Here is a 72,089-nt window from a genome sequence, read left to right on the forward strand (position 1 = left end):
AATTGAAGCGGTGCAAAGAAAAGCTATAAAAATGGTATGGGATTTGTGTTACAAGACGTATGAGGAGAGACTTGCTGACCTGAACATGTATACCCTGGAGGAAAGGAGAAACAGGGGTGATATGATACAGACGTTCAAATATTTGAAAGGTATTAATCCGCAAATGAACCTTTTCCGTAGATGGAAAGGCAGTAGAGCTAGAGGACATGAAATGAGATTGAAGGGGGGCAGACTCAAGAAAAATGTCAGGAAGTATTTTTTCACGGAGAGAGTGGTGGATACTTGGAATGCCCTCCCGCGGGAGGTGGTGGAGATGAAAAAGGTAACAGAGTTCAAAAATGCATGGGATAAACATAAAGGAATCCTGTTCAGAAGGAATGGATCCTCAGAAGCTTAGCGGAGATTGGGTGGCAGAGCCGGTGGTGGGAAGCGGGGCTAGTGGTTAGGAGGCGGGGCTAGTGATGGGCAGACTTCTACAGTCTGTGCCCTGAAAATGGCAGATGCAAATCAAGGTCAGGTATACACATAAAGAAGCACATATGAGTTTATCTTGTTGGGCAGACTGGATGGACCGTACAGGTCTTTTTCTGCCGTCATCTACTATGTTGCTATCCTGCTTATTTCGAAGGAGAAGGGCAGCCATCTTCCGACACAAATCGGGAGATGGCCGGCCTTCTCCTAAAGCTGGCCAAATCGGTATAATCAAAAGCTGATTTTGTCTGGCTTCAACTGCTTTCCGTCACAGGGCCGGCCAAAGTTCAAGGGGGCGTGTTGGCAGTGTACCGAAGGTGGGATGGGGACATGGTTAAGAGATTGCCGGTCTCGGCCAATAATGGAAAAAAGAAAGCTGGCCCTGACGAGCATTTGACCAACTTTACTTGGTCCCTTTTTGTTCACAACCAAGCCTTGAATAGGTGCCCGAACTGACTAGATGACCACTGGAGGGAAGCGGGGATCACCTCCCCTTACTCCCCCAGTGGTCACCATCCCCCACCCCCCCCCAAAAAAATTAAAAAACATTTTTTTGCAAGCCTCTATGCCAGCCTCAAATGTCATACCCAGCTCCATCACAGCAGTATGCAGGTCCCTGGAGCAGTTTTTAGTGGGTGCAGTGCACTTCAGACAGGCGGACCCAGGCCCATCCCCCCCTACCTGTGACACTTGTGGTGGTAAATGTGAGCCCTTCAAAGCCCACCAGAAACCCACTGTACCCACATCTAGGTGCCCCCCTTCACCCATAAAGGCTATGGTAGTGGTGTACAGTTGTGGGTAGTGGGTTTGGGGGGCTCAGCACACAAGGTTAAGGGAGCTATGTACCTGGGATCAATTTGTGAAGTCCACTGCAGTGCCCCCTAGGTTGCCCGGTTGGTGTCCTGGCATGTGAGGGGGACCAGTGCATTACAAATGCTGGCTCTTCCCACGACCAAATGGATTGGATTTGGCCGGTTTTGAGATGGGCGCCCTTAGTTTCCATTATATGCGAAAACCGAGGTCAGCCATCTCTAAGGGCGGCCATCTCTAAGGTTGACCCAAATGTTGAGATTTGGCCGTCCCCGACCGTATTATTGAAACAAAAGATGGCCGGCCATCTTGTTTCGATAATACGGTCGGGGACGTCGCTTTATGGGGCTGGCCTTAAAGATGGCCACCCTTATAGGTGGACGCCCCGTTCGATTATACCTCTCCACGTTACTATGATGGTGTGGAGATTTAGCTGTGCTCTTGGTATGCTGAAAAGAAGATAGGGATCTGTTTCTAGAAATATTTAGATGTTTTCATGTACAAATGTGAAAAAAAAATCCAATCTGAAACTCAGTTATTATGCCATTAATTAATAAAAAAAAGTTGTAAAAATGAATTTTGAAAACTAATATCAAAGCAGTCAGCTTGCAAACACATTCTAATATGCATATGCATTTCACAGTGGTACATTTGTCCTGAACAGTGAACTTACATTTTTAAATTGAAATATAGACTTTCATTTCCTTGTTCTGCCTTCATGGATTACACTTCTTACTAATAGATATTTACAGGCGGTGCACTGCTCAGTGTGATTCATTTCATCCTATTCCCCATTTACTGGGACCAGCATTAATCCCTAGTAATCTCTCCTGTGGCAGTAGTTAATTAGACATTGCAACAAAATGCCATTGTATGCTAATTTATTGCCCGGATGATCTTCTGCTTAAGGCTCTGCATCTTTGATTCCTGTTTACTTTGACTTTCTAATTTGCTGTTGCTGCAGTTGCTGCCTTCAACGGGTTCCCTAGTGAGGTAGCATTTGCATACCAGCCATGAGGCATGACATTTTCCTTTGTGACTGACAAAACCTTTCTGCGCCAACTAAGCAATGGGGAGAATTCAAGGAGAAGACTCCGAGCTGACTCTTCTGCTGCGCATCTGTTTTATGTCCAATGGGGGAAAAATATGAATGTGTTGTTATGGAAGGAGCAGTTTTCAGAAAGTCTACAGAGATACAATGTACATGGATCCTTTTACTCCATGCAAAAAGTTTTAGCTAATTTGGAAAGAAACTGGATAGCTTCTCTTTGAAAACTAGTTATTGTAAAGAGTGCGAGTTATAAACACCCTCAAAAAACTATGCATGTGCAATTTAAGTACATAAGTAATGCCACACTGGGAAAAGACCAAGGGTCCATCGAGCCCAGCATCTTGTCCACGACAGCGGCTAATCCAGGCCAAGGGCACCTGGCGAGCTTCCCAAACGTACAAACATTCTATACATGTTATTCCTGGAATTTTGGATTTTTCCCAAGTCCATTTAGTAGCGGTTTATGGACTTGTCCTTTAGGAAACCGTCTAACCCCCTTTTAAACTCTGCCAAGCTAACTGCCTTCACACGTTCTCCGGCAATGAATTCCAGAGTTTAATTATGCGTTGGGTGAAGAAAATGTTTCTCCGATTTGTTTTAAATTTACTACACTGTAGTTTCATCGCATGCCCCCTAGTCCTAGTATTTTTGGAAAGCGTGAACAGACGCTTCACATCCACCTGTTCCACTCCACTCATTATTTTATATACCTCTATCATGTCTCCCCCTCAGCCGTCTCTTCTCCAAGCTGAATAGCCCTAGCCTCCTTAGTCTTTCTTCATAGGGAAGTCGTCCCATCCCCACAATCATTTTAGTCGCCCTTCGCTGCACCTTTTCCAATTCCACTATATCTTTCTTGAGATGCGGCGACCAGAATTTAACACAATACTCAAGGTGCGGTCGCACCATGGAGCGATATAACGGCATTATAACATCCTCACACCTGTTTTCCATACCTTTCCTAATAATACCCAACATTCTATTCGCTTTCTGAGCCACAGCAGCACACTGAGCAGAAGGTTTCAGTGTATTATCGACGACGACACCCAAATCCCTTTCTTGGCCCGTAACTCCTAACGTGGAACCTTGCATGACGTAGCTATAATTCGGGTTCTTTTTTCCCACATGCATCACCTTGCATTTGTGTAGGTCAAGGAGACCTGATGGACAGGAGACAGTGAAGGAGGTTTTAATTCTCCCTAATGCAGCCAACACCATCTTAGTACACTCAAAACAATGTAACAGAAAGGGGGACAAGCTCTGCCTACTGGCTTCAAGCCAGATAATGGGCCAAGCACACTCCTGCTGTCTCCTCACTCCATGACAGGTCTTCCCTGTCATAATATTGTAGCGCCATCTATAGATGGGGACTGGAATAGCCAACTTAGTAGAGCGCCAATAATTGCTCAGTTGATTAAACAAGGCACATGGGAATAGTTCAGTTTATATGTGTTACTTTCTAATTAAAATATTTTCTTCTATATGTTACATTTTTGCTGTGTGTGTGCATACATGTGCATAGCTAAGAGGATGTAGAAAATAGGCAAAAGCTGGATCCACGTTATACCTTTTCCAGTCAATTCCACGGAGGAGGACACAGCTTTTACTTATGGATGTAGGGCAAGAAATGAAGAAGAAAGGAGGATAGTAAAGAAATATATGGAAAGGAAGCCCTGGAAACGGAGTTAAGAGAACAGATAGAGAGCAGCAGAATCAGACTGGGACCAATATGGATAGAAAAACAAAGTCACCAGACAACAAAGGTAGAAAAAATAATTTTATTTTCATTTTAGTGTTTGGAATATGTCCAATTTGAGAATTTACATCTGCTGTCTTATTTTGCACTGGGTATACTGGAGCTGTAACAGCTTACAGAAATTATTTATAATGAAAAAAAATCATATTATTTTTTTCTCCTATACTAGTATAATATTTTCAATGATGTCTGTTTATATGCGCCATGGCTGGTATAAGGGGTGTGGCTAATGTGGGTGTGGCTATAATAGGGGTGGAGTCATATGTGGTGACCCCGCCCATAATGAGTACCAGCACCTTTTTTTCTACAAAAAAGCACTGTGCAAACCTGTAATTGAAATACATATGTTACATTTGCAAGTTGGTAAAATTTCATTAACATTTACATATAAGTCAAATAATTAAAAAATATTTTCTTTTTATTGTTAAACTCCCTGGTTGTCTTTGAGTCATTTTGGGGAAACACTGTGACATATTTGGTACCATCATTGTAATACCTTGCTCTGCCACCAGGGGGTTCACATCTCGCATAGGAGCCAACTTTTCAAAATTATTGAGGGTGCTAAGCCCAATGGAAACAACCCCTCCCTGGACACATACAAGGAATTGTCTCAATATTGGGGGTGCTCGAGCACCCACAGCACCCACAAAGCTGGCTCTTGCCACGGAAGGACTTTCAGGCACATTAAGGTAAGCAGCCTGTCAGTTTTCATTCCTGTAATCTCAAACTCACTGACTCAGTCCTTATTGCCTGTCCCATGCTGACCTTTCTCATTTCTGATCCATCTAAGCACATACTGCACATTGGCCTTCGTAATACTTGTTATATATGTGTTAAACACTAATTCATGATATTCTTTTAAACTATCATTCGGACATACCTTATCTTGTGGAGACATGTTCCTTTGATGCAGAAGTCATGTCTGCTCCAAGCCACACTACACAGCCATTTCTGTCACCACCCGGAAATGTCTTTTTTCCGGGTGACAGTAAAAGGGGGCGTTGGCACATGGCAAACCCACACACCGACGCCACCACAGGGCCCCTTTTATCGCCACTTGGTAAAAGGGCTCTTTATGAGGTAAAATCAACTGGGCACCGGTCTAAATATCAGCTAACTTCTAGGCCCTAGCCCGTTCCCCTGCCAGGAAATGGTGTGGACTGAAAAACAAGTCTGTATAATGTTCTCCTGAAGACGCCAAATTGAGCGAAACACAGCTAGTGTTGAGGAGAACAGCAGAGAACAGACAAGTTATTGATTGCAACGGACTAATTATATGATTTTAGATCACTTTATTACACTGAACACGAGACACCCAATACTGCTTCCAGAGGTTGCCTGGGAAAACAAGATACTAAGATAAATGCTATGAATACTTACTAATATGTGAGGAATAAACATCTGTGAATAAGAACACTACGTGTTGTTAGGAGGTAGGCAGGTTCATAGTGCTATGATGTTATAAGAGAATATCACATGTGGCAACCCATGCCGAAGTGGTATTGATATCACTGAGCACTATCATTATCATATTTATTTGATTTGACATATATCTCACAGGGTGTATGCATTTTAATAAGGATTGGGTTTTAAGAGCATGAGAAAATTAAAAAAAACGGTTTCTGTAAAATAGAGACATAGGTTAAGTGAAACCAGAACGAAGCGCTATCCCTCTTAAGTTTACTTTTGAAATTAAATTTTAACTGCCAGACCCTCGACCATTCTTCTAATGTTTGTATATCCCTTCTCATGGTTTCTACTTCCTCCAGGGTATCCACTCTGTTGGCTATCTTCGTGTGATTCACAAAAAGGCAAAAAGTGAGACCTATTAACATTAGCCTAAGGGTTTTTATGAAGACATTAAACCACTTACTTCCACCCAGGGGCGTAGCTACGGGTGGGCCTGGGTGGGCCCAGGCCCACCCAGTCTTTTGCGACCCTCACCAAGTTCCACGACGACGACGACTTATTTTGTTGTCCGCAGCGGCGAGCGGCCGTAAAAGCAGCAAGCAGCGAGCCAGTCTCGACTCCGTCCTTCGCTTCCTGCCCTCTCAGCGTCCCGCCCACCCAAAAGGAAATGACATCAGAGGAAGGCAGGACGGCACAGAGAGAGGGCAGGAAGTGAAGGACGGAGTCGAGACTGGCTCGCTGCTTTTACGCTGCAACTTCGGGAGTGGAGTGGAAGAGAGCCAGCCAGCCCGCCCATGTAGTCCATTGTAAGGAAAGAAGCGATTTAGTTTCCACTCCTCCGCGCAGCCATCGCCGTTCACTCAAAACACAGGGCAAGCAAACCTGTGAGCTGCTGCATTCACGTTCTCGTTCTTTTGAGGGGGGGGCGGGGGAGACGCCGGATAGAATGGGGAAGGGAATTGAAATAAACAGGATGGGCAGGGGAGAGAGGAGAATTGCCGGACAACAAGGATTGATGGAGGGGGCAGGGGAGAGAGGAAATTTGCTGGAGATGGATGGAGGAGAAGGCAGGGGAGAATGGAGAGTTGCTGGACATGTATGGATGGAGAGGAGAGCAGGGGAGAGAATAGAAATTGCTGGACATGGCGCGGAGGGCAGGGGAAGGAGGAAAATTGCTGGACATGGATGGATGGAGGGAGGGGAAAGGGGAGAGAGGAAATTTGCTGGGTATGGATGGATGGAGGGCAGGGGAGAATGGAGAGTTGCTGGACATGGATGGATGGAGAGGAGGGCAGGGAAGAGAATAGAAATTGCTGGACATGGCGTGGAGGGCAGGGGAAGGAGGAAAATTGCTGGACATGGATGGATGGATGGAGGGAGGGGAAAGGGGAGAGAGGAAATTTGCTGGGTATGGATGGATGGAGGAGAGGGCAGGGGAGAATGGAGAGTTGCTGGACATGTATGGATGGAGAGGAGGGCAGGGGAGAGAATAGAAATTGCTGGACATGGAGCGGAGGGCAGGGGAAGGAGGAAAATTGCTGGACATGGATGGATGGAGGGAGGGGAAAGGAGAGAGAGGAAATTTGCTGGGTATGGATGGATGAAGGAGAGGGCAGGGGGGAATGGAGAGTTGATGGATGGATGGAGGGAGGGGAGAGAAGTCAGGGAGGAGATGCGCATGGATGGAGGGGAGGGAAGAGAGGAGGAATGCTGGACATGGATGGAGTGGAGGGCAGGGAAGAGAAGGAAAAATGTTGGACAAGGATGGAGGGGAGGGAAGACAGAGGAAGTAGAAGCACATGGATGGAGGGAAGTAAGGAGAAATGCTGGATATGGATGGAGGGAAAACTGCTGAGTTTAAGGGCTGGTTTGGAACACGTTGAGGGCAGATACTGAAACTCGAGGAAGGATAGGGACAGGGCTACAGATGGTAGACAGGACACATAAGGACACAGGAGGATGGTGGACATGGTGAGAGAAAAAATATCAGATGGAAAGAAGACACTGCATAAAACAGAAGACACTGGGACCAAAGCGAATAGATCAGACAACAAAGGTAGAAAAAATATTTTATTCAGAATTTATTAATTGGAATATGTCAGCTTTTGGAAATGTGAATCTGTGATATTTTGCATGTAAGTTTCAATTTTTCTGGTATTGCTGCATGCTGAGTCTGACTTCTTGAGTTAACTTTCCAGTTCAGTATTTTGCCTTCATATTTTTTGTTTTCTAGTTCCTTGTGTCATGTGTGTTTTTCATGTGTGATCAAGGTGCAGTATTCTGCTAGCGTGTAGTATTTGCAGCCCTTTTGGTTTTGCTTTTTTTTTTTTTTTCATGAGGTAGTATATTAGTGTTTTAGAGCCTAGTGTAATTACAGTTCTGCCTTTTCAAGCATAAGGTTGTAGCTCGTCCTGTCCTTGGAATTAGTGCTGTTATGGTTTAGTAAGGATATGAGTGTGTTTTTGCACAAGTTTGTGTATAGCATTTTGCAGTGGAGAGATTGTGGGATAATGTAATTATATTTAAAAATATCAATTTTTCCATTAAGTATGTATGTGGTTATACTGATGCAGGGCAACTGTTGGGCATCAAGTGAATTCTAAGGCATTATTTTGTAGGATCCCAAGAGACACTGCTCAAACTTATATAGACAGTGCATGCCCACCCATATTAGCTCTGGGCCCACCCAAAATCTCAGGTCTGGCTACGCCACTGCTTCCACCAGAGAGGCTCTCGCTGCGTTCTGTCGACAACAACCCTCAACATCTTGCAAACTTGTCTTTGAGAAAGGGCAATAGGAATTCAGATTCTGTCCTGTGCTAGCAGCTCCTGGTTGGCCACTTCAAAGAGCCAATCCCTAAGTGACAAAGATGGCCAGATGGAGCTGCTAAACATAATGCGATAATCAATATTGTCCAACTGATGCTGCTGTATTGGGGGCCCCCATGCCTTTTGCCACATCACTCATCATTAGCAAGCCAGAGTGTAACCCCATATGAACCAGATCCCCCATCATCCTCTGCTTAGTCAGGCATCAGTGCACCATCATCTAAACTTGGATCCTTCATACCAGCAGAGGCGCCACCTAAGAAGGTAGTGGAGGCATCCCCACTGAAACCAGCATTGAGCACTGATTATCTTTGCCGAGTCCAGCACCAGAAGAAGTGCACAGTCAGCCTGAGGGAGTGCTTAGTCCAGGACCATTAAGGTGAGTACTGAGAAGGTAGGCCCACTTTTCCCAGAAAATTCTGCTTATGGAGTTGGCTGTGGAAGGATCAAGTGAGGTTTTGATGAATGGGGAGCAGTAAGAGGAGTCTCTCGTTGATAGACTCTCCTCACTCCCAGGACGAAGAGTGTTGGTTTCAATAAAACAGGGCAAGGCCTATGTTCATCTGGGATGGGCCCCAGGTTCTGAAGCACTGCAGTTCAAAGACTGGGCCTGAGACTGGATAATGCAGCTTCTCCACAAGGAGACGGGAGTTAGTGCTCCCCACCCCATCCCGGAAATCTCTGCTCCACTTCCTCACCATGGGGCTTCAATGACAAGTGCCTGCTGGTGCACAGATAGGAAGGACCCTGGAGCTGCTTTTTTATGTCTTCAGGTGCCACGCGGAGATGATCAGAGGCACATTGGGAGCAAATAAAAACATGAGAGTTCTCTTTTAGGATGTAAGCTTTTCTTAACCTTTTTTTCTAAATAGTTCTTCAGATTCTACAGCTGCTGGGGAGCTCTTAGTTCTCTGCATAAGGATGTGGTAGAACAGATGCCACACAGCATGAATGGAGAGAACTAATTAAAAGCAGCAAAATCAAACATTTGTGAGTCAGTAAATCTCTCTCTTTCTTTGAAATAGTAAAGATTAATATGATTACTTAAATTGCATAGGCAATCCAATGTTCAAATTAGCCATATACTATATAAACAAAAATAATATTTCATTAAAATTAGTAAAAAGAAGATGTACTATCTCAGCTTTCTTCTGATAGTCTCAAATTAACAGAGATTCTAGAAGGGTAATGGATTTGATATACCGCCTTTCTGTGGTACAACCAAAGTGGTTTATATATTATATACTGGCATTTTCTCCGTCACTAGTGGGCTCACAATCTAAGCTTTGTACCTGGAGCAATGGAGGTGAAATGACCTGCCCAGGATCAGGGTTACAAGGAGCCCAGGATCTAGTACATAAGTATTGCCATACTGGGACAGATCAAAGATACATCAAGCCCAGCATCCTGTTTCCAACAGTGGCCAATCCAGGTCACAAATACCTGGCAAGATCCCAAAAAAGTACAAAACATTTTATACTGCTTATCCCAGAAATAAGCAGTAGATTTTCCCCAAGTCCATTTTAATAATGGTCTATGGACTTTTCCTTTAGGAAGCCATCCAAACCCCTTTAAAAGCCCGCTAAGCTAACCGCCTTACCCACATTCTCTGGCTCACTGCCCTAATGATTAGGGTACTCCTCCACTCAAACAATCTGAATGAGATGGCATTGATTTCAATGGGCATCAATGGCTTGTCACTTAAGAGTCAGATAAAGACTGTGTTGAAACAGTTTGCAAAGTAACTCAGGCAAGATATAAGGAGCCTGATATTCAGCCAGCAGGAGGCAGTCTGTATAAGTCCTGCAGACAGTATTGACCCTGGATATTCAATGCTGGGCTTGTTTCCGGTGACTGGCATTGAATATCTGGTTTCATTTTTGGTTGTCGGAAATTAAACGGTTAAGTCAATATTCAGCACTAACCGGTTAAGTTCCTAGCAGTTAAAGATAGAACTGCTATTTACATGGCCCTATTTAACTGCTTAACACAGTGCTGAATATCAGCGCTAACTGGCTATATTGCACGATATAGCCGTTTAGCCGTTATCTGCTGGATTCTATATATGCCGCCTAGCTTTCTGTGCCTAAATCTAAGTATATTCCATAACAATGTGTGTAACTTAATTGGCTTAACAAGCCAATTAGCAATGTAAACGGCACTTAACATGCAATAATAAGCACTAATTGGCAATAATTAGAATTTACAGGCATAACTCGCTAAGTGTATGCTGTAACTCACTATGCCTTAATTCTAATGCGTACATCCAAAAAGGGGCATGGTTATAGGTGGGGAAATGAGTGTTTCATGGGCATTCCCAAATTTATATGCAATGTTATAGAATATGGCCCCAGTCCACATAAATCTACGTGCAGAATTTATGCCACATTTTCATTGGTGTAAATGGATACGTGTAGTTTTAGGCGCTGGGATATCAATTAAGCGTGATATGTACTGCGCTTAAATCTTATAGGATACGCTTAGACAAAAATGATTTCCATGCAGATTTTCCAGGCACCATATATAGAATCTCCCCCATGTGCTAACCACTAATATTCAGCAGAGATAACCGGTTATTTCCCACTGAATATTAGTGGTTAGCTGGCTAAACGCTACTTATCCAGCCAGGGGAAGTAATTTCTGGAGATGTAGTGGGGAAAGGGGAGAGAGTTACTGCAATTATTGCAGTTTCCAAACGTCACTTTCCCTATAAATATTTTCCTGTATTTTTATCAAACTTTTGATATATATATCTTCTGGCACACCCAATATTGGAATCCTTTTTATCTGGTAAATCTGTTACTTGGTAGATGCTTATTACCTGTGCTGTTTACTTTTGAGACTGATTGCTTTCTTTAATATAGATCCTGTCGCTTGGGATGTATTAGAATGGAGTAATTGGTCTTCCATCGCTTCAGAGGACTCAGGTATGCAGGGGCTAGATTTAATGAAAGGCATGACTGCATTAATTCTTGCTAACAGTCACTGATGCGTGTTATTTATCACAGGCCTCACTTTCTGAGTCCTAAAGACAAAATATTGACTGCACTTGAGCACTAATTATAACACCTGCGGAGATTGGCACCGACGTTAGACGTCATCATGTTCTGTGACATTTGTGGATTCTGTGCCAACCCGATTGTTATTTGGCACCCATAAGTGGTAGCAATCATCCCTAATACCACATCAGCTGTGATCCCAGTACAATGTACCACTAGTGGGATTTCAACTCACCACCCCTGAATAATAAGTCAACTGCTCTAACCATCTGCTACATAGCCTATTTCCCAGTCATCTGCACATATATAAGATTGCCATTTTCATATATGTAATGCCCTGGAAATAAGATATTGTGGAATGTGGAGGTGGAGACAGGAGGAGTGATGTAACACAGTAATTTCATGCCCCACTGTGAAGACCAAGGTAGCATCATGAAACATCTGTCAGGTGCCTACCACCCTCTCCCTCTCCCTCTCCCTCTCCTTTTTAATCCTTTTTCTCAATACAGACAAAAGACATAAGTATGGCAAACTTTACTATAGATGGTGTAGTGGAAGTAAATTTTAAAGATTGTTTTTCAACTCTGCCTTGACCGACCAGTGCACTTGGGGTCTGTATTTGTGATTAGAAGTAATTCTGTTTAAAAATGATTGTTTAACTTTGATTGTGTGAAAATAAGTTGGAATGTAGAAGATAAAACACAGCTCTAATTAATTTGGTATGTGAAGGGAGAGGTGGAGCCTGTTTTGAGTTCAGACTGGCCACCTGGACTTGGAAAATTTATTTAACTGTTTAACTGATGGTTCCACTGCATTGATCTTCATACAGTTCGGATGTAAATCATAATTGCTTTCAGGATGGTCACAAGCTATAGTACATCTCTGGGTTAAGACATGTGCACAACCCTTATGCCTATCCTGAGGCCTAATTGGAACCCAGAACAGATTTCACTCTCCTGATGTATTCAATACCATCCGGGCTAGACTCCTTGTAACTGTCTTCTCCTTTTGGGCTGCCACCCCAGAGGTCTCGCCTCAGCAAGGGGTAGACTACATTCCACCCGTGCACCGGTTATGGCTGGACTCCCCAATCTGCTGAGCTTCTGGCTCCTAAAATGGCTGATGCAATGTAACATCCCACTGTCTATGGCTCCAATCTGTTGATTACAGCACTATAGGACCCCCCCCTTAATTTCAATGGATCACCTGGCAGGGGGCTATAGGTCACTCAGACCTCAGGCAACCAAGGAGGTAGTTACTCTAACAGGAGGCAGATCCAGGGACAATTCTTGAGCTTCCCTTTTATAACCTCTGAGCTCCTCCTGGGTCCTCTAGTCACTCCTCTAATGATCTGCTACCCAGGGCTCACTCTATCATATTCTTAAACAAACCAAATCAATGGGATGGGTCTGTGCTACAAATAAAAATCTTTCTTCCCCTTGTGGGCTCACTGTCTCACTCTAGGCAGCAAACCTGGGTGAGATGTATAGGCTAACCAGCTGCTATAGCAGGACTTGAATCCAGTCTTTTTATTGAAGAGATACCTTCCAGCACAGTTGAGAATGTCAGTACAGTTGTAATCAGGAAGCTCCCCCAAACTGACAGAAACATCCAGCTATTCAGATCAACCTAGACCAGGGATTCTCAACCTTGTCATCGGGCACACCTAAGAGATAGATTTTCACACAATAGAGGTAGTGTATGCAGATTTATTTCATATATATTCATTGTGGGCATTGGAGCCGACTCTGTGGATGCTGTGGGTGCTTGAGCACCCCCAATATTGAGAAAATTCCTTGTATATGTCCAGGGAGGGGTCATTTCTATTGGGCTTAGCACCCCCAATAATTTTGAAAAGTTGGCTCCTATGATTGTGGGTATCCTGAACCTGACTGGCTAGGTGTGAACTGAGGACTGGGTTGAGAACCCCTGACCTATTCAAATGTCTCTGTTTGATTGTTGTGATCAAGTGAAAGGCCTGGCTTGCATAAGAAATATGTCAGAACCTTAAGAAACCCCACAGGAAAGGTATCCTGTTCAACACTAGGACATGAACTCATTGGCGCCATTTATAAAATATCACCTAGTGCCAGGATTCGTGTCCTGCTGTTAGGTGCACCGATTTACACCAGGTTTCACTAGGTGTAAATTATCTTACCCAAATTAGGTGCAGTTCCAGCAAATTCTATAATAATGCGCCCATCTTTTGGCAATGTGCAAGACCTAGCCATTTATCTGCTATAGGCACACCCCTTTTTTGGGATCCAAACACTAGAATTTACTTGTATCTCTTTATAGAATATGCCTAAATAAATGTGCGCATAAATGCTAATTATTGCTAATTAGTGCTGGTAATTGATTGTTAATGCCCAATTATTGGCGCTGATTGACTTGTTAACCAATTAACCCCCCCTGTTTACTAAGCCATGCTAACAGCTGCCACGCGGCTATGTCTACACAGCCCATTCAAAGTGAATAGGTTGTGTCAGCATTAGTGCGCGGCTTACTAAACAGGTGGGTAAGTTGCACATAGAAATTGGGCATGCACCAAAATCTGCACAAGCAACTTGAAGCGCCATATATAGAATCCTGGGCTAACGCATTGTGTCTACCTCTGCATTCACTGCATGATGCAGTCCCTGGTCATTCTCTGCCTGTTCCATGCCCTCTTTTGCATTAACTGTTGAACCAGAAATTACCACACGTTAACTGCTAAGATACCATGTTAGAAGTTGCTGCTTAATAAAAAGGCCCCACAGTGCAGTAATGCCCAGTATACAGGTTTTTGTGTTTTTCTCTTTGTTATTATATTGATAATTATGATGGGATTATGTACTATCAATGTGTTTTTCAAGTTTTGAGTGCTTGGAATTTGTAAAACAATAATAAATCTAAAATAATAAATGCATGGAGGCAGCATCTGAATAAATCCTGTTTTATTACCTGTTAAAAGTGTGTGTGTCTGAGAGAGAGTTCTCATTACTGTAACCTTCTATTTGAAGATCACTTATCTCAGCTGATTTTATTTCTCTAATATCTTTTAAAATCGTGTGAGAAGGGCTTGCTGGGGAATTTGATATTTTTTTTGTACTGCCAGTCTGTTTCATCTGTCAATCATTGCATGCAGCAATTTTTCAGAGAAAATGGCTTGTACCTGTAACATGCCACCAGGGGGCACTGCTACTCTAGGAAAAATCCTGAAAAGGGCTTCACAGCTTCATTTAAATCTTCTCCAGGATGGCTGATGCTAGTGGGATACATTTTTAGAAAAGGAGTTTTATGATTTTAAGAGCTTACTAATACATAATCTGTTGACGGTTTATGGAATGCTTTCTAGTTTATTAGATTCAAATGATTTAGATCTGGATTACCCTGCAGGTTGTGATCATTTTTACAGAAAATATTATTTACTGAACCAACATAAACCTTATCCACATCTGGAGTATTGGCTTCAGAGGATACTAGTTTGAGGATGTTTTACAGCTAGCTGACCATGTCCCCCCCCATCCCTCCCCCCCCCCCCACAAATACACTGAAATTAGTACTTGTGCATTTAGCTATGGTAAGCACTAATGCATGCTTACTGCAGGTTAAAATGCACTACTGTGTTGCATGCTCAGGTGTCCTGTGGTAGCTTTTGCATGTGAATGTACTACCCATGCGCTAAAAAATAGTTTTTCATTTTTAGCACTGGGGGTGGTTTTGGAGGCAGAGCGTAGGCGAGTTCTGTGCTAGTCGGTTAGCACAGCTACACTTCCATACTCTAACCGATTAGCGCATGGTGCTCATGCACTAATGGCCATGTGTTAATGGGAAAATTAGTGTGTGGCCAATGTTGTAGAAATAGAAAAAACAGCCATTTCCCTGCAGCACTAAAAGATGCCTTAGCGTTTGGAAAAGACCTGCGCTTGGGATAGCTCAGGCCACTTTTAGCTCTGCTTATCAAAGGGCCCCTTAACTGGTAACTGCTAATGAAGAAGCTAAAAGGTGCAGAAAAATTCTCTTGTCAGTTTCTGCTAAGTCCAGCGCCTGAGGGTAGGGCTTGCCAAACCTGTTTTGGGGACCCCACAGCTAGTCATGATTTCGGGATATCCACAATTGATATGTACAGTATGAGATACATTTGCATATACTGGGCCTGCAATGAATGTAGATGTATCTCATGCATTATCAGTGTGGATATCCTGAAAACCCACTGGCAGTGGGAGGTCCATACAGCACGTTTGGGATGTCCCATTGTAAGCAAACCTTCAGCTTTGATCCTCCCTCCACTGCCCCATGCACATGTACAGATAACTTTCAAACGTTAATATTGAGCATTTGTATGAATGTTGATTTATTTGACATGAAAATTTTCATTGTAACTGGATATTTAAGAGCAGCACACAAATATAGAGACATTAAAATCATACCAGTCGCTATTGAACGTGAGTTAACTGGGTAGGAGTGACCCCTACTGGTTAGCACATACTAACTGACCTGAGCCAGATTTTCAGGGGTGTTTAACTGGAGAGTGTCACTGAGTATCTGCACAGACCAGCGCAGCGCTATTTGGGTAGTACCAGGGTGGTCCAGGACCAGAGCAAAGGCAGAGGTGGAAACTCAGTGCTGGACTGCACCAACAGCAGTGCTAACCTGCCCAGAATATCAGCGCTACCTGGTAGACTTCCAGTGGCACCTGAAGATGCAGGTTTTCAGCATGAGAATCTGGGTCTAAATCGGTTCATAGTGACCAGTGTTTATAAAAGTGCTGACCACCCTGGGCTGACTGTTGACTGGACCGGACAGTCCTCTGAGGTAAACCTATTTCTTGTCTATTATATGGACATGCATTGCTGTGGTGACAACTAAAACAGTGACTGAAAACCCTGCAGAACCACTTAGCACAATCTGGTGAATCTGTTCACTAACCACACCCTCTGCAAAAGACATTACAGGATGTGATACCCGCAAGCGAGCCTTCTCCAGAGTAGACCCCATACTCTGGAATGCTCTCCCTGAAAGGCTCCACTTAACACAAGACTATCTCTACTTCAGGAAGCAGGTGAAGGCTTGGCTCTTCAACCAGGCCTTTAATGGAAGAAGTAACTAACTTGTTAGTCTCACTCACACACACAAGGAGTGACACGGGCTGCACATACTGCAGCGGGACATGTTTATTCACTCCTACTCTAGCTGAGATAACATTTAACCATTTCTCTGACTTCAGGTGCAACTTTCTTTAAATCAGTCACCTTATTTTCTGACTCTTCCTACTTTCTCACCCGTCTATATGTTACAACTTTTCCTTACTCTTCACTGTCAATTATAATGTTCTATTATGTATTGTGTTGACATTGCAAGTAGTATACCCTGCCATACTTTGCATTGTTATTTGAATATTTTTTACTGCTGTAATTGCCTATTGCTCATGTTCAATCTATTCTTACTGTACACTGCTTTGAGTGAATTCCTTCAAAAAGGCGGTAAAGAAATCCTAATAATAATAAATAAACAAATACCAAAGCAACATTAACTCCCAGGACTCGCACAGCAATAGGGCTGTCTAAGAAAAGGCAGCAAGTCAAATATTACATTGATCACCCATACACCTATCAGAACAAGCCAGAGTGCGGCAGATCCTAACACAGTGACTACACGCTAGCAGAATCTTTCACCACTGGCAGAACAGAGCCTTACTAAATATAAGATAAGGGACCACATGTTAGAAGTGGAAGCAAAATCTGAGCCAGAAGCAGCAACACATTATAAAAATAAAAACAAATGGGTTTTTCCGCTCTACTGTGCATAATACTAATGGGTCAGTATTTTATAAATGCTCATCACTGCAAGCTTATCTAGACCCATATCTGGGCACCAGCATTGAATGTCCAGGACTAGATTAGCTGGCAGTACTGGAACTTATGGGAGAATGGTAATATTTAGTGTCGTAGAAGCATGCTAGCTGTACAGAGATAGGTCTGCTAGATAAGTGATCCTACTTGCCTGGTTAGTTATGAGGGAACTGGTACTGAATATTGCCGGTGCCCACATAACTCCTGGCTCCACCCCCAGACCAACTCGACACTGCCCAGACAGCACTGCAGCAGCCAGAGGGGATATTCAGTGGCAATGTCCAGCTACGTGCCACTGAATATCTCTGCCTGACCCACTCAGGGTGATATAGGGGTCCTTTTACTAAGGCGAGCGCTAAATGATAAGACGCCCATAGGAATATAATGGGCTTCTTATTTAGCGCACAGTAATCATTAGCACATGCTAATCCATTAGCGAACCTTAGTAAAAGCATCCCTTCTTGAGGCAGGAGCCCCTCCTGCCCACTTAAATCATTTTAGAATTCTGGGCGCCTAAGATATCAGAGATGCACATTCTCAGCTGACCTTTTCCAATCAATAAATTGAAAATAAAATATTTTTCTTTTTTCTACTATTGCATCTGCACAATCTATTTTTCTAAATGCATTGGCCCTGGTCTCTTTTTTTTGCTTTCCTCCTGTTAGGCATCTCCTCTCCATTTCTTCTCTTATCATGGCTTCTTCACTTTCTTCGCTACACCTTTGAACGTACAAGAGTCAGGTCGGAAGCAGATAATGAGTCTGAACTGTAATGTTGTTTAGCCAGTATCATTAATATTTAAACCACTTTTGATGCCTCTTCCCTCACATCATTTTTACATATTTTTTATTTCATATTTTTCTATTTTTATTTATTTATTTAACACATTTGTACCCCACATTTTCCCACCAATTTGCAGGCTCAATGTGGCTAACATCAAACCGTAAAGGCAGTCGCCAATCCGGTAACTATACAGATAACATAGTGTAGAGGACAGGGAGATCAAAATAACTGGGTATAAGGGCAAAAGGTGAAAGGGTTATGGACAGTGGCATTCCTTGGTTGGCTGCCACCTGGGGCGGTTGCTGCTGCGCACCACCTCCCCCAGGGTGCAGCATTATCCATCCCCCCCTGGGTGCAGCACTGACACCCCCCCCCCCCGGTGCATCACCTCCAAGCCCCCCTGGGTGCATTCTTCTTGCCTGCTGGGGTGCAGGGAGCAGCTGCGAGGCTGTCGGCTCCTCTGGTTCTCTGCTCCCTCTGCTGTTACTTCCTGTTCCAGGGCAGAGGGAGCAGGGAAGCAGCGGAGCCGCCAGCCACGAGGCTGCTCCCAGCATCCCTCCTGCAGCGAGCACCCGGGGCAAACTGCCGCCACTGCCCCGCCCTCAGTACGCCACTGATTATGGGCTAGATTCAGTAAACAGCACCCAAAGTTAGATACCATTATGATCTTAGATACCATTGTGTTTTGTGCAAAGCTAGTATTCTCTGCATACAGTACTCTTTACAGAATACTAGCTTAGTGTGCATTTCACGCCTAATTTGGTTACGAGCACTTAAGCCTGCTACAAGCTGGTGGAAATGCTCATGCCCTCCTGATTGCAGTTAGGCATGCAAATGTAGGTATTCTATAACATTGTGCCTAATTTCTGGAATGCCTCTGAACGGTCTATGCCACTACTATGGCCCACCCCCTTTTGAGTTGCACGCTCATGAAATTAAGGCATGCATACTATAGAATAGGGAGATTCACACATACACCCGGATTCTATATAGTGTGCTTAACAAGCACACATAACAAGCAATAATGAGCACTAATTGGCACTGATTAGAATTTAGGCGCACACAACCCACCAAGCATATTCTGTAATAATGTGCGCCAAACTTCCCACGTGTGCAGGCAAAAAGAGGCATGGTTATGTGCAGGGAAATGGGCATTTCGTGGGCGTTCTGAAATGTACATGCCAAGTTATAGAATATGACCCAGTATGCCTAAATGGTGGTATCTAAAAATCCTCTCTGTACTTCTTTCCCCCCTCCTCTGCACTGACCTGCAGTGCAAAGCGCTGGGCTGGCAGCTGCAGGCGACACTCCTTGGAGTAGAAGGGAGATCATAGCTGCCCCAGGCAGTGCCTGTGAGAGAGGATGGAATGGACCCTCTCAGCTGCATCACCCCATACAGGGGCTTGTAAGAGAAGAAGATGGGATGCAGGTAGGGAAGCAAGAGATGAAAAAAGAGATCAATGTGAGATGCAGATGTAGAGGAGGAAGTGAAGATAATAGGGAGAATGAGAAGAAAAGGCAAATAGATAGGAGTAGACAGCAGCAAAGAGAAAAGAGACAGGTATCAACATGCTTAGAAATTAAATAAAATGCCAAGTTCTATTTTTGTCTGCATATTTCTATATTGAATATCTGGGCATAATTTCAGCAGTGGCAGTCATTTAAAGCAATACTGACCACTGCTGGTTCTGTATGACCACCTAAGTTTGTATCTGAAGCAATTGAGGGTTAAGGGCCTCTTTTACAAAGTGATTCTCTGTGCGGCAAATGAGAGGAAGCCCATTCAATTCCTATGGCCTTCCTCTCATTTGCCGTGCTGGAATCGCTAGTGTGGCTTTGTAAAAGAAGCCCTAAATAACTTGCCCAAGATCATAAGGTGTGATAGTGGGATTTGAGTCTGGCATTCTTGGCTCTCAATCCACTGTTCTAACCATTTGGCCACTCCTTCAGAAGCCAGTGCTGCCAATATATCCAGCTCCAGGATAGAGATTTTTAGTCAGTTCTAATTTTAAACTTACGTCCCAAAGCAGTGCAGTATTTTAAGTCCTTGCTTCTACCCATTGAAATGAGTGCTGCAGGTTTCCTATGCATCAAATTGCCTCAGATCCAGGACTCTCCCTCTTGAAAGTGTGTAACTAGGCAGCTCTGAGGAGCAGGAGCTCCAGAACTTTTCTCACTCTAAAGGTAAAGGAATATCAGAGATGCCAAGTTACCCAGTTCCAGGCTGGAGATTTAGGATTAGTCCTGGATTTCTGACAACATCATCCTGGTGCATTGTGGGATTTTTGGCAATGAATTCAATGGATACAAACCGAACTACAAATTCCACCCTGCTTTGCAATGTAAGTTCAAAATGAGGACTGTCCAAAAAGTCTCCAGCTTGGAACTAGGAACCTTGGCATCCCTGGAATATTTTGGGGCTCTGCTACAAAAGTAAATGATATAGTTCTATTAAAATCACAACTTTATCTTGGGGGGGGGGGAGGGGGAATGGAAGACACTTTTGTCCTCAAAGTCTTTGTGATAAAATTTTCTTCAGCAATAGAAAAATAGTTTTCCAGTTAAGAAATTTTCCTTAGGGGCTACATATATCACTAAAATTTAAATACTACATTTAGTAAATGAGCACCAATAAATTTTATAGGCTATTTAATAATGCTTCATGATAATAAAACTCAGCCATAATACTAAAATGTGAGTTTGGTCTAGTATAAGATAATTATAAAGACCAAAAAATGACTAGCAGAGCTGCCACCAAGTTAATCATTCCGGGAGGGAGACTTTTTGATCGGTCCTGGTTTTAAACTTACATCCCAAAGCAATGGGGTGTTTGTAGTCCCTGATTCTATCCATTGAAATCAGTGTCACAGGTCCCATAATGCAACAAGATGAGGATGGCAGACATCCAGGACTGGCCAAAAAGTCTCCCTCTTGGAATAGGTAACTTGGCAGCTCTGGACTAGTGCTGCCCTTTGCTGATTATTAATATTAAGTAGCAAATGCCACATCCCATAAGTACATAAGTATTGCCATACTGGGAAAGACCAAAGGTCCATCAAGCCCAGCATTCTGTTTCCAACAGAGGGCCAATCCAGGTTACAAATACCTGGCAAGCATAGGAGCCAACTTTTCAAACTTATTGGGGGTGCTAAACCCAGTGGAAATATCCCTTCCCTGGACACATACAAGGAATTTTCTCAATATTGGGGGTGCTCAAGCACCCGCAGCACCCACAGAGTCGGCTCCTAAAACATTTTATACTGCTTATCCCAGAAATAGTGGATTTTCCCCGTCCATTTAATAATGGTCTATGGACTTTTCCTTTAGGAAGCCGTCCAAACCTTTTTTAAACTCCGCTAAGTTAACCGCCCCTACCACATTCTCAGCAATGAATTCCAGAGCCCAATTACACGATTTCCTTCCTAAGGAGGGGAAGCCAGTGCAGAGCAGCCAAGCTCAGAAAAACTTGGGCGCCTCGTTCGATTATGCCCCTCCACGGCAACTAGTTAATGATGCTTGCTTTTCTCTCTCTCTCTCTTTATTCCCCCCTTAATACTAAACTAGGTCCTGCTTGCTTTTCCCTCCCTCTCTCTCTTTTTATTCCCCCTTAATACTAAATTAGATCCTTCAGTGCCTGCTAGATTCTATCTGTTAATGCTGTGGTACAAAGTTTTTAAAACTAAGTGGAAAAGACTATGGAGATTAGTTGATAAAATTTGCTTTTTATATTTTTATTTTGCCTAACACTAACCTACAATTCCTCTTTTAAACCCCAATCTTTAAGTTCCCAAAGCACAAAGCAAAATAGCGTTCACTTACCAGAGAAATGTCCTCTTCTCTTGGAACTTCTCAATAATGTTTTGATTTTAATAAGATTACAGAAAAAGCAGGAAAGATCACAGTCACAATGTCAATGCAGGAATTTAGAACCCCGGCTCATGTAAAATACCACTGAGCAAACAGCATGCACAATGGTGTAGGAGAAAACCTTGTGGGAGAGGGGCTGTTCTCACCCAGGCGGTGTTGGTGTGTGTTATATTGTGCAGTCTGTGAGCTGTGCTGCTTAGAGCAAATATGCTACCTGCAAGGACCATGTAGTCTCTACTGTTCTAGGATTATTGTTGCATGTGACCCACAGATGCCAAACTCCCCATTTCCAGGCTGGAGACTTTTTGGCTCGTTCTGGTTTTGAACTTCCATCTCAAAACAGTGCGAGATTAGTAGTGCCTGATCCTGCCCATTGAAATCAGTGTTGCAAATCCCATAATGCACCAGTGGTCATTACCCTCCATGCTCGTCCCAACTTCTCCCTTATCGCCCCACCTCATTACCTATCTCTATCCTTTCTCTCACACCTCTTCTATCCCATTTACTCCTTGTTCATTTGTCCTATCGCATACCTCCTTTGTTGATTCTGATACTACAGATTGTATTCTCTTGTTACTATGTAAGCCGCTTTGAGCCTGCGATGAGCAGGAAAGCGTGGGGTACAAATGTAATAAATAAATAAATAAATCCAAGGCTGCCTAAAATCTCCAGCCTGGAACTGGGCAGCTTGGCATCTTTGGTGACCCATTCTCTCCAGTTTCGTTGAGATCTCCCTGCTTTCATTTCTTAGCTCAGTATCCTGCTTATAATCGAAATAGAAAACGCCTATATTGTGACCCAAATCGGGAGATAGACGTTTATCTCACAAAAACGAATAAAGCGGTATAATCGAAAGCCGAATTTGGACGTTTTCAACTACACTCCGTCGCGGATGCGGACAAAGTTGATGGGGGCGTGTCGAAAGCGTGGTGAAGCCAGAACTGGGGCGTGGTTATTGGCCGATCAGAGATGGGCGCCTTTCGCCGATAATGGAAAAAAAATATGCGTTTGTAGCGAGAATTTAGGGCACTTTTCCTGGACCCTGTTTTTCCACGAATAAGGCCCAAAAAGTGCCCTAAATGACCAGATTACCACCAGAGGGAATCGGGGATGACCTCCCGTGACTCCCCCAGTGGTCACTAACCCCCTCCCACCACAAAAAATGATGTTTCACAACTTTTTATTTTCACCCTCAAATGTCATACCCACCTCCCTGGCAGCAGTATGCAGGTCACTGGAGCAGTTATTAGGGGGTGCAGTGGACTTCAGGCAGGTGGACCCAGGCCCATCCCCCCCCACCTGTTACACGTGCTGGTAAATGGGAGCCCTCCAAACCGCCCCCCCAAACCCACTGTACCCACATGTAGGTGCCCCCCTTCACCCCTTAGGGCTATAGTAATGGTGTAGACTTGTGGGCAGTGGGTTTTGAGGGGGATTTGGGGGGCTCAACACACAAGGGAAGGGTGCTATGCACCTGGGAGCTCTTTTACCTTTTTTTTTTGTTTTTGTATAAGTGCCCCCTAGGGTGCCCGGTTGGTGTCCTGGCATGTGAGGGGACCAGTGCACTACGAATCCTGGCCCCTCCCACGAATAAATGTCTTGGAGTTATTCGTTTTTGAGCTGGGCGCTTTCATTTTCCATTATCGCTGAAAAACAAAAACGCCCACCTCACAAATTGTCGAATTAATCATGGACGTCTATTTTTTGCGAAAATACAGTTCGGTCCGCCCCTTCACGGACCCGTTCTCGGAGATAAACGCCCATGGAGATAGACGTTTCCGTTCGATTATGCCCCTTTATGTATCTTTTGACCCTCTTGGTCATATCTAGAGATCCCTAGCATGTGTAAGGTTGCCAGCTGGATCCAGATTTGCCCGACAGGGTTGATCCAGTCCTGGATTTACTCTATTGCAGGTAGGCATTTGTAGTCTTACTTTTCTTAGGGAATGCAATGGGGATATCAGAACAACAAGCAGTGGCGTACCAAGGGGGGAGGGCGGTGGGGGCGGTCCGCCCCGGGTGCACGCCGCTGGGGGGGGGGTGCCGCGCGCCAGTCAGTGTCGTTCGTTTCCATGCTCCCTCTGCCCCGGAACAAGAAGTAACCTGTTCCGGGGCAGAGGGAGCATGGAAACAAACAATGCTGACTGGCGCGTGGCACCCCCCCCCCCCAGCGGTGTTCACCCGGGGGGGGGGGTTCTTTCACTGGGGTGGGGGGGGCCTTTCACCGGGGGGGGGGGGGCGCTGCACCCGGGGGGCAGGGCGCATCGATGATCCGCCCTGGGTGTCAGCCCCTCTAGGATCGCCACTGACAACAAGTCCCTGCACACAGTAGAGTAAACACAGGACTGGTCCAACCCTGTCAGGTGAATCTGGATCCAGCTGGCAACCCTTAGAGGTCCTTTTACTAAGGTGTGCTAATGGATTTAGTGCACACTAACGATTCGTGTGTGCTAAACAGGGCTTTTTTTGAGGGGGTACTTGGGGGTACTGAGTACCGGCACCTTTTCCATTCTCTACTAAAATTGACCCATGGTCCGTCCCTAAGTTTTAATGAAAGAGCTCAGGCTCTACACACCAATTCTGCCTTGTCATAGATTCTGTGACTGGTTGCAGGGAGCCTGGCTATTGTGGGATGGGTCCCTCAGTGATCACCCCCATCCCTGAAGAATGGTCTGGCATTTGAGTACCGGCACCTTTTTTGCTAGAAATAATGCACTGGTTCTAAATGATAAGATGCCCATAGGAATATAGGGGGAGATTCTCTATATGGTGCTTAAAGAAATGAGCACAAATCAGTGCCGACTAAGCGTATTCTATAATTGGTGCCTGAGTTTAGGTGCCGATTATAGAAAACGCTTAGTTGATATTTCAGCGCCTAAATCTACGCGCATCCATTTCCACCAATGAAAATGTGGCTTAAGTCCCAGCGCGTAGATTTAGGCACTGATCTCTAGGCATGCTATATAGAATCAGGGGGATAATGAGCATCTTATCATTTTGTGCATGCTAATCATTAATGCGCGCTAAATCCGTTAGCGCACCTTAGTAAATGGACTCCTAAGTATGTGTTGTACCTCTCCAAGGCAGAAATCTCCATTTTAAACATAGAAAGCAAGCCATACTGCTGTCTTTCCTTCCCTTCTCTGTCTTTGTAAACAGCATTGCCTTTTTACCTTTTATTCGACAATTCGTTCAGTCATCATACTTGTATGAACCCTGACTCAGTGTAGCAACTCTTGATTTCAACTCTCTACAGTAAGTTACTCATTTGCTTATTTGTAATAAAACAGTTGAACATTAAGAAAGTGATTTTTCTCCTATGATCTGGTTCAACTTGCTGACTAGTAGTTCAGCAAACACATATTATGAGGCCAAAATAGTAAAAATACATATTCCACAGGTGAAAGGGGGGGGGGGGGGGGGGAGGAAAAAAGGATTCAAAAAGGAAAAAGGGCAGTGGAAAGACTTTTGCAAAAGCAGGGGCTCACCTTTAAAAGAAATAGAGAAGCAGGGAGAAATCTTCCGTGGGTATAATTAAACTCTGGAATTCGTTGCCAGAGAATGTGGTAAAAGCGGTTAGCTTAGTGGAGTTTTAAAAAGGTTTGGACGACTTCCTAAATTAAAAGTCCATAGACCCTTATTAAATGAACTTGGGGAAAATCCACTATTTCTGGGATAAGCAGTATAAAATGTTTTGTACTTTTTTGGGATCTTGCCAGGTATTTGTGACCTGCATTGGCCACTGTTGGAAACAGGATGCTGGACTTGATGGACCTTTGGTCTTTCCCAGTATGGCATGTACTTATGTACTTAGCTTGCCAATAACAAGTTGGCTAAAAAACTTGGAAAAGAGCAGTATATTCAGGGTGATTAATAGAAAAGGTCTTAAAGCAAAGAGTTTGTTCCTTTGAAGATTATTACCATCTGGGGCTGCAGATCAAAGGGACTTGAGCTTCCCACCCTACCTCCATCTTGTTGCTTGTTTGCAAACAAAGGGCCCTCTTATTAAGCTGTATTAAGCAGCAGGGGCAGACTGACAGTGGTCGGGGCCCCTGGGCAGTAAAGGTCATTGGACCCCCCCCACCACCACTGCACCACTGCACCACTGTACCACCGCTCCCTCCCACCACCCTCTCTGGTCCTAACTTGAAGGTCTAGTGACTTCTGTGGGGGTAGGAAAGAACCCCACTCTTTCCTGCTGTGCCTGCTATCGCCACTGTGCCCAACAGCGGTGGTACCTCTGTGTTTTTCAAATTGGTTGCTGAGACTTACCGCAGTAGTCTCACGGGTCTCAGAAGTCTTGGCAGCCATTTTTAAAACATGGCGGCACTGCCATGCAGAGTAGCAAAAGCGGGCAGGAAAGAATGGGATTCTTTCCTGCCCCGCAGAGGCCACTAGACCACTTGGCACTTCAAGGTAGGTCCAGGAAGGGCTGGAATGTGCTGTGGCAGTGGCAGGTAACTGGGCAGAGCCTCTGGGCCCCCGAGCACTACCTGGTTGCCCAAATGGTCAGTCCGTCCCTATTATTATGACTCAGTATCACACAAAGAATGAAAACCAAACTGATTTACATCAAGAATTTCTTCAGTCTATAAAAATTCGACCAACTGATCATAAAGAACTCTTTCAAGGACCTCCGCTAAAAATGGTAATGAGGAAATTGGCCTATAATTCTCAACCTGATTTACCTTGGATATCTGAGTTTTCAATAAAGGTTTAACAATTGCCCTTTTCAAAGAATTAGGAACAGATCCTTCAGTCAAGGATTTGTTAATAATATAAACATACTTCTCAGCAACTACATCTTTCAATAATGATGGAGAACAATGATCAAGCGTACACCCCGACACTATCTTGACTCACTCCCCAACAAGATCACTGCCCTGACACCATCCCTAACCCCCTCCCCCCCACACACACGGCACTATGTAGTAGACAGTAATCAGATAAGAATATGAATGCTGAAGTTTCCAGGACAGAAAATACCAGAAGGAATCCACATTATATCAAAACATACTGTATTTGTGGTGCATGAGACCTCAAATCAGACTCAGCAAATGGAAGAGTGCACTAGGCCTAGAAGAACTGTCAAATTGACACATAAGGCTTGGAACATTATGAAGCTGATGAAGAGGACTCTGGTCTGACCCAGATAGTGCATGGCAGAAAACAGAAGGGCCAAACCAACTGAACAAGTATAATGGCACAAGTACAATGTAAAAAACAAACGAACAAACCTCAGTAATGCAAATCCAAGTTCAAGTAGGAAAGCAGAGTTTATTTACTGAGAGGCCCGACAGAGACTGAGTTTCAGCAAAATGCCTACATCAGGGGTTATATGGAGGTCTATCAGAAAGGGTGCTTCCTACATCAAATGCTGATTTAATCTTATCCCAAACATGAAAACACACTGGGTCACACTATTAAGCACTGACACAAAAACCCAAAAGTTAGCTTAGATAAGCCCTCAATAATGCCCAATGTAAGAGTGTCCCACACTACTGTCTCCTGAATTAAAAAGGCAGCAACTGTGGTAAAAATCCCAAGTTAGTGAGCGGTATCTGGACATGACATGGGCGGGCAGATGTGTGGCCAACTGTAACAGCTAATGTGGGGGGTCAGTACCACACGCTAGCTCTCACAACTGCCAATAGCACAGCTGAACTTACCACCATCTCAAGAGGAAGTGGTAAGTTCAGCTGCATTACTAGCAGTCTGGTAGCACAGCAACCTGGTCTAGGAGTTGCAGTGGCATTTCCCCACACACACATTGGATCCCCCTCCAGACACCCTAAAATCACATTGTGACTCTGGAATTCCCCACCTGACCCTCCAAAATCACAATATGACTCCCCAGTCTTCCCACCTGACACTCCTGGCGATCCAAAAAGAGTAATATAGATAAGCAGTGGATTTTCCAATGTCACCTCAATAAAGGTTTATAGACTTGTCCAAACCTTTTTTAAGCCCTGCTATACTAACTGCTTTTACTGCATTCTCTGGCAATGGATTCCAGAGCTGAATTACACATTGATAGGTCGATGATCAGAAGCTCCATGCTGTTCCAAATAGTGCTCTAAAAATAGCACCAGAACAATGCAGGGCTATAACACCCCTATGGTCAAAGATAATAGCATGCAAATTTATGCACGTTATTAGCTCTGATCATAGGGGTACTTCTGCAGCAGAAGAGGTTTGACAGTCAAACCTAAGCCCACCCCCCAAGCACAAGACCTAGAGGTCTGGTGGGCCTCCAGACCCCCCACCCCCAAAACAAAAATCCTGGTGGTCCAATGGGACTGCTAGCTTCCCTCCCCTCCTACCCCCCCTACATCGAACAAAAACACTCTGGTGGTTCAGTGGGACTGCTATCTAGCTAGCCTGCCCTCCCTCCTCTGGTGGCCTACTTCTCCGTAGTAGTAGTAATAGTAAGTGGAGGAGGGAGGGACTAACACTCCTTCATTCCTCTTAAGGTGCCTTCCCAAAATGGCAGCGTCCTGCCCTGCCCGGTGCATCCTGGGATGCACAGGGTGGGGCTTAACTTCCATATAAGGGTTAGATTCCAGTGGGAACGAGTGGGGATGGGATAGAGTCTGGTAGGGATGGGTTAGATTCTGGTGGGGACGGGTTAGATTCCGGCAGGGATGGGTGGGAATGGGTTAGATTTCTGTCCCTGTGCAACTCTCATTCCAATAGGAGCAGAGCAGGACCAGCACTTTGGAAGAACTATTGATCTAGTTACTTTAGCTAATATTAGTGCATGGGTAGCGTGTGCACGTCCTGAAATTATCGTGGAACACTTCAGTGAACCCCGTGGTACTTTTTTGTTGCAGTATGCACTCATTAGTGCTTACTGCAGTTTTTGTAAAAGGGTCCCAAAGTTAGGACAGCAAAAAAGCCGTCCAAACCATCCGGATAGCAGCTAAGTATGATCGCTCCCTGAATAGCTAGTGCCGGTCACCATTGAATGCATATATTCAGCACTGCCAGTTTTACAGATAATATAGATGGACAATTTAAAACAGAGACGTGGTGTTTGAATCATGACCTGAAAGATTTAACGAATGCACATTCTTAAAACTGACATATTCCACACTACAAACTCAAAATAAAATGGTTTTTCATTCCTTTTTTGCGTGATCATTTTATTTTTCTAATCAAGCTGTCTCCATAGCGGTCTTTTCCTAACACTTACCAATTTATTAGATTCATTTGAAGGTGTACTCACACAATTAGATGAAGCAGAGCCAGTAGTTGTAGATACTTGGATTTTCAGAAGGTATTTGACAAAGTCTCTCATGAGAGAATCCTTAGGAAAATAATGAGTCATTGAATAGGAGGTCATTCCCCTTTTCTAGTTTACAAATTACACACAGGAAACATAGAGTAGGACGAAATGGTCAGTTAACCACATGAAAAAGAGTTTATTGAAAACATTAACCCCCCTGTTCAGTAAGCCACGATATTAGCGCACCACCAGCCACTAACTTGGCTTAGTAAACAGGGAGGTAAATAAGGAATGTTCAATTGACCAATATTCATGTATGCTACATCCAGAACAAAACAAAATCCAAGACAGTGTCACTTTACAGTCCCAGAAATGTGCAACATTAGAGAATTCTTTCCTTCCAGCTCCCTGGCAGCATGCTCTGTAATTGTACCTGATCGATATGGCACAGATCTTTTCCCAGCGGAAATGGAATACTTTTGAACAGTTACAGATGAGCTCCTGCTAGCTCCTTTGAGCTCTTTTTGATGTGTTACACTGTAGCAGTTTTACAGGTTTGGCAGTCTCTTCTGACTCCAGTAAGCAAATCCACTTTTTAAGCCATACAACATAATTTACAATGCTGATTAAGGGTACAGAGCAAACTCACATTTTACACCAGATCAACATCTCATTTTCTCTGACCTCAAAAACACTTTTGCTCCTTAAAAGCTTGGGAACTCCAAATCCCAGGCACTTTCCCTGACAGCTAGAAGGAAGGAAACAGAACTTTCTGAGTTCCTCTGCTACACAGGAATCTCCCTGCCTCTCTTGACCAGGGGTGAGCAACCTCTATACACAGAGGGCCACATGAGTGTCAGTACTATCCCTAGCGGGCCACGCACAAAAAAATTAACAAATACGCCATATAATGTCAATAAACATAAGAAGTGTTGTCATACTGAGACAGACTGAAGGTCCATCAAGCCCAGTAGCATGCTTCCAACAGTGACCAATCCAGGCCACAAGTACCTGGCAAGATACCAAAAGAGTAAAACAGATTTTATGCTGCTGAAATAAGCAGTGGATTTTCCCAAGTCCATCTTAATAATGGTTTCTGGACTTTTCTTTTAGGAAATTAGCCAAACCTTTTATAGTATAACATTTTTATTGATGACAAATAAACATACATGTTTCCAAGATCTGAGTAAACATAGCTACCTATGTCCAAGCATACATAGAAGTAGCAAAGAATAAAACCGTCATCAAACTTTTAACATTTCCCCCCCCCTTCATCCCCATCCCCCACCCATTAACTATTTGTCCAGTCCTAATATAAAATTTCAGGCAAGCCAACATGGTATGTGGTAGTGTCGTAGTTCCTCTTGCTAGACTATGGTGTATCTAACTTCATTCCCGCCTACCCTTACCTTCACGTTACCATTTCCCATGTTTAAACAATTTTTATTAATATCTCAACAAAGTATACCTGGTTCAGCAATAGTATGAGCAATAACATAAAAGTGTCCTTTATTCAGTAAGGGAACTCTGTCTAGAGTATGTCTTCAGCAAAGTCCAAATCTGGAGAATGATCTGTCATGATCACTAACAGTCCCGTTTCAATAACGGGTCTGAGCTGGAGAATGAACTAACCCAGGCCACTTAGAACCAAACTTCTATTCCTGGTGGTCAATGAAGTCAAATATGGATCCCAAAGTTTCAAAAATTTAGATTTACGCTTATATGATCCCTTCGCCTCCCTCACCTCCCATGTTACCAAGGAGTGGATCAAGCTGTGCCAGTGCCAAAATGTAGGTGAATCTGCCAAACCCCAAGATTGTAAGATACATTTCTTAGCCAAGAGACACCATTTCCGAGGCAATAAAATACTAGGAGCAACAGAGCTCTTACTGCATCCTGGAAAGTCCAATAATAATTGAAGTGGCCCTCTTCCTAGCTTACACTGTAGAATCAATTCCATATATCGAACCACTTTATTCCAAAAATACCTTACCCTCGTGCATTCCCAAAAGGCATGATAAAAGGTGTTATCGGCTGCTTTACACTTTAAACACAAAGGCGATGCTACTCCCCCAACTCGGAACAACCTAGCTTGTGAACAATAAGCTTGTAGCAAAACTTGAAAAGCACATTCCCTGAAATTGGCACTACCGGTTAAGCGCAGCGTGCTCCGGATGGCAGCTGCAATATCCTGAAGCCGCACTGGGTGACCAATGTCGCCTTCCCATCTCTGTCTAATTACATTGGCTACCAATCAAAGTCAAAATCATCTTTAAAAGATGTACATTCATCTACAAAATTATCTATGGCATGAGCCCAGATCACTTGATAAAGCTGATAGATTTATCTACCTTCAATACATCTACTAGATGAAGAAACTATCCAATACTTAATTTTCCTAGATATAAATTCATATTGAACAAAGATTTCTCACATACAGGTTCAAAATGATGGAACACCATCCCTAGTGAGATAAAAAGGATTACCAACTATCTAATATTTCACAAGTTTCTCAAGGCATTCCTTTTTAACAGATTTTTTGCATTGTTTGACAATGAACTAAACAGCAAATGTTATGATATTGTTATTTGTTTGTTCTTTTCAAAATCTCACTGTTTATGTTTTCTTCACACTTGTAAAAATATATTTTATGCATTTCTAACCTTAATTATTGTAAACCGCATAGAACTGAATAGTTAACATTTGGATTATGTGGGATTTAAGCACCAATAAATAAATAAAATAATTAAATGATACCTAGATCCTTTTCCTGGGCGGTGACTCCTAATATGGAACCTTGGCTTGTGTAGCTATAGTTTGGGTTCCTCTTTCCTACAAGCAGCAACACAAAGCAGTCCAGAGAAGTAGAAAACTCAAGGTTTGCCACATATGAATTTATTATATACATTGACCCAACTTGGCCAAGTTTTGGCACTTATGCCTTTGTTGGGGGTTTGTAAATACAAATGAAAATACAGTAATAAGTCTTGTGAGGCTACCGTTGGAAGTCTCGGCAGCCATTTTGGAATCCACTAGACCACCTTGGTGGCTTGAGGGATGTGCTGAGAGGGCACCCTGTGGCTCGGGGGAGGGGAGGCAAAGCTCAGATTGCCATGCGTTTCCACAGGGACCCAGCAAGACCTGGAACCATCCCCGTAGGATCCCCGCAGACCTGGAGAGGATTCCCATGAGAATCCTGCCATCCTCGCTCCTGTGCAGCTCTCAATTTGGAAACTTATGACATCTTCTCTTTGATTGCTCGCATGTTCACACCTATTAAACTCAAATCTGGAAGAAAGTAACTGCAATCTTTCCCGTCACCCTCCCTGAGGGTCCAATGTATAGTGTGATAATTCTGCATTCATGTACTCCTAATCTTTCAATTGAAGATCAACATCACAGACTTTTTAATACTATGATGGCCCTTGCCACTCGCCTTATAATATTTCACTGGAAGAACAACTCCTATTTAAGTATTCATGAACGGTGGAGCCATCTTTGTACCATTAGAAATTATGAAGAAACTGTAGCATTTAAATCCTGCTACCTATCCAGCTTAAAAAATCTTGGGCTCCTTTTGATCATTATATTATAGCATCAGTATCTTATTGTATTAGCATCTAACACACATATGTCTATGCTTCCATATCTGCTTATGAGTAATGCATTTGGTACTTGTTCACATTACAGTTTTTCGGTTTTGTAAGATGTAGTTCTTTCTCTATGAAAACTCAATAAAAATGACTTGGGAAAAAAAAATAAAAACGTTTTTCACACAGGGGGCGTGGTCGGGGTGGACATGTTCTACACTAATTGGTTAACGCAAGTACATTGCCACATGATAACCAATTATCACATGCTTAGTGTGTGAGCCCTTATCGTCTACATAATGGACGGTGCTAATCTGTTTTAATGACCACATGCTAATGGCAAAACTAACACGTGACCGTTAATACAAAAATAGAAAATTCAGCCATTTTACCTCAGTGGTAAAAGTGACCTTAGCATGTGGGAAAGACTTACATAACAGTACAATAAGGCCACTTTTTACCGCTGTTTGGTAAAAAGGCTCCTTTATTTGCACAATTATCCAGATAGTGGCTAAATATTGCCATCTGTCAAGTTAGGTGGAATGCCAGTTCTTCCCTTACTTTACCCAAGCACAGTCTGTAAGAAGTTTTTTATTGTTACATTTTTTATTTATAATAGGTTTCACAAGCACAACACTTGATTCAGAAAATAGAAACTCCAAATCATCATACTAGAAAATTGCAAATACAGTGAAAATATTTAGAAAGAGTTCTCTCTAGCTAGCCCTCAAAATAGGAGACATTCAGAAAACGAGGAACACAGGAAATTTAAGAAGAAATAAGGCATAAAGCAATGAGTTCGTTGATATTGGGTGGAGTTGCTTACCCGGATTTGGAGCTTCAGTTAGCAAGCTCCACTATGGCTCTCAACAATGTGCCGATATTTATTTATTTATTTTATTTTATTGCATTTGTATCCCACATTTTCCCCACCTATTTGCAGGCTCAAAGTGGCTTACATAATGTTGTTAGACACACCGGGACTGGAAAGTACTGACCTGGGAAGCCAGCTGAAGGAACTTTCCATTTTGTCTTCCGTTTCTGGCTTGGAAGGTTATCCGCATTCTCCAATGGCATTTGTAGTGAAAGGGCACCAATACTAGGGGGAAGATTATACCATCACCACTAACTACTACTGTTATGCTGTTAACAAATTATGGGGGTCTTTTACTAAAGCTTATCTTGAGTTATCTGCAGCAGGGCCCATAGGAGTAAAATGGGCCCTGCTGCAGTTAATTCGAACTAAGCTTTATTAAAAGACCCCCTGTAAGTTTTATGTTAAACAGTACTTGCTGTACATCACCTTGGGTGAATCTCTTCATAACGATGGTTAAATAAATCTGTAAGTAAAAGAATGGATTTGGTGGAGGTTGAGCTTAAGGAAGTTTGCAGTAAAGTATCTGTACTAGAAGTTTGATTCATGGAAAAAAAAACTCACAAGTTGAAGATCTGGGGGGAACATGGAAGAGCTCAGGAGAATGCAGAATACAATTGCTAAGGATTGTATTAATATACATTGGAAAGAGGAACAACTTGAAAATGGCCTGAAGAGTTGCAATTTGAGACTTTTAAATTTCCCTCTGCTTGCTTATTTAGCACCCAGAGAACTATTCAAGAAATATTTGCTTCCAGCTGATGCTAACCACTTATAGTGAGAATATATTATTTGCCATATCAAGGCATGGATCAACATGGGGGAGGGGGGGTCAGAATAACATCTGATGTGTCACCGGATAGTTTAACTATTACAGATATTTTGGAAACTTCTTTGGAGGATGTAGAAGATCGAGCAATGCAACTAGTATTCTTTGCGTCTCTAAGAATTTTCAGTGGCACCGTCCATAAACAGTGCTTAAAATTCATGGGTAGCGCCTGCATAGGATATTTATCTGGATGGCAGCTGCTGCTATCAGGATGAGTGCTTTTAAATCTCTGGTCTTTTGTTTTTTGCTTAGTACAGGAGGAAATGCATTTCCATTTCTCTTTCTTCAATGTTCCACTGCTGAAAGTGTCTGCTTTCTCAGGATTTTCCATTTTTGCTTGCATGTTTTTGATTTTAATGTGTAATCCCTTATTCTCTAGTAGATAAGGGTCGCTCTGTGTTCTGAATATGTTTGTCGCAAGAGCAGACTGACCATATGGGCAACTGAGCAATGCCCGAGGGCCCAGAGGCTCTGGGGGGGCCTAGTGCCGCTCTTCCCCCCCCACACTACAGCCTTCAGAAGAACCCCACTCTTTCCTGCCTGCTGTCACAAGACCGCTGAGACCCACGAGACTACCGCAGGAAGTCTCGGCAGCCATTAAGAAGTGGTGGTGCAGGATAGAGCAGCGGCAGCAGGCAGGAAAGAGTGGGGTTCTTTCCTGCCCCTAAGTGGCCACTACACCACCAGGGCCCCTCAAGGTAAGCCCGGGGAGGCTGTAATATGCAGGGGGTTCTGGAAACAAAGGTGGGGGCAGTGAGGGGGGCTGGGAGGGCAGGGGGCGGCAGCGGGAGTTTGGGGTGCCCAATTACCTTTACTGCCCGGGTTCATCCGCCTTTGGTTTTTAACTTCTTTGTAGTGATCTAGAGCAAGTCAGCCTGTTCTGCTTAGCTAATAGTAGACGTACTAGGGTGCAGTGAAATATTTAGTATTGCTGCCTTATCCTGGGAGGTTTATCGCAGTGTGACTATTGTGAGTTCATGCTGTTGTTTAGCATGGTACAATAAGGTTCTGAGTGTCTTTTTTGCAGGTCTTCTTATACTTCAGAGACTTGTAGTGGGGGGAGTTTATTTTGCTGTTACTGAGATGACAGTGATCTTGAATGCAATGTTTCGCATGTTGGGTTATAAAGTGAAAAGACTTCTCTGTATCCGTTGTACTTCTTTTATTCTTATGATTATTGTTGCTCTATTGAATTATTTCGCTCTCTGCATTGAGTTTCTGGAAAGGGGACTTAGAATACATTGAGGAGTAAATATTCAGCTGGCAGCAGTCAGCGATTTTTTTAGCCACTGCCTGCTTTATGCCTAGATATTCAATGCCTGGCCATTCCAGACACCGGCATTGAATATCTGGGTATGTGTGGATGGCTGGCACCTATAGGGTTAAGGGTCAGTACTGAAGTTTAGCGCGTAAGTCCCTACCACCTACAAAATAAATGGCGGTAGGGGCTCATGTACTAATGGGAAAATTAGAGACGACCAAAAAAAAGTGAGGTAGAACCAAGGAGGATACAGTATCAGCTGGTACCAATGAATACTGTTTGATATTCTCCTTGGTTCTACCTCACTTTTTTGTTCGTCTCTCATGGTTATATGAGGTTTGCTCCTCCTTTTCGCTTGTCTTGCTTTGTTTAATGGGGAAATTAGAGCATGGCCATTAATATGGAAACTAGAAAAATTGGCCATTATAGCCCAGCGGTAAAAATGGCCATAGCATGCGGGAATGACCCATGTAAGAACGTGCAAAGGCTGCTTTTTACTTACTGCAGTATAGTAAAATGGCCCTTTAGTCAGTTTTGGCTTAGTGGTTAGAGGGAATATTAAGTGACACTATCCAGGTACCTGCCACTAAATATCCACAGATAGCCCCACACAGTCAATTGAAGTGGGCCGAATCCTGTCCTTCCTGGTTAAATCACTTTGAAATTGATTTCTGATATTTTCTCTATTCTTTGATTGGTTGGATTTGATATTTCTACAAATTGTTCTTTGTTATTTATGTGATATTTTTCTTGTGTATCATTAAACTTTAATTAGTACAAAAGAAAAAGGGAAAAAGACTTCAAAGGTATTTGCCTGTTTTATTAATATAGATCAATAAGACACTTATTTGTAAATTTGAAGGTTATGTACTGACTTGGAATTTTGTGGGATTTTAGAACACTTAACAGGATAGTGCGATATATATTGAGATGCTTTGTGTTTCACTTGTATCTAGCCAGGTTTAGATTAAGTTATTGGGATGTTGCCTCTTGAGATATCTCTAAATATCATTGAAGTGTTTCCATAAGTTTGTATGTGGTTTGGTGTTGTTAAGTACTTGTAATAATTTGAACAGATTTATTAATTTTTTATACTATCTAACACTACAGGTGTTAAAGCTGTTTACAATACCAAAAGAAAAATAAATTCCAACAATAATTTAAAACAATCAGAAAATGCAATAAAACAAAATACAAACAATTAATTGGTCTGCATAGATAGCAGATATCTCACAATTTGCCAGCACCTAACTTACCCCCAGCCCACAGACCAGACTACATGAAAAATCAAAATACCTGGCAAATAGACAGGATTTAAAGCAGACATGTCCAACCTATGGCCCATGGGACAGAACCTGGCCCATCAAGTGATTCTTCCTGGCCTGCAGAAGCTCAACAATTCTCAGAATCTTTCTCACCATGACCTGGCTCTCTGAAAACTTGAGCTACGCAGTGCCAGAAGTTTAGGTTGATCTTATGGTTTCAAGTGTCGTGAGACCACGTGGCTCAAGATTGCAGGGAGCCAAGCAGTGGCAGGGAAGCGATTTCTTCTTTTGCTGAAGCCAGTTGAAGGTCAAAACTGGATGAAGGCTGTGGAGAGGTACATGGGAGAGAGAGAAAGAGCCTGGGTGAAGACTGGGGGGGGGGGGGGGGGGTACATGGGAGAGAGAGAAGAGAGTGGATGAAGGCTGGGGGTTACATAGGAGAGAGAGAAAGAGACTGGTGAAGGCTGGGAGTGACATGAAAAAGAAATTGAGTGAAGACTATGTGTGTGTGTGTGTGTGTGTGTGGGGGGGGGGGGGGTACATGAGAGAGAGAGGGGGGAGAGAGGGACGGGGGGGGGGGGGGGGGGGGGAGTGAGTGTGTGTGCATGCACAGATGCATGTCTTATCCCTCCAAAAGTTACAAAATATAAAATGCGGTCCCCTATAAAAAAGGTTGGACAAGCCTAATATTACTGACATTTTTCAGTTCTATAGGCAAACTATTTTCAAAAAGCCAGGCCCTTTAAAATGTGTCACCCACAATGCCTGACAGCTGTTGCAGACTACTTAGAAATCTGTTGTCAGATGCACTCAAAGGCATGACAGACATGATAGCTTAGTGCCCACTCTTGTAAACCTTGGTTTCCATCTCCTCCCCAAAAATCTGTTCAGGCTTTGCTACTGGTTCTTAGGAGGAGGATAATAGGGGTACGGATGGCTGAGGATAACAAAAATGAAGGTAAAGAGTGGCCAAGGCAAGGAAAATGGAAAGACATGTTATTACCCGGTAGTAGTGCGTGGGCAGGATGTGCCCTGTACTCTCCACTGAAGACAGCATTCACAGAGGACAGGAAAGAAGGGGAGGGGCAGCGGCAGCTGCAGGGGTTCAATGTGGGCTCCCTCTTTCTAACTTCCTCGTGCTCGCTTCTCCCACCAATCCATGCTGCTGCATTGTTTGCTCCTTTTGGTGCCTCTTCTCCCATGGCTGGTGGAGATGTGGGGCACACATAAGAACATAAGAATAGTCATACTGGGTCAGACCGATGGTCCATTTAGCCCAGTATCCTGTTTCCAACAGTGGCCAATCCAGGTCACAAGTATCAGGCAGAAACCCAAATGGTAGCAACATTCCAGGCTACCAATCCCAGGGCAAGCAGTGGCTTCCTCATGTGTGTCTCAATAGTAGACTTGCCTGCTTATAATCGAAAGACAAAAACACCTATATTACGACCTAAATCGGGAGATAGACGTTTATCTCACAAAAACGAATAAATCGGTATAATGGAAAGGCGATTTTGGACGTTTTCAACTGCACTCCATCGCGGAAGCGTACAAAGTTGACGGGGGCGTGTCGGAGGCGTGGCGAAGGTGGAACTGGGGCGTGGTTATCAGCCGAGGAGAGATGGGCGCCTTTCGCTGATAATGGAAAAAAAGTATGCGTTTGTAGCTAGAATTTAGGGCACTTTTCCTGGACCCTGTTTTTTCACGAATAAGGCCCCAAAAAGTGCCCTAAATGACCAGATTACCACCAGAGGGAATCGGGGATGACCTCCCCTGACTCCCCCAGTGATCACTAACCCCCTCCCACCACAAAAAATGATGTTTCACAACTTTTTATTTTCACCTTCAAATGTCATACCCACCTCCCTGGCAGCAGTATGCAGGTCCCTGGAGCAGTTGTTAGGGGGTGCAGTGGACTTCAGGCAGGTGGACCCAGGCCCATCCCCCCCCACCTGTTACGATTGTGCTGCTTAATGCTTAGTCGCCCAACCCCCCCCAAACCCACTGTACCCACATGTAGGTGCCCCCCTTCACCCCTTAGGGCTATAGTAATGGTGTAGACTTGTGGGCAGTGGGTTTTGAGGGGGATTTGGGGGGCTCAACACACAAGGGAAGGGTGCTATGCACCTGGGAGCTCTTTTACCTTTTTTTTTTGTTTTGCATAAGTGCCCCCTAGGGTGCCCGGTTGGTGTCCTGGCATGTGAGGGGGACTAGTGCACTATGAATCCTGGCCCCTCCCATGAACAAATGCCTTGGATTTATTCGTTTTTGAGCTGGGCGCTTTCATTTCCCATTATCGCTGAAAAACAAAAACGCCCAGCTCACAAATTGTCGAATAAAACATGGACGTCTATTTTTTTCGAAAATACGGTTCGGTCCGCCCCTTCACGGACCCGCCCATGGAGATAGACGTTTTCGTTCGATTATGCCCCTCCATGGACTCTTCCTCCAGGAAATTGTCCAAATCTTTTTTTAAATCCAGATATGCTAACCGCTGTTACTACATCTTCTAGCAAGAGTTCTAGAGCTTAACTATTCGTTGAGTGAAAAAATATTTCCTCCTATTTGTTTTAAAAGTATGTCCATGTAACTTCATTGAGTGTCCCCTAGTCTTTATACTTTTTGAAAGAGTAAAAAATTGATTCACTTCAACTCGATCTACTCCACTCAGGATTTTGTAGACCTCAATCATATCTCCTCTCAGCTGTCTCTTTTCCAAGCTGAAGAGCCCTAACCTCTTTAGCCTTTCCTTATATGAGAGAAGTTCCATCCTCGTTATAATTTTGGTTGCTCTTCTTTGAACCTTTTCTAATTTCGCTGTATCTTTTTTGAGATACGGCAACCAGAAATGAACGCAATACTCAAGGTGAGGTCGCACCATGGAGCGATACAGAAGCATTATAATATTTTCGGTCTTATTTACCATCCCTTTTCTAATAATTCCTAGCATCCTGTTTGCTTTTTTGGCCGCCACTGCATACTGGGCAGAAGATTTCAGCGTATTGTTTACAATGATACCTAGATATTTTTTTTGGGTGTTGACTCCTAAGGTGGACCCTGGCAGCAATTCCCGTGATATTTAGACCCCAATGGCCCGTCACTGATTATTGGGGCTAATCTAGCCGGTGACAGTCAGCGTTTAATAAAACGCTGTCACCAGCTGAATATCAGCCAGTATATATTTTTTGAAGGAATGAACAGTGACTGGGAGAAAAAAAAATTCTTCTCCATTTTAAGCTGTGACTGCCCTACGTGGCAGTAAGTACTGCTTACTCCAATTAGAGCAGCTCTGTGCCTGCTGTTTTCCTCTGCTGATGAGTTTGTCAAACTGAAATAAAATAGGCTGCCTTATTTTACTTCTTGCTGTTGTGATGTGCAGTAAAAATGTGGACAATTTAGACAGGTGCGTCCTATCTACACCATCCACATTTAAGCTGTGTTTAATGTGCATCATAGGTCTTGAGTTTTTCCAGTATCACTATATAAGGGTGAACTTTGTGACATGGGAATATGGTTCATTTGCTGTAATATCTTGGACACGGCAACCTTATCCCTCATGTCCAGATGTCATGGTACTAAAACTGAGTTATTACATAAGTTAAAAGGAAAAGAAATAAATCCTTTTTGTAAACACTGCCAGTTGCTATTTGGCAGGACTGCCCTTTCTGGCATACCATGGTGGGCCATGGCTCCCTGTGAAAGTGCTGGGAAAGGGTGATTGATTGAGGATTCTGTATGGCTGATCAAATGACTGGCAGCAGCAGACACTGAAGAGCAGTTGCCAACATTTACAAATGATTATGAAAGGACATGAGGGGAAGGGGAGGTGGTGTTTGGAGAAGAGGTCCCTGTCTCGGTCACCACTGAAATGCAGGCGTGTTGTAGTTCTGGAGAGACATAACAGGAGAAAATGTCATTTTATACCCCAAACGAGGGGCATTTCTTAAACAGAATAGCAGGCAGTTTGGTAAAGTTGCTTGAAAACTAGAAAAGTAAATGCAGTTAATATTGTTTTTAATGTGAACAGCTTTAATAACTATTCAAATTAAATCAAATCAAGTATACCACTGTAAGGCTCCTTGGAAGACTCTGTCTCACTAGTACTGTATGTGTTCCTACCTCCAAGACTGTACCAAGTTAGATCAGGGAGAAGGTGCACACCAGTTGGTTACAATATCCTCTTTTCAGGAATACTGCCGACTCCTTCATAAATCAGAGACCCAAGTGAGCATGCATAGTGAAAGTGGTGTTGGTGGTTTAGTGAGCAGTTAGGGCCGTGAGGAGTTAAATTTCATATCGGAGTCTATTGGGCTCATTTTTGAAAGAGAAGGACGCCCATCTTTCAACATAAATCGGAAGATGGACGTCCTTCTCACAGAAACGTCCAAATCGGTATAATCGAAAGCCGATTTTGGACGTCCCCAACTGCACTCCGTCGCAGGGACAGCCAAAGTTCAAGGGGGCATGCTGGAGGCATAGCGAAGGTGGGACTTGGGCGTGCCTAACACTTGGACGTCCTTGACCCATAATCGAAAAAAAGAAGGACGTCCCTGACGAGCACTTGGACGTTTTCACCCGGACCTGTTTTTCTTATGACTAAGGCATAAAAAGGTGCCCGAAATGACCAGATGACCACCGGAGAGAATCAGGAATGACCTCCCGTTACTCCCCCAGTGGTCACTAACCCCCTCCCACCCTCAAAAAACATCTGTAAAAATATGGCATGCCAGCCTCAGATGTCATACTCAGGTCCATGACAGCAGTATGCAGGTCCCTGGAGCAGTTTTAGTGGGTGAGTTCACTTCAGACAGGCGGACCCAGCACTCCCCCCACCTGTTACGTTTGTGGAGGACACAGCGAACCCTCCGAAACCCACCACAAACCCACTGTACTCACATCTAGGTGCCCCCCTTCACCCGAAAGGGCTATGGTAGTGGGTTTTGGGGGCCTCAGCACACAAGGTAAGGGAGCTATGTTCCTGGGAACAATTTATGAAGTCCACTGCATTGCCCCCTAGGGTGCCCGGTTGGTGTCCTGGCATGTCAGGGGGACCAGTACACTACATGTGCTGGCTTCTCACACGTCCACATGGCTTGCATTTGGTCGTTTCTGAGATGGACATCCTTAGTTTCGAAAATCGCCAAAAATTAGAAACGTCCATGTCTAGGGACGTCCAAATCTAGGGACGGCAAAATTTAAGGATTTGGACGTCCCTGACGGTATTTTCGAAACAAAAGATGGACGTCCATCTTGTTTTGAAAATACGGGTTTCCCCGCCCTCTGGATTGGGACGTTTTGCAAGGACGTCCAAATCGAAACTTGGATGTCCCTTTTGAAGATGCCCCTCCCCGCTCCCATCGTTTTCTATTTCTGTTGATGGCTCTCTCATTCTCCCTGTCTCCTCAGCTCGAAACCTTGGGGTCATCTTTGACTCTTCTCTCTCCTTCTCTGCTCATATCCAGCAGATCGCCAAGACCTGTCGTTTCTTTCTTTACAACATCCGTAAAATTCGCCCCTTTCTTTCCGAGCACTCTACCAAAACCCTCATCCACACCCTTGTCACCTCTCGTTTAGACTACTGCAATTTGCTTCTTGCTGGCCTCCCACTTAGTCACCTCTCCCCTCTCCAGTCGGTTCAAAACTCTGCTGCCCGTCTCATCTTCCGCCAGGGTCGCTTTACTCATACTACCCCTCTCCTCAAGACCCTTCACTGGCTCCCTATCCGTTTTCGCATCCTATTCAAACTTCTTCTACTAACCTATAAATGTACTCACTCTGCTGCTCCCCAGTATCTCTCCACACTCGTCCTTCCCTACACCCCTTCCTGTGCACTCCGCTCCATGGATAAATCCTTCTTATCTGTTCCCTTCTCCACTACTGCCAACTCCAGACTTCGCGCCTTCTGTCTCGCTGCACCCTACGCCTGGAATAAACTTCCTGAGCCCCTACGTCTTGCCCCATCCTTGGCCACCTTTAAATCTAGACTGAAAGCCCACCTCTTTAACATTGCTTTTGACTCGTAACCACTTGTAACCACTCGCCTCCACCTACCCTCCTCTCTTCCTTCCCGTTCACATTAATTGATTTGATTTGCTTACTTTATTTAATTTTGTCTATTAGATTGTAAGCCCCCCTCTGTCCATCCCTCCCAGCTCCAAGGCCCCCCTCATTCTGAGACCTCCCATGTCCAGCATTTCTCCTGCCCCCCCCCAAGGTCACCGCCACCCCTCCCCCCAAGGTCGCCGCTACCGCTACCCCCCCCGGGGTCACCACCGCCCCCCCCTCCACCTGGGCACACTCTCTTCTCCATTGAACTTATAGCACAGAAACCGCAGCAGGCAGATCATCTCCTATCGGCCTTCCTTCCCTGCCTGTGTCCCGCCCTCGTGTGACGTAACGTTGGCAAGGGCGGGACACAGGCATGGAAGGAAGGCCGACGGAAGCTGATCTGCCTGCTTCGGTTTCGGCGCTGTTAAGTTCAATGGAGAAGAGAGGGCCCTTCCCGGGTGGAGGGGGCCCGGCGGCGACCTCGGGGGGGGGGGGGGGGGGGTGCGGTGGCGGCGACCTCGGGGGGGGGAGCCATAGCGACCTCGGCAGTTCCCTCCTTATCGCAGTTTCCCTCTCTGTTCCGTCATCACGTCTTGATGCGGGGGCGGGACAGAGAGGGAAGTCTCTACTGCACATTTGCAAGTGAGTCGGTCACTTGCCATTTATATGTTTGATATATATTTGTCTGTTAAAAATAAAAAAAAAAAGAAATCACAAATTATTAAAACAATGTTGGAACAACTACATTTTAAGACGTTTATGAAAACTTAGATAAGAGGCATCATTGTGGAGCTCATCAGGCAAGGAGTTCCAAAGCAAAGGTCCAACATACGAAAATGCTCTGTTCCTTGTTATTGAATGTCTAATAACATCAAGGGAAGGGAGCTGGGGAAGACATTTTAGTAAATACTTGTAGTTATTTATTTATTTCTTTATTCATTTCAGTACATTTGATATACCGGGCAGTACATAGGCATCAAAGTGGTTTACAAGTAAAAAAAAAAAAAAAAGCACTAACAGAAAGAGAAAGCAGGGAAAAAATGGGGAAAATGGAGGGAGGAGAGAACTAGGTAGTATTAGGGAAAGAGAGAGTTTTCATAATTTGCTGAAAGGCAGAGGTTGATGTCTGATTTCTTATGTGAAGTGGTAAGTCATTCCAGGGTTTGGGACCAAGGAACCTGAAAGCAGAGTCACATATTGAGGTGAAGGAGGGAGATTGGGGAGAGAGCCAGGAGATTGTTGTCAGTAGAGCGAAGGCGAGCATGGGATGAGGTTATTTAAATAGGAAGGAGCTGCAGGAAGCCTGGAGTTAAAAATCAGAAGAAGGATTTTGTATTTGATATGAGCAGAGATAGGAAGCCAGTGTTTTCAGTGTGTAGAAGAGGGGTGACATGGTCAAACTGATGGGTGTTATGTAAAGGTTTAACTGCAGTAGACTGAATGAATTGTAGGAGCTTAAGGGAGTCAGGGATACCAGCATGAGTTGCCTAGTTGTTAGGGTGGTGGACTTTGGTCCTGAGGAACTGAGTTCAATTCCCACTTCAGGCACAGGCAGCGCCTTGTGATGCTGGGCAAGTCACTTAACCCTCCATTGCCCCATGTAAGCCACATTGAGCCTGCCATGAGTGGGAAAGCACAGGGTACAAATGTAACAAAAAAAAATAAAGTAATTAAGGTGTGACATAATGAGAACAAGAATAAGTGTGTGTAGAAGATAAACAGAGTAATGTGAGTAGTCACTGGAAGCCAATGTGGTTTGTATAGTACAGATGTAATGTGATATTTTCTATTTCCGATAATTAATCTGACCACAGTATTTTGCACTAATTGCAATGGTTGAAAACTGGTTTTACTTAATCCCTAAAAAAGAGAATTACAGTAGTCCATTCTACTGGTGACTAAGGCACGTAATACTTTAAATAAATTGCATTCATTCAAAACAGATTTTAATTGATGCCCAGCCATGCCATCTACTCTCGTAGAGATCCTATGTAAAGAAAAGGTTAACCTCAGATCCAGAAAGACTTGAATAATACTATATATTCTAGAGAGTGTTGGTTTGTCCCAGAACTCGAAAAGCCAGTTATCCTATAGATTGGTTCTATTGAAGGGATCGCAGAAACAGATATAAAAAAAATGTGGAGTTTAACAGTTAGCCAGTGCTGTTCAACCTCAGGACTGAAAGACTACCTCAGAACCGTAACTATTTTGCATCTATGTTAATAAAGAGATTTGGAGCACCCCACTTTAGTCTCTGAGGGGTTAGATAGCCAGCCCAAAGCAGTCAACGGTTTGTAAGCTGCCTACAGCCATGGGATGAATTAACCCTGGATACTCAATGCTGGGTCATATCCAGGCTCTGGCACTGAATACCTTGGTGTGTGCAGTCACTCGTAATTTAGACCGGTGCTTGCTTTCCTTGGCAGATAAAGTTAGGTCAGCCTTTTGCTGTCCTAACTTTAACCACTTAGGGGTCCTTTTACCAAGCTGCGAGTAAAAAAAACCATAGACAAACATGGCCATGTGGTAAGAGAACATGGCTATGCGGTGGGGAGCCCTTATCGCCCCCCACTGAGGTGGCGATAAGGACTCCCGTGCTAACCAGCAGTAACCAGGCAGCACATGGCGATGCCCAATTACCGCTGGGTTACCCCATTTCCGGGGGTTTTCTTTTTCCCCCGGAAATGGTGCACACTCAGGGCAGAACTACCACTGGCGGCATTGGGCTGGTGGTAGTCCCGATGTAGCATTTGGTAAACCCGCGTTGGACTTACCGACGCTTTGTAAAAGACCCCCTTACTTAGCTGGCTAGTAGACTGAATATTTCTGCTAACTGGTTATGTTCCAGGTCTGCCCAGGCTTCACCCCAGACTGCCCCAGCACTTACTGGATAGTGATAGTGGTAGTCACAGCACAGGCAATATTTAGTGGCACTACCCATTTAAGTGCTGCGGAATATTGCTGGATGGCCAGCTCAGTGGAGTTTAACTGGGCTGGAGAGTTTCCTGCCTGGTTAAACCATTTTGAATATCGGGCTCTAAGTTGTCTTTTGTAAGGACTTCTGTGTTAGGGCCTTAAAAGGAAAACCTTCCCCATAAAGAACCTGCTCCCTTGGAGAAGAGTGTGCATGCTGAGAGTGACTAAGGGAAAGGACTGGGAAGAATCAGTGAAACTCATCTTTGTGCAATACTACCTGCTAGTCTTCGGGGACAATCCCAGATTTTAGTCATGGGTTACAGATTTACTATTGGTAATCTCAATTTCATATTTGAGTTCTTTTAGAATCCTGGGATGAATACCATCTGGCCCTGGTGATCTGTTGATATTAAGGTTGTAATTTTTCTCTAATACATCTTCCAGTTTTGTTGTAGTTTCTACTTCAAAAAATGGCTCTGGTATGGATATCTCTCCAGCATAGAATTCATTTAATTTTTCTATGATTTACTTATACCATCTGAGCACCCCTTCACTCCCTGGTCATCTAGTGGTCCCATTCATTCCTTTGCAGGCTTACTGCTTCTGAGAGATATTTTTCAAGCAAAGCATCTATGTGTAAAGCTTGTGGGTATTTTTTACCTGCAGGCTTTGCTTTAGGTTTTTTTTTTTAATCATTTATAACTTTTCATTTTACAAGGGTTACTTGCAAACAGTAATACAGAGATGACTGTACATTAATACAATATTAGAGGAAAACAATCTCAACTAGTAAATGAATTATATACAATCTTTCTCTTTCTTATACCAGAAAATAAATAGGGAGAGTGAAACAAGACAAGGAGATCAATTAAACAACAGTAAACAAAGAAAACGTGGTATTAACCTGATTATCCCCAGTTATTATTTATCTGAATCATTATTCCACATTGATCGTCTGGTTGGCTTCTTCAAACCCAAGACGGTGTATAGTCAATTAATTTAGTTGGAAACATACTTATTGTCCAATATTAGTGGAAATAATACACCTAATTTCATTTTTTTCTCTTTTAAAACCAGAAATTATTTAACAATACAAACACTTGAATCTCTAATCCAATTCTCACTGATTAAGGTAATCCCAGTTTCACAGGCTTCACTCCTTTTGAATTAATATACTAGGCGGAATCATTTCAGAGGAAAAAAACTTTAGGAGTCATACCCGGAACTCTGGGAAAACAACAATCTCGATATTAATCATCTGTAATAATATTCATTTTGTTCAAAATTTTCTGGTCTATTATAATTTTCAAAATCTTAACCGTTTCCTACTCCTGTAGAACTTCATTTGCTGTATCAATTTTTCATTCTCAAAGGATTTGTTTCGATTATCCATGTGGCTCACTAATTTGCTTTAGTTTTTAAAGGGAACATTTTCCATTTGAAATTTGACTCAGGAAAAGTGTATGCACAGAGATCTGTACCTATCATTTATACATGTACATTTTCTGTGAAACTTTATGTATATATTTTTGGGAATCCAAAAGTATTTCTGTAGGTTCACTCTCTGTCCCAACTCTGACCTGTTATGTGCATATGAATATGCATATGTATTGAGTGAATTTCAGAAGTCTCCTTTCTGTATGTGAAACCCTATTTATGCACAGAAATGCCTTCCCAAACTGCCCTCCTGATACACTTACAAAAGATGATTTTTTTATTGCTAGTTTATGCCTCATTTTGCAAGCTTCATTTCAGATTCTCATTTGGCCTGCTTTATTACAACTTTACATTTATATTGTATGTACTTATGCTTTTTGCTGTATTCCTCATTTGGATTTGCATTCCATTTTTTAATAGATGCCTTTTCTGCCTTAATATACCCTTAACTCATTATTTAGCTATGCTAGCAGTTGTTTTCTCTTCCTTCACCCTTTTACATGTGTGAAATAAATTTTGTATCAGCTTCCAGGATGCTATTTTTAAACATTCTTCATGCCTCATGTAAGCTACTAACCCTTGTAACTCTCTTTTTAGGTTTTTCTATTTAAATGTCTCTTTTTTATTCCTTCCTTCCTTATCCAATCAGTCGAGTACAGCCAGTGGTGTGCTGGTAAATGTTTAACAGGCTCTCTCCCCGGTTCACCTCTGTGCCACCCCCTCCCCCAAATTGCAGAGCTGGCTATAGCCGAGGAGAGAGCCTGGGGGGGGGGGGGGGGGGCAATGCATTATTCCAGGAAAAAAAATTAAATGATCCCAGGTTCCAATCTAATTCATGTTTAATGTGGGATAAATAAGTAAATAAATATAAACTTTTAATGTTGAGCACCTGATTCTCAAAGTGGACATATTCCAAACACTATAATGAAATAAAATGATTTTTTCTACCTTTGTTGTCTGGTGTTTTTCTGATCATGCTGGACCAGTATCTGATTCTGCTGCTATCTGTCCTCTTAACTCCGTTTCCAGGGCTTCCTTTCCATTTATTACTTTACTTTCCACCTTTCTTCTTCATTTCTTCCCTCCCCTCCATCCATGTCCAGCATTTCTTCTCTCTCCCTTCCCTCACCTCCATCCATGTCTAGCAACCCTCCTCTCCCCTGCCCTCCCCTCCATCCATCCATGTCCAGCAACCCTCCTCTCCGCCCTGCCCTCCCCTCCATCCACCCATGTCCAGCAACCCTCCTCTCCCTCTGCCCTCCTCTTCATCCACCCATGTCCATCAACTCTCCTGCCCTCCCCTCCATCCACCCATGTCCAGCAACTCTCCTCTCCCCTGCCCTCCCACCATCCATCCATATCAGCAATTCTCTTCTCTCCCCTGCCCCCCTCTATCCATCTATACCCATCGATTCTCTTCTCTTCCCTGCCCCCCCCCCTTCAGTCATCCATACCCAGCGATTCTCTTCTCTCCTCTGTCCTCCCTCCAGCCATCCAATCATTGGGAGTAGAACTAGGGAACACAGAGCACCTTTACATGCGTCTGCTCAGCATGGTGGCTGCACCGAAGTCTGCTTACTGTTAATGTAACCTTTTATTGTTAATCAATGCTGTTTATTGCTTGTAAGCCACATTGAACTTGAGCCAGTTTGGGATAATGTGGGGTATAAATATAATAAATAAATAAATAAATAAATAAATAAATAAATAAGAAAAGACAGACAGTCAGAGAAGTAGCAGAGAAAACATATAGAGCTGGGGGTCTTTGAGTTAAAAGAATGAGGCTGCTGCAGAGGGTACTCACGGAGTCTGAATAGTGGATGGAGTGCAACTGAGGATGAGGTAAAATGACAGGAAAATCTTTGCCCAACAAACAGTTTATACTCTGTATCCAAGCTAGAAAGGTTTAAATAGTCCTATGTAGCCTAGACTTGTAGTACAGTATAATTTAGGCCATAAGGAGTCCCTTTCATCTGAGACATCTGTGCAGATGTCTCTTGCAGACCGACAATAGTGGGAATGGCTGCAGCAGACAAATAGTTCCATGTTGATTCTTGCACTGTTTGCTTGCTGTAATTCTAATTTTGGTTTCAGAGAAGGCAGTGACTCAAACTTCTGGTGACATTTACAGTTATAATGAAAAACTGATGCCAAGGGATTTGGGTTTCAGAATTCTTTATTACTCATCAAAGAGGGAATCAGTAGAAAGGTGCTAAATCAGGTGGAATTAATTCAGGGAGGGAAGGGAAGGGCAGCTTTTATGGGGTAAAACTACAAGCAATTTGTTTACCTGTTCGGTGAATTTCCTAAAATTCTTTGCCCATGAATCTAAGAAAAGCAGACTGATGGATGGGTAAGTGAGGGGAAGGGTGGGAAGGCCAGACTATCAGGCTTATTTTCGAAAGAGAAGGGCGCCCGTCTTCCAGTAGCCACCAACCCCCTCCCACCCTAAAAAAAACTAATTTTTTTTTGCCAGCCTCTATGCCAGCCTCAAATGTCATACCCAGCTCCATGACAGCAGTATGCAGGTCCCTGGAGCAGTTTTAGTGGGTGCAGTGCACTTCAGCCAGGCGGACCCAGCCCCACCCCCCCTACCTGTTACACTTGTGGTGGTAAATGTGAGCCCTCCAAAACCCACCCGAAACCCACTGTACCCACATGTAGGTGCCCCCTTCACCCCTTAGGACTATGTTAGTGGTGTACAGTTGTGGGGAGTGGGTTTTGGGGGGCTCAGCACCCAAGGTAAGGGAGCTATGCACTGCAATTTGTGAAGTCCACTGCAGTGCCCCCTAGGGTGCCCTGTTGGTGTCCTGGCATGTCAGGAGGACCAGTGCACTACGAATTCTATAACGGGCCTTCCAGGATTGGCACCCTAAATAAAACAACACGTAGCACCGGGATTCGTGCTCAACTTTGAGTGCGAGGAGTTACTCAAGCTGCAAACAGGTGTAAATCCTGGAGCACAAGTTGGGCACAGATCCCCGAATTTTATGACACTGCATGCATTTTAAGGGAAAGCCACTGACCCACCCATGGCCCTCCCATGGCCATGCAGATCTATGCAGAAACACACACTATTCTATAAATGGGCATCTAAGTGTGTTTTTTGCACAGATCTGCCATTTCTGCTCCTTTCAGCGCCTTGCAGCCATTAGACCGCTTTTTTGCCCTGAAACTTTGGTACGAAAGTAACGCCATATACAGAATTTCCCCCTTAGCACTTATGCATGCTCCATTATGCTTGTCATTGACTTGGCATAAGTGAGTGTGCCTGACTTTGTGTGCATAAATGTGATTTCATGCCTGTATTCTATAGCTGAATCTGTGTGTGCAGCTGCCATTATAAAATCGATGCTCAGAGCACACAGGGTACTTAACCTGTTGGTATATACAGTGGGGGAAATAAGTATTTGATCCCTTGCTGATTTTGTAAGTTTGCCCACTGACAAAGACATGAGCAGCCCATAATTGAAGGGTAGGTTATTGGTAACAGTGAGAGATAGCACATCACAAATTAAATCCGGAAAATCACATTGTGGAAAGTATATGAATTTATTTGCATTCTGCAGAGGGAAATAAGTATTTGATCCCCCACCAACCAGTAAGAGATCTGGCCCCTACAGACCAGGTAGATGCTCCAAATCAACTCGTTACCTGCATGACAGACAGCTGTCGGCAATGGTCACCTGTATGAAAGACACCTGTCCACAGACTCAGTGAATCAGTCAGACTCTAACCTCTACAAAATGGCCAAGAGCAAGGAGCTGTCTAAGGATGTCAGGGACAAGATCATACACCTGCACAAGGCTGGAATGGGCTACAAAACCATCAGTAAGACGCTGGGCGAGAAGGAGACAACTGTTGGTGCCATAGTAAGAAAATGGAAGAAGTACAAAATGACTGTCAATCGACAAAGATCTGGGGCTCCACGCAAAATCTCACCTCGTGGGGTATCCTTGATCATGAGGAAGGTTAGAAATCAGCCTACAACTACAAGGGGGGAACTTGTCAATGATCTCAAGGCAGCTGGGACCACTGTCACCACGAAAACCATTGGTAACACATTACGACATAACGGATTGCAATCCTGCAGTGCCCGCAAGGTCCCCCTGCTCCGGAAGGCACATGTGACGGCCCGTCTGAAGTTTGCCAGTGAACACCTGGATGATGCCGAGAGTGATTGGGAGAAGGTGCTGTGGTCAGATGAGACAAAAATTGAGCTCTTTGGCATGAACTCAACTCGCCGTGTTTGGAGGAAGAGAAATGCTGCCTATGACCCAAAGAACACCATCCCCACTGTCAAGCATGGAGGTGGAAATGTTATGTTTTGGGGGTGTTTCTCTGCTAAGGGCACAGGACTACTTCACCGCATCAATGGGAGAATGGATGGGGCCATGTACCGTACAATTCTGAGTGACAACCTCCTTCCCTCCGCCAGGGCCTTAAAAATGGGTCGTGGCTGGGTCTTCCAGCACGACAATGACCCAAAACATACAGCCAAGGCAACAAAGGAGTGGCTCAGGAAGAAGCACATTAGGGTCATGGAGTGGCCTAGCCAGTCACCAGACCTTAATCCCATTGAAAACTTATGGAGGGAGCTGAAGCTGCGAGTTGCCAAGCGACAGCCCAGAACTCTTAATGATTTAGAGATGATCTGCAAAGAGGAGTGGACCAAAATTCCTCCTGACATGTGTGCAAACCTCATCATCAACTACAGAAGACGTCTGACCGCTGTGCTTGCCAACAAGGGTTTTGCCACCAAGTATTAGGTCTTGTTTGCCAGAGGGATTAAATACTTATTTCCCTCTGCAGAATGCAAATAAATTCATATACTTTCCACAATGTGATTTTCCGGATTTAATTTGTGATGTGCTATCTCTCACTGTTACCAATAACCTACCCTTCAATTATGGGCTGCTCATGTCTTTGTCAGTGGGCAAACTTACAAAATCAGCAAGGGATCAAATACTTATTTCCCCCACTGTAACTGCACCAGAGTGTTCACATGAGCGCAGCTGCCACTTATGCACATAACTTACAGAACACAGTGACTTGCGCGCTCCTTTGCCATATTTACACAACCACTGTTGTACTGGGTCTATGGTGAACATGTAAATGTAAGGCACACTAATGCTGGATTATACTACTATTCTATAACAGAATCTGGGCACCTAAATGCCAGTATAGAATTGGCTCTCTTGTAGCACTGGGCAACCTACAAGGAAGCACCCACTTAGAGAATCACAACTATAAGCAATAAGCTCTTTTTGCACTTTAATTTTTCTAAATCGCTTGCTCCCTCTGCATGTTTAGGAAAAACACGCATGTATTCTCCCTCTGCCCTATACATAGTTTACAAAAAGCTCTGTGTTCAATGGGCCTTTTGTAAAACAGGCTGGAAATTTTGACTGTCTCAACCTGGACGTTCTATTTCTGATCTAGGTGCCATCCCCAGATTCTACGAATGATGACTAAAGTTCCACACACAAATCAGCATCTGTCGCTGATTTGCACATGGAACTTAATTGGTTAACAAGCCAATCAGTGCTGATAATTAGATGTTACTAATTGTCACTAATTATGATTTACGTGCATAGATTGCTAAGCATATTCTAAAGTGTTGCATGTAAATCAGCTCGTGTGGATCTCAAAAGGGATGTGATCATGGGCGGGTTGTGGGCATTCCGACAATTTATGCACCCTGTTACAAAATATGTCCAATCCACGTCTAAATAAAATGTGGCATTTACACCAGTTTTTAGTTGGCGTAAATGCCTACGCCTAAATTTTAGTCGCAGGACAGCTGCTAAGCATATTCTATAAACTGCGCCTAATTTTAGGCACCGTATATAGAATCTAGCCCCATTTACAACATCGAGCTTCTAGTGGTCACTATGAAAATGCCAGAAGGCTAAAAATTAACCTGAGAGCATTATAATATATACAACTAACTGAAAATACAGACATCTGCTATTTTAAATTGGCTGCCACCCAATATCTTCTTTTTTGTTGTTGTTGTTACTTTCCTCACATACCTTTCCTATTGCTTTTTCGTACCCAAATTATTTCTGACCAGTTTGTAAGCAGACTGAGAGAGCATCTGCTTCTTGCACATCTCCTATGGGGGTCTGGAGCTTCGTGGAGGGACATAATCGAACGGGACGCCCAAGTTTTCATGAGGGCGTCCATGCAAGTTGGCCCCGCAAAGGGGCGGGGAAACCCGTATTATCGAAACAAGATGGGCGTCCATCTTTCATTTCAATAATACGGTCAGGGACGCCCAAATCTCAACATTTAGGTTGATCTTAGAGATGGTCGACCTAAATGTTGAGATGGTCAACCATAGAGATGGTCATCCCCAGTTTTTGGCGATAATGGAAACCGAGGACGCCCATCTCAAAAACGACCAAATCCAAGCCATTTGTTCATGGGATGAGCCAGCATTCGTAGTGCACTGGTCCCCCTGACATGCCAGGACACCAACCAGGCACCCTAGGGGGCACTGCAGTGGACTTCAGAAAAAGGTCCAAGGTGCATAGCTCCCTTACCTTGGGTGCTCAGCCCCCAACCCCCCCCCCCAAAACCCAAAACCCACAACTGTACACCACTACCATAGCCCTTAGGGATGAAGGGGGGCACCTACATGTGGGTACAGTGGGTTTCTGGTAGGCTTTGGAGGGCTCACATTTACCACCACAAGTGTAACAGGTAGGGGGGATGGGCCTGGGTCCGCCTGCCTGAAGTACACTGCACCCACTAAAACTGCTCCAGGTACCTGCATACTGCTGTGATGGACCTGAGTATGGCATTTGAGGCTGGCATAGAGGCTGGCAAAAAAGTATTTTTAAAGATTTTTTTTGAGGGTGGGAGGGGGTTAGTGACCACTGGGGGAGTAAGGGGAAGTGATCCCCGATTCCCTCCAGTGGTCATCTGGTCAGTTGGGGCACCTTTTTGACGCTTGGTCGTGAAAAAAAATGGACCACGTAAAGTAGGCCAAGTGTTCGTCAGGGATGCCCTTCTTTTTTCCATTATCGGCCGAGGACGCCCATCTCCTAAGTACGCCCCAGTCCCGCCTTTGCTACACTGCTGACACGCCCCCGTGAACTTTGGTCATCCCCGCGACGGAAAGCAGTTGAGAGCGCCCAAAATTGGCTTTCGATTATGCTGATTTGGGCGACCTTGCGAGAAGGACGCCCATCTCCCGATTTGTGTAGGAAGATGGGCGCCCTTCTCTTTCGAAAATTCACCTCCATATCTACAGTTTTCCTCATTCCAACTCTCTTGTCAACTTTTCAAAGAAATTAATCAGATTTGTCTGACAAGACCTGTCTTTAGTGAAACCATGCTGCCTCAGTTCTCACAATCCATTGGATTCCAGAAACCCAGGGCTTTTTTTGAGGGGGTACTTGGGGGTACTGAGTACCGGCACCTTTTCCATTGTCTGCCAAAATTGACCTCTGGGCCCTAAGTTTTAATGAAAGAGCTCAGGCTCTACACACCAATTCTGTCTTGTCATAAATTCTGTGACTGGTTGCAGGGGGCCTGGCTATTGTGGTGTGCGTTCCTCAGCATTTGGCCTAGCATTTGAGTACTGGCACCTTTTTTGCTATAAAAAACGCACTGCAGAAACCTCACTATTATCTGTTTTAGATGTATTTCCATTAATTTAATTACCACAGAGATCAAACTAACCGATCTAGTTCTCAGCGCCCTCTTTACTTCCGCTTTTGTGGATAGGGGCTATATTTGCCCTTCTCCAGTCCTCCAGGACCACTTCCGATTAGAGAAGCATTGAAAAGATCAGACAGTAGAGTCACCAGAACTTCCCTAAGTTCCTTCAGTACCCTTGAATGTATGAAAGGAGGGAAAGGGGAAGGAATGGGATTTGATATACCGCCTTTCTGTGGTTACGATCAAAGCGGTTTACATATTATATACAGGTACTTATTTTATACCTTGGCAATAGAGTGTTAAGTGACTTGTCCAGAGTTACAAGGAGGTACACTGGGAATTGAACTCGGTTCCCCTGGTTCTCAGGTTGCTGCACTATTAGGCTTCTCTATTCCCATTCTTTTGTCTACCTTTAGTTTAGCTAGTTGCTCTTGAACACAGTCCTGAAAATAGTTCAGAGTCTACCACACCTGCATTCCTATTTGTGTTTGTCTTCTGTGGTTCTACTCCCGGCCCTTCATCTATGAACACAGAACAGAAATATTTGTTAAGCAATTCCACCTTATCCTTATCAGCTTCTACATATGCCTCTACTTCACTCTCACAATGCCAGTTTTGCACTCCCTCCTACCACTTACATACCTATAAAACGTCTTCCCCCCCCCCCCCCCCCCCCCCCCATTTTAACATATTGGCTATTTTTTATTCCATGTGTATCTTTGCTTTCTTTTTTTTTTCTTATATTTGTACCCTGCGCTTTCCCACTCGTAGCAGGTTCAATGCGGCTTACATATTATATACAGGTACTTATTTGTACCTGGGACAATGGAGGGTTAAGTGACTTGCCCAGAGTCACAAGGAGCTGCCTGTGCCTGCAGTGGGAATCAAACCCAGTTCCCCAGGACCAAAGTCCACCACTCTAACCACTAGGCCACTCCTGACTACTTTACCACCTTCTCTTAGCTTTTTTACAGATATTGTTGCATATCTTCCTTTTTCTTTGATCTCTTGTAGGTTATGAAAGTTAACCTCTCTTTCCTTACCTTTTCAACTTCTACTTTTGAGAACCAAAGCAGCCTTCTTTTCCCTCTTACTTTTATTACTTACCTTACAAAAAGGTTTGTTGCCCTTAAAATAGCTCCTTTCAGTTTTGCCCACTGCTTTACTACTTCTTCCAGATGTTCCTATCCAGCTAACTCCTCCTTGAGGTAATTCCCCATCTAGAACTTTCACTTTTGAATGAACTTTCTCTACGTCTAACATCTGGTGATCACTGGATGTTAAATGACACCCACTATAACATCAGAAATACTCTCCCAGAAGTGACCTGTTTTTGGAGTTGGAGAAATTGCCTGGTTGCCATCTGTGTGCAGGTACATATATAAGTACATAAGTAATGCCATACTGGGAAAAGACCAAGGGTCCATCGAGCCCAGCAGCCTGTCCACGACAGCGGCCAATCCAGGCCAAGGGCACCTGGCAAGCTTCCCAAACGTACAAACATTCTATACATGTTATTCCTGGAATTTTGGATTTTTCCAAGTCCGTTTAGTAGCGGTTTATGGACTTGTCCTTTAGGAAACCGTCCAACCCCTTTTTAAACTCTGCTAAGCTAACCGCCTTCACCACTTTCTCCGGCAACGAATTCCAGAGTTTAATTACACGTTGGGTGAAGAAAAATTTTCTCCGATTTGTTTTAAATTTACTACACTGTAGTTTCATCGCATGCCCCCTAGTCCTAGTATTTTTGGAAAGCGTGAACAGACGCTTCACATCCACCTGTTCCACTCCACTCATTATTTTATATACCTCTATCATGTCTCCCCTCAGCCGTCTCTTCTCCAAGCTGTATAGCCCTAGCCTCCTTAGTCTTTCTTCATAGGGAAGTCGTCCCATCCCCGCTATCATTTTAGTCGCCCTTCGCTGCACCTTTTCCAATTCTACTATATCTTTCTTTTGCAGTTACCATTTAAGGGTCCCTGTGAGATCAGCAGCAGCTGCGGCTGTATTTAAATAGACCTTTTCTACGGAACGTGGTAGAATGACCTGCTTTTAGAGTTGGAGAAATTGCCCTGTTGTCATCTGTGCAGGCACTTTTGCAGTTACCATTTAAGGGTCCCTGGCCCAGATGCATCAACCATACGTAAAAAAATTACAAACGTTAAAGTCCGAACCGAATTTAAAAAAACGAACAATGCTCAAAAAAAACAATTTGCACAAGTTTGGTGCGGATTTAAAAAGTACAATGTATCAATGCTGTTCGGTAATCGGCCCTTAAATCATGCGCAGACCAGCCAAGCGTTATGCTGGCTGCTCTGCGCATGCCAGAACCGTCGGAACAACAACAACAAAACCCCCACAAACACGTGGCTCCCCGCTCCCTGCTGCATCCCTGAAAAATAAACATACCTTAAAAAAGGATCGGGAGGGGGCAAAGGCGCTCTTCAGAAGCGTCCTGTATGGACGGCCTTGCCCCCCCCAGATCGCCGCTGTTCCACGCTTCCGCCCTTCACTAAATTAAAAACTGAAAATAAAAAGTAAAACTTTAGCAGCGCCGGGCCCCCCTCCCTTCCTGTGTTCATCTTCTTCTTTTCCCAACACTGCTCCGCCTCCCGCCATCCTCCGCCCCTTGCTCCGCCCCCGAGTTCGTCGCCGCCGTTCCCCCCCTCCAAAGGACCCCCCTCCGCCTTACCGGCCGTGCAGCGCCTCTCACCTTTGTGTGAAGGCGCTGCACGAGATGAAACAACGGATCGTCGCTCCCTTCTGCCTCCACCGACGTCTCTCTCCTTCTTCCTGTGCACGCCCTCCTCTGACGTAGGAAACTTACGTCAGAGGAGGGTGTGCACATGAGGAAGAAGGAGAGAGACGTTGGTGGAGGCAGAAGGGAGTGACGATCCGTTGTTTCATCTCGTGCAGCGCCTTCACACAAAAGTGAGAGGCACTGCACGGCCGGTAAGGCGGAGGGGAGTCCTTTGGAGGGGGGGAACAGCGGCGACGAACTTGGGGGGGGGCGGAGCAAGGGGCGGAGGATGGCGGGAGGCAGAGCAGTGTTGGGAAAAGAAGAAGATCAAGACAGGAAGAGAGGGGGGCCCGGCGCTGCTAAAGTTTAACTTTTTATTTTCAGTTTTTAATTTAGTGAAGGGCGGAAGCGTGGAACAGCGGCGATCTGGGGGGGGGGGGGGCAAGGCCATCCATACAGGATGCTTCTGAAGAGCGCCTTTGCCCCCTCCTGATCCTTTTTTAAGGTATGTTAATTTTTTTAGTAATGCAGGGGAAAGCGGGGAGCCAGTGTTTGTGGTGTTTTTATTTTTTTTTCTCACTTTTCATGTTTAAACATGCCAGCTTTGATTTTTCTGGTACAGGGGGCAGCGGGCAGATGACAGCTCTGGCCTTTACGACTGGTCTGACCACACATTAAATATGTTGCGGAAAATGATTCGGTGTAATCGTCGGTATTGTTAGTGCATCCCGAATCGCCCACATTACAATGGTAGTTACTCCGTTTTCGTTAGCTGCTTGCTTCATTGGAAAAAGGCCTTTAATGCATGCAACGGTTGGGAATTTCGTTCGTTAAAGGGTTGTTAGAGGGTCGTTAAGGTTTAATGCATCTAGCCCCCTGTGAGATCAGCAGCAGCTGCGGTTGTATTTAAATAGACCCTTTCTACGGAACGTTGTAGAATGACCTGCTTTTAGAGTTGGAGAAATTGCCCTGTTGTCATCTATGCAGGCACTTCTGCGGTTACCATCTAAGGGTCCTTGTGATGACACCAGCTACTGTGGCTGTATTTCAACAGATCTTTTCCACAGAATGCAGTTGCAGGCATGTGGCCATAGGCATGTGCCCGAAGGGGTACACCACACCTCTTGGGATCCCCTTAGGAGCACATAGGAGCAGGAGATTACCTTTGTTGCCTTTTGAATGGGGGAAAAAAAATCGAGTGTCTTGGATAAATCAACTCCTGTACCTATTAAGGGACTTATGGATCAACATCTGAAGTTATTCCAAGCACCATTTCCCTTGGTAACTGTGAGTACACTGTCTCCTGCAGAGGCTCCAATAAGTCTGAGGGGTAGAACTCCACCCCCACAGTCTACCATCTCTAGTCCCAACTCTTCTTCTTTACTATTGGGAGAGCAGCCTTTGCACTCAATGGACCCCCGAGTGGGAGGTATTCGAAAGGAAGTCAGTTCTCAATTTGGGATATCTCCGCCCTTTGTCCAATTCCCATCTGATAGTTTTCTATCTGTAGGGACTATAAAGGTCTCATAGGACTCTGATGTTACTTTTGAAAGATGTGTGTTCAGCTGTGGTTAGATCAGAGACTGTTCTTTGTGGGGCAATGAGTCAATTACGTGGTTTTTCACAGGAAGTCATTAAATTATTGACTGAACATGACAGGAAGATTTATGATGTGTCTACCTCTTTGACTAAAATGGAATCACAGATTAATAATTTGCAAGCTGCTGCTGTATCTAATGTTAATGATTATCTGTTGGTACATGCCCATTTGGAATTGTTAGAAAATTCTTCTAGAGTAAGAAACTTCCTAAAACTCATTATCGTGATCCTCTGGAATTTTTGAAAAAGTATTTAAAATAAATTCTAATATATTCATGGGAAGAATGATTAGTTATGGATAAAATTTACAATGTTCCAAGAGGTTCTCGGCAGAGTCAAGGGATAGAGAGAGCCATTGAATTGATAATGCCTCCATCCCCTCCATCTTTAAATATTTCAGAGTTTCTACAATCCTGTCAGGATAATGTACAAACATGAACAACGTTATTGGTTTCTTTTCAAACGGAGCTTCAGAAAAAAAAAATTGAAATTACATTTCTGTAAGAAAAACTCTGTTTTTCTGTGGCTAGCAAATTCGTGTTTTCCCTGATGTAACCAGGCATGCTCAGATGAAAAGAAAAGCCTTTTGGGCTTTAAAACCTAGATTTTTATCCCTGTGAGCAACTGTCTTTTTAAAAATTTCCATGTAAATGCCTTATCACTCATGGGAATAATACATATACCTTTATAAGTCCAGGTCATTTGGAAAACTTTCTTTCTGAACAGTCAACTTTTTGGTATGCTGTTTAAGTGAAACAGGGACTTAAGAATTCTGCCTGTAGTTGTGGCTTTTGTTCTCCGAGGACAAGCAGGCATGATATTCTCACATGTGGGTGACGTGATCCATGGAGCCCAATGCGGACACTGTCAAGTGCACTGTCACTTTAAATCTTTTTGTCAGTGTTCCCACTGTGCATGTGTGGGTGCCTTCCTACCCAATGCTTGAGCTCAGGACCAGCAGTCTATTGTTTTCCGTGGGGCAGAGAGATTGTCTTTTTAATCTCTCCTCAGAATGTCAAACTTTGGTGCCTTCCCTTTTTCGGGACATATCTTTACTTCATATTCTTCTTTTTTTCAGTATTAAATTGTTCAAATTACACTTTTTTTCAATTATTTTCATTTTTCAATTTTCGGCCTTCTGGAACCTCTGAGCCTTTCTGTTGCTCAGAAAATATTAACTATTTTTGGGTACATGACTACTTAAACTCCTCAGGCCAGAGAGCCTTTTGACCTAGCATCAGCTGTTTTTCCTTCCATGTCAATGAGGGTGCCAAGTGACTTTAAGAAATGTATTCGATGCAATAGGACTATTTCGGACACAGACCCCCATAACTGGTGTGTTCAGTGCTTAGGTCCAGAGCACTGGGATATACAGTGTAGCCTCTGCCTGCACATGCAAACGAGGACCCTTAAAGCCCATAGAGTCCAGCAAGAAAAACGTTTAGGTTCTGCATTGACATTGGGATCCACATCGAGCATGGCAGGAAATTTAGTACTCAACGTGGAACCTGCATCAGCGTCGCCATTGACATCGGGTGCACCGAAGCAACATCAAGAAGGTCCGACATTGGACTTAGTACTGTGTACCCATAAGGACTCTATGTCCTCCTTGTCGGTGTTGGATGCATTAAGGGACCTGCAGCGTAAAAAAACCTAAGAAGCATCGCCATCATTCTTCCTCCAGGCAATCTGCCCATACTTCTCAACTGTCGTAAATATCTGGCAAGACAGGCCTTTGGTGTCTTTGATATCTTTTCACACATTTCCGTCTTAGCAGTGGCAATGCGACATCTCTCCTGGTTTAGGGTCTCCAACCTCGAATCTGATGTCCAGGCGCATCTAGCAGATGTCCCCTGTCATGGAGAAAACTTATTTGGTGATAAAGTCGAGGAAGTAGTCGACTTAATTAAAAAAAAAATACAGATACTATTAAGACTGTATCCAGGCCAGAAACGTCTGGTACTTCTAGAAGATTTGCAGGAGGTTATTGATACCCCAATTACTACATGTTTAAGTGTCATTATACTAGACCCAGGCATCCTCTCAATCTAACCAACAGCCAAATTTTTGGACTCCTTCCTAGAGAGCATTGCCACCGTACAGTTGTCCGTGCCAAGTGACCTACCTATCCGAGTTAGGCTCAGTCTCTTCCAGTAGAGGGGCCTCTAATAACCGCTGACCATTGGGTGCTACACACCATTCAGCAAGGCTATGATCTGCATTGGCAAAGAAAACCTCCCGATCAACCACCAAGAGAGTCTCGTTTCAACTCCCTCCAAATGAAATTATTTCAAGAGGAGCTCTTAGCCCTCCTACAACAGAATGCAATAGAACCAGTTCCTCCACTGGACAGGGGTCGAGGGTTCTATTCCAGATATTTTCTCATACCAAAAAAGACAGAGGAAGTTGCAGTAGAGAGGGTGGGACATGGCAGAAGGAAGATCATGGAGACAGCCTCTTTTACTGTGAATCACTGCTGGCTGCAGGAACCTGTATGTGAGACCCACAGGGAGGAGGAAGGGAGGGGAGAAAAGTGCTGACTGGAAACATTGAAGGGAAAGGAGAAGTTGTGGTGGTGGGATGGCTGGACTGGACCCATGGGATGGGATGGGATGGGACGGGGCAGGGACGGGACAAACTTTGCAGTGGGGGGGGGGGGGGTACTCCAATTTATAGGTTTGCAGGGGGGCACCAGAATTCCTTGCACCAGCCCTAGAGGTAGCCCAGAGAAGGAGCAGACTCAGGGTTTGCCACAAACAAATTTATTAAACATTGAACCAAGTTGGTATTTTCAAACGTCTTCCTCCCACTCTCACTATGGCAGTCAGCAAGGATAGCCTAACTAGGAAGGAGAATTTCAGTGCAAGGGAAGTGGAACTCCTTGTGAAGGAAGTGATGGCACACCATGTCAGTCTCTTTGCCCCTAAATACCAGTGACTTGGGACCTATACAAAGCAAAAAGAGTGGGTGCAATAGTCCACAAACTGAATGCCACCTTCTGCACCAATAGAGATGTTGAAGACTACAAGCGAAAGTGGAGGAAGATGAAGCGGGATGTCAAGACCAAGGCTGGCAGTGGTCAGCTAACCTTGCCCAGCTGATCACTGTTGAGCAGATGGTGCTGAGCAAGATTCCACCTGAGTCCATCCGTGGGGTGGGACAGCAAGACACATCTGCAGAACCTGGGGACAAAGGTAGGACCATGGTGCCTGATGCTTTCTGTCTCTCTCCCTCTCCCTATCTAGCTCGCATTATGGATGTGGGGATGGTAGGGCCCCTTTTGGTCCCAGCAGTTACCTGAGAGAGAGAGAACACCCACAACATGCTACAGGCAGAGCACCAGGTTTATAAGGGCCCTATTCTAACACTGCAGTATGTCATACTGGTTAGTGCACAGGTCTGAGAGCCCTCAGATCACTGGTTCTAATCCTGCTCTATCTGCCTTTTCATGTGGAATCCCCCCCTTCCTGAAAGGCGAAAGAGGAATAAGTGCATCCTTTGAAGTGGACTTGTCTCTCTTTGGCATTTCAGGCCTGTACTACTACTACTACTACTATTTATCATTTCTATAGCGCTACTAGACGTACGCAGTGCTGTACACTTGACTGACCTCAGATATTGGAGAGCACTCCCATTGTCATATCTCCTTTACCCACCTGGGTGTGTGGCTATAGTTCTTTCCAGGTTCTGAGGGGGACAATGCACGATACCCATCTTCTCCTCCACAGTGGGATGTCAGGGCATACATAGAATGCTGGTAGACAGTGGCAGTTCTCTTCAACTGTGAGATCAGAGTGTACATGGGGGAATGTGTTCTTAGAGGGTATGACAGCCTAACATGGTGGCTCTAACAACTGAGACATGTGTTCTTACTTATTTTGCAGGTCCAGAGTTGGACTCCAAGGCAGAGGTGGGTTCCAGCAGCCTGGACCAGGGGCAGCCCAATCTGCAGGAGGAGGAACAGGCTGTGGCAGCAGAGGTGGCACCAGAGGGCCTCTCAGCACCCATTGATGCACAGGAACAGCCAAGCCAGGTGACATCTGCAGAGGAGGAAGAGCAGCAGGTGTTAGCTCTGGCATATGTCCTCCCCCCTCCCGAGCTTCAGGATGGTGCTGGCAAGGCTGAGGAGCCTGATAAGGAACTGCAGGTTCACAGAAGGGAGTGTCCAAACACTGACACCATTCAATCTGGTCTATAAACTCCTGCGACAGAACCAGCTGCTGGTGGACTATAGCCATCAAAAGTTTGAGTAGCTCCACCAGGTTATGCAGCTGCAGCAGTGTGGTATGGAGGCATAGGAGGGCAGCCTGCAGGTGCTGTAGGAAATGAAGTGGGACTCCCAGGAGTCATGAGGCACCCTTTTTATGCAGTTTGTGGGTCTCCAGAGGGACTTACAGGTTAACCAGAAGGGCCAGATTGCCAGCCAGTGGGCCCCATCCCCCCACCTGCCACCAGAGGGGCCAGCAGTCAGCCAGCAGCACCCTAAGCATAGCCAACAGCTACCCACAGAGCATCCACCAGCCTGCCTGGGGGCCTGCCAGCCACCACTGCATCAAGCAGCATGGGACCATCAGTCAGATGTGGCCACCTCGGGACTATGGATGGAAGGCCAAATGTGTCACAGTGCAAGGCTGAGACCACATGGGTGACCTACAGTACAGTGCTGGGTGTAGTGACTGGCAGTGGAAGGGGGGCAAATGTGCACTCTGATCTCACAGGTGAAGAGAACTGTCACTGTCTACCAGCATCCTATGCATGCCCTGACATCCCACTGTGGAGAAGATGGGTATCATGCATTGTCCACCTCAGAACCTGGAAAGAACTATAGCCATACACCCAGGTGGGTAAAGGAGCTATGACAATGGGAGTGCTCTCCAATGTCCAAATATTGCAGCAGTAGCTGAAGCCGCTAGCTGTCTCAATGTCTCTGATGCCATTGAGGACTCCACAGGGCAGGGGTTGGACACTGCTTCGCCACCAGAGAGGGCTGGACCTTCCACCAGGCCATAGGGCTGCCCACAAGCAGGGATGGGGAAGGGTTGGCTGAGAGCATGAGGGCCAGAGAATGTGTTGTGAGGCACATCACTGTGGGGGTTTGGTGATGGTGGTGGAGTAGGTGGACAGTGGGATATGTTGGGTGTGTAGGTTTGGGGTGGGTAGGTGTGTCAGCAGGTTGGGGGAGGAGGTGGTGGCGGAGGATGGGGGAGGGTGTTCGGGGATGTGGAGAGTGTGGGGGGAGGGGTGCTGATGGGTTTATCACAATCAGTTGGGAAATAAATGTAGCACTCACTGTCATTACAACTGTGTCTGTATGACCCTTTGTCATGCTTGCATCCCCTGCTGTTGTGGTGCCTAGTCTGCTCTGGGGGGGGGGAGGGTAGGGGGAAATGTCCTCCTCCTTCTCTTGGTCTGGTTCTGCCTGTTGTGGCTGCTGTGATGGCTCTGGCAGGGGCTGTCTTCTTTGATGGGCAAAGTTGTGCAGCATGCAGCGTGCCATGAAGGTTGTGACAGCCTTCTTTGGGTTGTAGATTAGATCCCCTCACCAAATGGTCGAGGCATCAAAAGCTATTTTGGAGATGGCCAAAGGTCCTTTCTATGATGGAATGGATGTTCTTATGGGATCTATTGTAGCGCTTCTCTGCCTCTTTTTGGGGGTGTACAATGGCGGTCATGAGCTAGGTTCACTGAGGATAGCCTTTGTCACTAGGGGTGGGGGGACGGGATGGGACAAAGATCACAAACATGGGTATGTGTAGCAAGGTCTGGTCACCTTTGGAGGATGAGAGGAAGTGGTCAGCAAGTGAGAGAATTCCAGTGCTGCTTACTTTTCCCTCAGTCAAAGCGTTGATAGATTCCTCAGTGCTGTAGTGTGTATGCATTGTGGCAGGACCTTGGGTAGTGAGCACACACATCCACTATCTCCCCATGGGTATCATGCATGACCTGCATGTTCATGGAGTGATAAGATTTCCTATTCCTATAGGTGTCCTCCTGTGCCTGTGTGTGTATGTGGTGTGGTGTGGTGTGGGGTCTGATGTTCATGTGTGTGCAGTCCATGACCTATGTGACCAAGGAGGAGTGCTCTGTGGAGTAAAACTGGGTCATGTTGTTCTGGTGGGCCTGGACAGTGCTGGTGAAGGAAATGTATTGTGAGGTGTAGATGGGAAAGGCATCAAGGAACAGCCCAGACAGAGATGGTGGGCTGGGTGAGGCCTGCAGTGATTTCAAGCACTGACTGAAAGGTACCACTGGCTAGAAAGGTGAGGGAGGCTGTAACCTTAAGGTACATTGGCAGTGGATTATTGCTGTGTATCCTGGCTTGGAGGTGGGGCCCTAGCAGCTGACAGAGGTGCTCTATGGTAGCCCTATCAAAGTGGTATCTGGTAAGGCACTCCTGCTCACTGAGGTCCAGGAACTGGGTGCTGGACCTCAAAACTCTCTGATCGGGGTACTTCCTCCTAGCCCTCCAGTCCAGACCCTTAGCCACATCTTGCAAAGCTTCAAGCGCAAGAGCATTCAGCAGATCCATGCTTCTTGTGCAGGTGTCCCCCCACCAGACGTGCAACTTCCTAACCCCACTAACATCACTGTACACACCTCCAACTACTGCAGAGCTCAGCACCACCACCAGGTGAGACACTGACCCACTATCAGCACCAGCACACAGCACTCACCCAGCACCAGCACCAGCATAGAGCACTCACTTACTCAGCAACAGCACACAGCACTCAGTAACACAGCAGTACACTGACAAACTGGGACTGGACAAACACAGAGGCACAAGGAGAGAAACAATAGAAACAGGTAAGGGGGTACAAAAGGAGGTGTGGGAGTTTGAGCAAGGGACAGAGCAAAGGGAGAAAGGGGCCTGAGAGACAGCAAGGGATGGGTGTGGGTGAGGGCTGGCAGTAGTAGTGAAGGGGTTCAGGATGTAAGATAGTGAAGAAACAAGGGCAGAAATGTGTATGTGTGTGTGGGAGGGGGGGGGAGGGGGTAAAGGTTTTAGACTGGGGCAAAGAGAGCAAATAACTACTCTCAGACTTTCTACTCTCCTTCATGACCAACTCCACCTCTTCACTCTCTAGCTCAGCAAAAGCACAAATAGGTCCAAAGACAAGTTGTGGCTTCATTTTTTCACTTTTATAGCAGGTCTAAATTGGGACATTTTCATTTCCATCCCAGGACATTGCCCTGTTATCCATCATCACTAGAAAATGTCCATCCTGTAATGCTACCCATAACACCCCTTCTCAAAACGTTTTTTTCTGTGTGGCTCACCCACTTGAATGTTTTCTCTGCATGTATTTGATTACAGCGATTTGGGTGGATCTGGCAGAAAAAGGCCTATGTGGTCCTTTTTTTGAATCCCATGTGCTTTGAAACTGAGCTCCTTTGTCTTTACATTAGGCATAAATTGGTTGCTTGTTTTGTTATATTGTTATGGGTGGTTTAAGCAAAATATAAGTGATGAAAATAAATAAATATAATACTACCATCCCTCCTTACCTTGTCTTTCCTGAACAGATTATAGCCTGCTCTAACTATGTCCCAGTCATGGTTCTCCATGGCCGGTTCAATTCCCACTACTACTCCTTGTGATCTTGGGCAAGTCACTTAACCCTCCATTGCCTCAGGTACAAACTTAGATTATGAGCCCTCCTGGGACAGGAAACTACTACTCAGTGTACCTGAATGTAACTCACCTTGAGCTACTACTGAAAAAGGTGTGAGCAAAATCCAAAATTAAAAAAAAAAATCTCTGTGAATGTTGCTAAACCCAAATCAACTTCTTCCATCACAGCCTCTAGATCCAGAACCTTATTTCCCATAATGCTACATTAGTACACACTGCTTTTCAGATGCAGTTCCTTTTTCCCATTTGCCTAGAGGTATTTAATGTTACACTACCTAAGGGCTTATACTTACTGGGGACTTTGATCACCCTGCCCTAGTGATTCTAGTTTAAAGACCTCTTCAGTAGGTTAACCAGTCTGCTGCTGAAGACACTTCTTTTTTTCATGTCTCTGAGCTGCAAAATTCTAAGGAAGTAGTATAGTTTAGTAGATGAAGTTCTGTGCGCAAAGCAATCTGGGAGTGATTGTATATAATGATATTATTTATTTATTTATTTGTTGGTGGCCAAACAGGTAGAAAAGATAATGGTAAAAGCCAGAAGGATCCTTGGGTGCATAGAGAGAGAAGTAGCCAGCAGGAAAAAGGAGAGGGATACAACTTCTCTGTAAGTGTCTGGTGAGACCACACCTTCAAAAAGATATAAAGCAGATGGAGTCGGTCCAGAGGATGGCTACTAAAATGGTCAACAGTTTCCATCGTAAAGCATATATGGACAAGCTTGAAGATCTAGATAACTGTACTACTGAAAAAGAATGGGATTAGTGAAACATGATAGAAATGTTAAATATTGTCAACGTATAAATGCACTGGAAGCAGCCTCTTTCAACTGAAACAAGGTTTATGAAAGAATGTGAAAGGAGGTACCCTAAGGAAATATTTCTTTACAGAAAGGGTGGTGGATCTGTAGAAAAGCCTCCAACTGGAGGTGAAGAGGCATGAACAGTATCTGGTTCTTATCGAGTGGAGGAGCAGCCTAATAACTTTGATCCTGTGGAACTGGGTTTGATTACCACTACAGCTCCTTGTGACTCTGGGCAAGTCACTTAACCTTCCATTGCTCCAGATAAAAATAAGTACCTGTATATACTATGCAAACCGCTTTGAATGTAGTTGCAAAAACCACAGAAAGGCAGTATATTAAGTCCCATTTCCATCTTTCCAAAAAATACTAGGACTAGGGGGCACGCAATGAAGCTACAAAGTAGTAAATTTAAAACAAGTTGGAGAAAATATTTCTTCACTCAACGTGTAATTAAACTCTGGAATTCGTTGCCAGAGAACATAGTAAAAGCAGTTAGCTTAGCAGGGTTTTAAAAAAGATTTGGCTGGCTTCCTAAATGAAAAGTCCATAGACCATTATTAAAATGGACTTGGGGAAAATCCACTGCCTATTTCTAGAATACCACCAAGAAACGCCAAAAGATCATCCCGAACTTATTTCTAGAATAAGCAGCATAAAATGTACTGTTTTGGGATCTTGCCAGGTACTTGTGACCTGGATTGGCCACTGTTCGAAACAGGATGCTGGGCTTGATGGACCTTCGGTCTGTCCCAGTATGGCAATATTTATGTACTTATGTACTTCTCTGAACTGATGTTAATTGGTACCAATTAGGATTTGCACGTGCATCTGGCTGCGTGCATAGTGTGCATGCATAGGTGCAACCCAAAGGGGGCTATAGCCATGGGAAGGGCACAGGTAGGTCAGGAGTGTTGTGAAACTTTGTGTGCAATGTTATAGCATACCAGGGAAGTGCACCCAAGTTCAGTGCCCGGAATTACACTTGGTTTTAGCAGGCCTAAGTCCTGGTGCCCAAATTTGGGTGTGGTAATTGACGCTACATGCTCTTCTTTATTTATTATTTATTTATTTATTGCATTTGTACCCCACATTTTCCCACCTTTTTGTGGGTTCAGTGTGGCTTACAATACGTTGTGAAAACTGGAAGTACATTTTGTTACAGCTCAGTTATGGATTACATTATGAAGCGTTATGCGAGACAAGTCTTGTAGCAAGGAATATAAATGGAAAAGATCATTGAAACATTGGAAGGAAAGAATGGGAAACTAAAAGGGGCGATACATTGGAGGGAACCAGCGGGAAACAGGAGGGGCGGTATATAATAACAGGCAAGCATTTGGTATACATTTTCTGTGAGTAAGGTATGAGTGTGGTAAGTTTGCGGGGGATGAGAAGGTGAGGTAGGGGATGGGAATTCATAGTGGCTGTAGTGATGCATTGTTGAACAGTGAGTGCGGTTTTATGTGTTTTGGTTCTTTCCGTAAATTTCCTCAAAGAGGTGGGTCTTCAGTAGTTTGCGGAAGGTTTTTTGCTTGTGGATCGTTTTCAGGTTGCGTGGCAATGAATTCCAGTACTGCGTGCTCATGTAGGAAAAGGTTGACGCGTGCAGTGTTTTGTATTTGAAGCCCTTGCAATTAGGGAAGTGGAGGTTGAGGAAAGTTTGGGATGATCTTTTGGCGTTTCTTGGTGGTAAGTCTATTAAATCTGACATGTAGGCTGGGGCTTCACCGTGAATGATTTTGTGGACTAATGTGCACACTTTAAAAGTAATGCGTTCTTTAAGTGGGAGCCAGTGTAGCTTCTCTCGTAAGGGTTTTGCACTTTCATACTTTGGTTTTCCTAAGATGAGTCTGGCTGCTGTATTCTGGGCTGTTTGGAGTTTTCTCAGTATTTGCTTTTTGCAACCTGCGTATAGTGAGTTGCAGTAATCCAGATGGCTGAGAACGAGGGATTGCACCAGGCTACGAAAGACGGATCTTGGGAAGAATTGTCTTATTCTTTTCAGTTTCCACATGCAGTAGAACATCTTTTTGGTTGTGTTGTTTGCTTGAGTTTCGAGTGTTAGGTGGCGGTCAATAGTGACTCCAAGGATTTTTAACGTTTCTGAGATTGGAAGGTTTAGTTTTGGTGTGTTTAAAGCGGTGAATTCTTTCGTGTTGTACTGGGACGTGAGTATCAGGCATTCAGTTTTTTCTGCATTTAGTTTCAAGCGAAAAGCATCTGACCAGGTGTTCATGATGTGTAGACTTAGGTTGATTTCATTGGAGATTTCTTTAATGTCTTGTTTGAAAGGGATGTATATAGTTACATCATCCGCGTAAATATATGGGTTGAGGTTGTGGTTTGATAGGAGTTTCGCCAGGGGGATCATCATTAGGTTGAAAATGGTTGGTGAGAGGGGTAATCCTTGTGGTACTCCGCATTCGGGTGTCCAAGCAGCAGACGTGGTTGAATTTGATGTGACTTGATATGATCGTTGAGTTAGGAACCCCTTGAACCAGTTTAGGACATTTCCTCCAATACCAAAGTATTCAAGTATGTGTAATAGGATTCCGTGGTCGACCATGTCGAAGGCACTTGACATGTCAAATTGTAGGAGGAGTATATTGTTGCCGGTTGCAATCATTTGTTTAAATTTAGTCATGAGGGTAATCAATACTGTTTCTGTGCTGTGATTCGACCGGAATCCTGATTGGGCATCATGTAGTATTGAGTGTTTGTTTATATAATCTGTGAGTTGTTTAGTTACCATTCCTTCGGTTATTTTGGTTATTAGTGGTATGGATGCTACTGGTCTGTAGTTGGTTAGTTCGCTTGCGTTTTTCTTTGCGTCTTTAGGTATTGGGGTGAGTAAGATTTTTCCTTTTTCTTTAGGGAAAAGTCCGTTTTGTAGCATGAAGTTTATGTGGTTCGTTAGGTCTATTATGAATTGTAGAGGAGCTGATTTCATAAGGTTGTTTGGGCATATGCAGTGGGATTTGGCGTATCTTTTTAGAGTTTCCGAGATGAGATCTTCTGATATTAACTCGAATTCGGTCCAGGTTCTGTCTGCTGGGTATGTTCCGGCTTCTGGGTCTAGGCAGTCTAGAAGTGTGACGTATTCGATAGGGCTGGTGGGTATCTTAAGTCGTAGTTGTATGATTTTCTCTTTGAAGTATTTCGCAAGGTTGTCAACATCTGGTATGTCTTTGCTGTTGTTTGTAACTGGTGTGGTGTCTAGAAGTTTGTTCATAAGGTAGAAGAGTTTATGTGTGTCTTTGTAGTTTGGTCCTATTATTGTTTTGTAGTGTGATCTTTTAGTCTGTCTTACGGTGTATTTGTATTTCCTCCGAAGTAGTTTCCAGGCATTTAGTGTTTGTTCATCTCTCTTTTTGTTCCATGCGCGTTCTAGTTTCCTGACTTGTGTTTTAAGTTTTTTCAGCTCTTCGGTGAACCATGGATTTGCTTTTTTTCTGTGTGATGTTCTAGTTTGGATTGGGGCGATTTTGTCTAATGTTATTGTGCATAGATCGTCCCATTCTTGGAGGAATTGGATGGTGCTAGCACTTGTTGTCCAATCGTTCTGGTAGATCTGTTGCCAGAATGTTGTGGGGTCTATTTTTCCTCTCGTGGTGTATGTTGTTCGCTCATGTTTATTGATTGTGTTTATGTGTGTTTTTCGCCAGTAGAGAGAGACATTTGCTTTATGGTGGTCTGACCATAGTGTGGGTGTCCATCTAGTGTCAGTAAGTATGATAGTTTGGTCCGGGTCAAATTTGTGTGTTATTATGTCTATAAAGGGTGCTCAGCCCAGAGTGACCTGTATAGAATAGTACTGAGTGCCGATTTTTTTCCCGGCACCAAATTTTGAGTGCCATTTACTGAATCTGGCCCTTAGTCTGTATAGGCAGACTAGATTGGCTATATGGTCTCTTTCTGCTGTCATCTACATTTCTATGTAGTTGATTTCCTGGGCATTATGTCACTGACCATATAGGAGTTTGTCACTAGAGGGAGCACCAGAGAACATATGAGAGGTCTGGAAGCAAGTGAGCTGATGGCAATGTTGGAAAATGTAGTCCCTGAGAACCCTGTACTGACAACAAGAAGTAAGCTCATATTGGAGGCAGGCAGTCTGGAAGATGTAGTGAGAAAGCAACAGGGATTCAAAACACAGGAGAAGGTAACTGAGCATCTGGATCCAATTAGCTGCTTCCTGGTGAATGAAACAAACCCCCAGACAATTGCAGAGAACAGAATGAGTAGCAGGTTAGACAGTCGGGAGGAACACAGAGGTGAATTCTTAGGCTTAGCTGTCATACCCTGAAATGAAGTAGGAACTTTGATGGCAAGAATGGATTACAGATTTAATTAAGGAAACATCAGTGTGTTTGCTGTGAAAAGT

This window comes from Microcaecilia unicolor, chromosome 2 (genome assembly GCF_901765095.1).
Source record: "Microcaecilia unicolor chromosome 2, aMicUni1.1, whole genome shotgun sequence".
Classification (NCBI taxonomy): domain Eukaryota; kingdom Metazoa; phylum Chordata; class Amphibia; order Gymnophiona; family Siphonopidae; genus Microcaecilia; species Microcaecilia unicolor.